This window comes from Mizuhopecten yessoensis, unplaced genomic scaffold (genome assembly GCF_002113885.1).
Source record: "Mizuhopecten yessoensis strain PY_sf001 unplaced genomic scaffold, ASM211388v2 scaffold10821, whole genome shotgun sequence".
NCBI classification, from domain to species: domain Eukaryota; kingdom Metazoa; phylum Mollusca; class Bivalvia; order Pectinida; family Pectinidae; genus Mizuhopecten; species Mizuhopecten yessoensis.
In genome coordinates this window covers 232435-304523 of record NW_018408738.1, presented here as the reverse complement: position 1 = coordinate 304523, position 72089 = coordinate 232435, and the positions used below count along the sequence as shown (strand labels likewise).

Here is a 72089-nt window from a genome sequence, read left to right as displayed (position 1 = left end):
GTAATTAAAAATGAACTGGGATATTGGAAGACTATCCAAATTGATATGTACAATGTATACATTTTAGCTGATGACATGAATTTAGCCAGTTGCGAATCGTAGAGCACCATTTGACAAACTGCTGTGTGTCAGGTGTTGTTGACAACACTGCGATGTACTATATAACAGTTTAGCGTAACTTGTGTGAGAATCAATTTTCACAGTACTTACTGTACTTTTATTGACTCGACCTTGACATTTAGAAATATTTAGATGTTATTTCATCTCTTTATGTGTCGCGTCCTATTAGCGAGTGTGGTGTGAACTGTAACTCTGTAGTACCCAGTAACTTGTAGATTTGTGTTAAAACTGAATAATAAGAAATAATATAAATCAATTAGCCATTCTGGAATGTGTAATATAAGATATAACGTGAAACGTAATGCTGGTAGTCGGGAGCAAATTGAATTCAAACCAATGTCTAGTTTTACAAATTGCACACCTTTAATGAGTCTATTGTGTATGGAGACTCCGCTAATTGAATGTGTTTTGAATTTAAGATTGGAGGAAGCGTCGTGTGGACAGGAGACTTGGATGGCTGGAGACGATGACTAAGAAAAGCATGGTGGAGATCAGGAAGTTTGAAGTCCGCGGGATTAAATGTCCTCATGTGAGGTAAGTTACTTTGAACAGAGCGGACATTGATTGGCGTTTTACCACACAAATAGATAGCAGTAACAGGCAGAATACGGCCTTTGTCAGTACTAGGTAACGGGAGTCTGTTACACCTTTGTCCTGCGCGACATGGCCGACACATATCATCTCCTTTTGATAATGCTCAATAAATAATTGCCATACAAAAGAACGCCTGAAAAAATAAACATGCATAAACCAGTGAACACATTTGAACTTAACAGGACAGGTGTGTAGTTCTGGTGAATACCACCTGTTAGTTCTGTTGTGATTTCCATTTAATTAATTATATGTATGCAATTTTTAATTTTCTAATCTTTAAAAGTGTAATAGTTTCTTGGTGAAATTTCTGTTTTTTATTGCTGTGTTCACCAAATGTGAACATTATCTTGTGAAGTTTGAATGTTGCTGGTTTATTCATCAAGAATGAAAAAGAAATTCAAAAGGGAAAAGTAAATAATTAACTGAGTGAGTTGAAAATTATTACTGAATAGTTAATAAGATAGGATCTTTATCAATTCCTAGCATCAAGCAGATTTATTGATGAACAATTAGTATGGTGTACAGAAACGAACAGCTTAAAAGATTCCTGTACTCTGCTTATAAAACAGAATGTTAGCCTATAACTAGAGAATTTATTGATTTAACAAGGTCTTAACAGCCCATCAAAGTCAATCAGCACAGTTTAGATAATACATGGCCACACAGTTGTCCAAACCACAAATCAGCACAATTTATATCATATAGGGCCACACAGGTTTTGACAACTGAAAGTTGAAGTTTAAAACAACTATCAGAGGGAAGTTTATAAAGCAACGTCTGCCAATCCTGTAAATCTCATACAGGACCACGTTAGAGAGTGGACACAGAAGTTTACATATTGCCATGGCAAAGGTTGTAGTAGATTAAAGGTTAGTAAGTGAAATATTACCTTATAAGGTTAAATCACATGTACTAGCCTCGTCTGTCAATACAACTATAATGCGTATTGACAGACGAGGCTAGTACCTGTGGTTAAATGGGTACATCAGATCAAGTTTGGTTTCATTGTCCTCTAAGCAGCGACACAGAAGGACATCTGTGATACTGGTTGGCAGTCCCTTAGTACTAGTCACCTCTCATAATCTCAAAGTGGGATATTACATCAGGTCTGTAAATTATGGAACAGGAAAGAGAGTAGTGTGCTTCCACCAGGGATCAAACCCACAATCCCAGGCTTCTTAATCGGATGTTCTACCACTAAGCTTAGGGAAATTCCTGCTAGCGTGAAGCTAGAAGGCAACCGCAATCCTATGAACAATTAAAATCTGCCACGCTACTCCACCCATTTTAAATGTGACTTCACCCTTCAATACCACAACCCAGGTTCCATCTCCCTGTCACCACAAGTAGAGCAACAGACACCATTTGTATCAGGAAAGAGAATAGTACATAATGCTTTCACCGAGGATCAAATCCATGATCCAAGACTTCCTATATGCGGCCAATCTACCACTGAGCTTAAGGAAACTTCCCTTTAGGGTGAAGCTAGAAGGCGACCTTAGTCCTATGTATAACTAAAAACTGCCACACTTACAATTCGGTGGATGTATGTGCTTGTATCGTTGTGTGTTTCTGTATCCACTATTAGCTCACCGGGTCCAAAGGACCAAGGTGAGCTAATATGCCATACCCCGGCGTCCGGCCATCAACAATTTCTTTAAACGACTTCTCCTTCTTAACCACTGATTGGAATTTGACTTAATTTGACTGGAAGCATCCCTAGGGGATGGGGATTCAAAATTGTACAAATGGTGGGGCTGACCCCCAAGGGGGCTGAGGGGTGGGGCCAAAAAGGGTTATTTGGCTATATTGGTTTGAGCGACTTCTTCTCTGGAACTAAGAGATGGATATTAACCATATTTAGCTGGAAGCATCCCTAGGTGGTGTAGATTCAAAATTGTACAAATGGTGGGGCTGACCCCCCAGGGGGCTGAGGGCGGGGGCAATTTGGCTATATTGCCATAAATGACTTCTTCTGTAGAACTATGCCATGGATATCAATCATATTTGGTCAGAAGGATTCATGGGAGTCAGGGATTAAAAATTGTACAAGTGGTTGGGCTGACCCCACGGGCTAAGGGGTGGGGCCAAAAAAAGTTTATTATTTGGAAATGGTTGAGATCCCCACCATATAACCATATATACAATTGCTGAGTACAAACAGAAGAGTGCACATTTGCTTCCAGGATGGCCCTAGGGTCTGGCCCCATCCTTGGAGACATAGTCCCTTGGCCATAACTTTAAAACGGTTGAGATCCCCACCCCAAAACTATAAATACAATTGTTGGGCATAAAGAGACGAATGCAGTCATGATATTAGAATTGACCCAAGGGTCTGCCCCACCCTTGCAGACTTAACAAACTATATATTTAAATGCTGGGCAAAAAGAGTCAAATGCAGTCATATGATATTATAATTGATCCTGGGGTCTGGCCACAACCGTAGGGACCTAGTTTCTGAGCCACAGCTTGGAAACAGTTTAGATCCCCACCCCATAACCATACATAAAATTGCTAATACAGCATCTAATACAGATATGCTACAAGGATTGGCCTTGGGGTCTGGCATATTCCCTTGGATCTCATTTGGAGAATATTTTGCCATGATTTCTTAGATATCCAGGTGAGCTATACAGGCCCTATGGGCCTCTTGTAATATCTTTCTTATGGACAGTTTCTGTTATATATACAGTCTACATATGATATCATCAAGTGAAAATTGGCTTTATGTTTGTTGGTTTATAAAAGGAACCTTGATGAACCATTTAGAATACTGACATTTTTTGAACCTGTTGTGTTGATCGATGGGCTTGATTTCAAAACCTGTGGTTGCTAATGTCACCTTAGGTTGAACCTACAGGATTATAAAAATGGAATGATATTGTCTATCTTGTTTTAGTCATGGTATAAATATAAAAATTAAACCTGGTCATATGGCAGCTGTCTCCACACATTTATGTATAGATAAGGGGGCATCAATTCATAGCTTTTTTGTTGATGTTCATAACCATTTTTAGATCTTGGTATAAATAAAACTTCAATTAAAATCATAGTATCAAAACAAATGAATGCATAATATTATAGATTGATATTGATGTAAAATTCTACGAAAAAGTGGCTTTGTCAGTTTTTGTTTTAAGCACATGAAATGATTTTTAAAAAGGTCAAATACTAATTTCTCAGCAATTGTACAAATACACAAATTTCTAAAAAAGTCCAAGAAGATATACAATTTATCTTTAGTAAATCATTGTTACACTGTAATCTGGATTTCCATGACTGTATCCAGAGATCGACTTGGTGTTCTGTCTGTCGCCTCGTCCTGCTGAGCAGGGACAGATGTCAGTTGTACACACTCCAGGAACTGTATGTTTTGTATACCCCAGCAGTCAATATCGGGTCAATATTTGATGACAGACAGTTCTCAGTGGTCAGTCATAAAATCAATGGTTAATTTCTGTATCTGTTGTAATTTCCTCACCAGGTGATACAGGAACCAACTTATCATATGGTATTAAAGTATCGGCCAATCAGGGGGCAGCAAGAATCAGCTTTAATTAGTGACAGATATGTGCACAAACAGTTGGTTTTTCTCCTGCAACCTATCAATATATCCTAGCTCAATATGTGTACTCCATCCTTTTAAATTTGCATCACAAAAGTTCCCTTAATGTTCTACAATAAAAGCTTTGTGGATAAGGATAAGGATGTTTCCAATTAATCCAACCAAAAATGACTTTTTAAATCCTGTTTCTTAAAAAAAATCAAAATATAAATGAAATTGATCTGTTATAACAACAAAAGTGACATTCAGAGAGGACGTATTACTATATGGACTGGAATTTCTTAAACTATTATTGAGACAAAGTGTGTTCCATTTGTCATACATGATATAGACATTGAAATATATTTATAAAGTTGTTAATTGATTTTTCAGTGTTTTGAAATATCAAAGTTCAACTGTAAACATCTGTATTTATTAAATTAAGTTTATAATATCAGAGTATCATTGTAAATTCCTGTGTTTATCAAATTAATTTTGTGACATCACAGTTCAAATGTCATTTTAAATTAAAATTTGTAGCACCTGAGTGCAACTGTGCCTCTGTGTAATGTTGTATAAAGTGCTCCTTCCCCCTAAAAGTTTGTCAGAGGACATGTTTTAATTCTGTTTATTTTAACAAAAGTGCATTAAATGTGTAGTTAAGACAGGCAGATTGATGTAGCTGTTGTCTACTGTTGATATGGGTGATAGATCAGAGTTGAGGTTGACACGGGACTACAAATGATAAAACGTATGTAACTGACATGTGTAGATACAACGCTGAATATTAACTCGGATGATGGAACTGGATGTCCACAAAATTTAACAACTCGTTTAATGACAGTCAACCAAGAAAATATGTAAAATCAACTAATTTTACTGTTCTTGTCAACCGTCATACTGTATATTAAAATAGGTTTTGTGAAAATACAATTTTGAAATGAGATTGCCCAAAAAGTAATTTCGAAAAAAGGACCTTTTTTCCTTTACAAGTTTCAATTATAGAATATTTTTTGTACTAGTACACATATAAATTTTTCCATAAATGATTTACAGAAATATGTACAAAAAATAAAAAAATAAAAAAAAATAAAAAATTGTTCAACAGTTTCAAATGTAGAGTTCTGTGGAGATAATGTGACTTCCTTTATGGCTGATCTGAATAATATCATAACAGTAGGTGTTAGCCATTGTTGGTATTATTTCTGTAATATATCCTACCATCAGTATCTATAACCGTCCATGGGTAATTCTGTATTAATGATCAATGTCTTAAACATCCATTGATATCATTTCTGTACTATATCCTACCATCACTATCTATAACCGTCCATGGGTAATTCTGTATTAATGATCAATGTCTAAAACATCCATTGATATCATTTCTGTACTATATCCTACCATCACTATCTATAACCATCCATTGGTAATTCTGTATTAATGATCAGTGTCTAAAACATCCATTGCCAGCAGCTTGTTAGCTCACAAATTTATTTAAAACTTCTGTCCTGCACCATCTGTGGTTGTGAAAGGTCAAGGTGACACGAGCTCATCCTGTTTGTACTAGCTTTATATCTAGTATTTATCATAAGAAGATGAACAACAGGTATTTTTCCAGATAAACATAAAACAACTTTATAAATTAATTCACTAGTGATAGCAACATGTGTTGGTAATGTCAAATATGATTATTGTTGTGGGGATGGAGCACAATTGCTATGTTTTAAAAATGTAAATTAGATCCAGTGGCACTAGTTTGTTGAACTGCTACCATAAATCCAGCAATTAGCATGATATCGAAGAATTAAAAATTGACTTGACGTAAACATCAGATATTTTGAACTTTATTGATAATCATGAATGTCTTCTATGTTGGAATTAACAGTGGAAAAGATATAAGTCTAAACATGTTTATGTTAAAAGTACATTATACACAAGACCAGTGTAATTATGGTAAAATTTGATCATAAACATTTAGCCTTTGGCATGAAATAACTTAATATTTCATTTACATCCTATTCAGACCAGCCATTTTTCATGCTTCAGTTATTTTTAATGTGTCAATCAATTTTTAAGATTTCAAATTATTTTTAAGATTTTTTAATAGCATTTACTATTTTGTTATATGCTGGAATTCTTAACATTGAGACATGACTCAATATATACTGCTGGTGTTTTTTTTATACTGTTATGGATGATAAAATTAATGGTTTTGACTTCATTCTTGCAAGGAATATATGATGAAAATGCTGCTTTAACAATTGTATCCAAAACTTATGCTCAACAATTGCATATTAGTATGCCAGACAATTCTTTCAGGATAAGGATGCTGAACACTTTGGTTATAATTAATTAAATAAAAAGTAAGTTTAGTATTGAGCAGTTAAACAGCAATAATTCACTTATGTCATTATAAGATGTACAATGTACATTTCTATTGCCTTTTCTTATGACTTTGAATCTATTTTTTCTGTCAATGGATCAATGATCAGAAGGCATGGTTGTCTAGTGGTAGGACGCTGGGCTCGTGACTGAAGGGTTGCGGGTTCGAGTCACGTCACAGCACTTTGTTGTATCTTTGAACAAGATACTTTACTCCGCTTGTTCCAGTCTACTCAACTGTAAATGAGTGCGTGGTTGGGTAGTGCTAGAACTGTTGAATGCTAGCTGTGAGTGCTGAAATGGCAGCACCGGCTGTATGCTCTTCAGGGCTGGTTGCAAAGGCCTTATAACCACGGATAATAATTTGTGAACCGCTTTGAGCCGTATTTGTAATTATTTAAGTTCATGATTACAACAGATTATCTGTGTATCCTTTGGTAAAATATTCTACTGGAAAACATATGAAAGATACTTTGAGTTAATTGATATCACACTGAATTTGAGTAAAGTGATTTCATCATTAAGCTGAACCCAGCTGGTGACCGATAAAGACCAAGGTGGTCCAGGGAGATTCTGTATACGTCCAGAATTTATTCCTCTCAAGTACCAGGTCTTTGCAGATTTGTAAAATGCTTGTAATGTGATTCGTACTTGTAAAACAACATGATAAATATCATATGACAAATTATAAATTGATTGCATTTGCATCTTATTTCTTCTATATTCTGGAGAAAAATAGAAGGTTTTAAACTTGATTCTGGTTTCCAAGGATCAAGTTACCTTAATGATGGTCGGCCCTGCTGGGGTTTGACATATAGCATGAGATTGTATACTTAACTTGAATGGATCTGATGGCAGAATCCATTTGATATTAATGTCCTAATTTGAAATTCAACAATCACTGTGACCAGCTGTGTAACTCTGACAATACGGTCTGCTTCCTCAGGGGTTATGTTTCATCCATTATGTCTTAGAAACCATTTTATCCAGACAGTTAGCAGCTTAAGGATAAATCAAATATCAACAAATTTCCCTGAAATATTTTTATACTGTATGTGTATGGAAAATCAATTTGGAAGCCTTAGAAAGTAGAACGTTTTTCTAATATCAGCAAGTAGGTACTCTGGATATCTACATGTCTAGAATTTAATTGTAGTTATTATTAAATATAGGTTTACCTGAAGCTGAGCATGCTTAAGAGGAGTTAGATCTCTAGAATAAAAACTGTCAATATGACATCATAATAAGGGGAGTTTAATGAGGTAGCAAAGTTTCATGGTGTGTAAATCAGGTGCATTAATTAAATGGTCGTGTTTGACCAGGTACAACAGGAGCCGTACAGGTAGACACAGGTAACCTAATGCACACACATACATCACTCTGATGTGCAGCACTGTTATTTACTCGCAAAACACAATTTTAATACAAAAATTATAAAAAGAAACAAATTAAGGTCAGATTTCAGTTAGTTTGGCTGTGGTGTCATGTTTCACTTTCTTGTTCATGGTGTTGACATTTTTACCTGAAAGGTTTTTATGTAGAGTTTAAACAAAAATGGGTGATACCAGCGGTAATTCTAGTATTATGTTATTTGTTTGAACAGGCATACTTGCAACCATTTTGAAAATTTTGCAACCGCTCAAAACTGAAAAATGAGGTACGTATGTGATTGCATGTGAATGTTAGTGAAGTCATAACACTTAACAGTGACATCGTTTGAGAAATTCTTGTGGATGAAATCATTACAGCATAGAATATTGGAACAATTTAACCAATTCACTGATAGAAAATTATAAAATAAGGGGTCCAAAACTTGAAATATTTCCTCCTCAATTGGAAGAGTTTGCAAGTATGATTTCTGGTGGTATTTTAACCTTTGAATATTTCAATTTAAACCAAGCACATCTGTTAGGAGTTTATTCTCAATGTGAAATACAGTTTCTTTAAAAAAGGAAACCAATAACAGGAACTTGATATAATGTAACACAAATAGAGACCCTGTGTCACAGAATCTGATTTACTTGACTATTAACTGCATGTTTGTTAACTTGTTAAAATATCGGCCACTGTAACTGTACATGTTTGTTTACTTGTTAAAATATCAGCTTCTGTAACTGTACATGTTTGGTAATTGCTATATGACTGTAAGACTGACAAGCATGTAATATACATGTCTGTTAAAGACAAGATTCTGAACATCATTTGACATGCCTGGAGGAAGTGCGCGTGTGGTGACCTGTATAAACAGTGGAGGCAGCACCTTGTTTGCTGGTCACATCTCACTTGTTATGTACAAAAGTTCACAAGTAATCTCAATGCAGCTTCTTTATGTGGGAAAGACACAGAATACAAAATTCTAAAAGGGGAGATAACTATAAATATTACATGAAAAAAACTGACTCATCTGTGTTTCACTCATCAATATGTATAAAGCTTGACTGCCCATCGGCAGATAAATGCTGTAAGTGTTCATTTGTAAGGGGAGGTAATGATGTTTTTTTTATTTATAAGAAATTATTTTTTTGCGTTCATTTGTTACTTGCTTTATCATCAAGACCATCAAAAACGAAGGTTTTAGAGGAATTAGATTTTAAGGAACCTGATTGGTTGACAATAAAATATTAAACAGTTGATTTGTACAGTTAGAACCGTCGACAATATATCAGCTACACATTTTGATGGACACTTTCAGATCAACATAATGTACACTAGTGCAATTTTCTAATCAGCAGAGTGCTCATAAATATCTATAAGGCTTACGAACATTTAGTGCAATAAAACATATCAATATTCTATTGTGGTATGACACATATGAAAAATTAGTTAGACTTTTAGAGTCTGCTGGAATTCATTACAGATCCATTGTATCTGTTGTCTGGTACTCTGTAATAAAATTGATTTAATGTTTTCCAGACAATAAATTTTCCATCTTCATCCTCAGAAATTTATGAAAAAAGTAGAATATTTAGCTTTGATATATACATCTTCCATTATGTCTTTTGCCCATTTGTTTTAATGTTTGTTTGACGAATCATTTCTGATGAAGAAGAGTGTTATCATTTATTTCATCAAATGCCAAGTTGGAAATTCAAATATATTTTTTTATTCTGAAAAAAGTCATTCCAAATCCTGTCAAACCCTCTGGAAATTTGTTGTGGTAAAGGAATGATTTGGGTTTTTGACATAGAAAATGGCAGTAGTCAATCACTTTTAATTTGGGTACTTAAAATAGCATACAAAATGGCCACCATCAGTCAATTGCACATGGAGGGGCTCAGACTATTCTGAGTTGCCGACCTGTGAGTGTTCTAGTTTGCTTTACTTTGATGGAAAAGAAATTGTTTCATGGTTTTGAATATAAAGATTAAGGAGTACGATATGATACAAGTTGAAGCTCTGTCTTGGCTATGAGCTCTAATTGGGGAAAATTTGTTTTGTGTTAAAAAAAGTCGTTCAGATTTAGCTGAACTTGATCATGAGATAAAATGTAAATTGTCCCTTATGGCCACTGTCATCTTGAAATCCTCTCAAGAATAATCTTTGTTCTTTTGTTTTAAAAGCGTTACTTTTGTGTAATAATACCGACTCATTTTACCGCTGTAACCCATTCACCTCTAAAGTCACATATGAACCTTACCAAATCAAAGACTGGGCAAGTCCAGTTTAAATATGTAGGGGTAAATGAGTTAAGAAAGTGACCACAGAAACAAAATTAAGAAAAAAGAAGACTTCATACAGAAACTAATTCTATAGCTAAATGTATGTCAGCTTACTGCTGATGTCCCTGAAAAATCGGGGGAAGATCATCCTAGGCCTGCTGTACCCAACTGCATGCTATTGTAAACAATTTATGTAAAATATGGGGTTTCCTTCCTTGCCTTCTGCTAAGAGGACATTAGAGAACCCAAAGTTAACCTGCTGCCTCATTACGATACTTGGTATCTATATCTTTTCATTCCACCTAGTCTATCTTTTTGTCGGTGTCTCCCTCATTCAACTTTAAGCATCCATTGACCCAGTATACATGTTTTACATGTGAGTAGATAAGATACATGGTGCAATATGCCATGAGCAATATGAAGACATATATCTATAATAAGTATAACAAAGCTGTACACCTGCCATCAAAGGTTACTCATTGCAACCCCTCCCTGTAGTATATTGTTATAGCTCTAAATCATATTTACACCTGTACACCCTTACACACCTGGTGGCATACCTGTAATGCATCACTTAGTCGTTTAAGGCAGTAATGCAGGTTTGAAAACTGTGTTGAACTGTGACCTACAGTACCTACAGTAACGTGTACCTGTGTACACTGTCCTCTAGTACTGTACAACATGAAATTGTCACCAAGTGCTAACTTTTACAATCGCAGTTTAACAGTAAAACCAAAAACAATATTCAGACTGAATAATTATTTATATTGCAGCAGTGTGGCTTACGACAAAAAGTCATGAAATAGTTTGAAAATTTGAATATCCTTTCAAGAAAGATGACCACCTGTCTCCTGACAATTTTAAAGGGAGACCACTGTTCTATAATGACATATTTATTATAGATTGGTGGTCTCCCTTTAAATTTATTGACAGATTTGCTGTCTATAACAACACCCTAAAGAAGACCGCTTTTCCATGACATCTTTGAAGGTAGATCAGTAACCTGTCTATAACAACACCTTAATATACCTGTCCATAATGACGTCTTTGTAATTTAGAGACCACATGTCTATGAAGTAACACTGGTATTGACCACTTGTCTATAATGACACCTCAATAGACAGACCACTATATAATGACACCTTCTAAGAAGACCACTTTCCATTAAGACATCTGACTAGGAGGACTACCTGTCTATAAAAAAAAACTGTTTAATGAGACCACTTGTCTACAACAACGTCTCGAATGTTTCAGAAATTAGCAACAAGGATACAGAGGTTTTCAATTTAGCTGGAGTTTTTAATGAAATATTGATTCGTTAAAGACATTACATACATTTAAATTTCCTGTTAATCTACTGTTGTTTTTTGTCATCTTTTAGTATGTTTTACCTACTCTACCTGATCTTATGTAATTTTCATGTAGCACTCTGCGTACAAAGGTCCTAGCAGTGAGGCAGACTTATACATTCAGGCTGTAAATGACTAGGTTTTCTGTCAGTGCCCAAGCAGTGTATGTACATGGTTAACCTAATTGAATCAAGCATGCATACTGGTATCATTTCATGTCATCAATATATTTTTCTTATAAATCAAATGGCACTGGGCAACATGTCCAGCCTGTTCAAGTCCTGTTCAAATCTACAAAGGTGATCTTCAAAAATCTCATCTAGTGTTTGGGATTCATGAAGGCTTTAAACCTCAGCGACATCATATAAACAAAATTACAAGCTTTGAAATGTTTATGCATGTTTTAAAAAGATGAATAGTTTTTAAAACTCTCCTGACTAGTTTCCTGAGTGGTGTCCAGTATCCCAGCTTTATATGGCCGTTAAGCAGGTGATGTATTTTAAGTCCTCATCTGTATACAACATGTCATGATTGATGTTTGAAGGCGTGTAGAGAAGGGATCAATGGGTTGTGTATTGATGTCAGCCTCCTATACCTGGTGCTATAATCTGTGACTGCTGTAGATTAACACACCTAATTTGTCCTGCAGCAGAGATCTATACCAGTAACAGCTGAGGGCATGTGGTGCAGATCAATATAGCACGTCTTTAGGTCTGGACCAGCGTTCATAAAACCATTCTAACGTTCAAACTCAAATCTTAGCTAGTTCAAGGGAGAAAATTCTTTATAAAACATCATTCATTTTTCTCAGTACTTAAAGCAGAAACTTTTAGCTGTCATTATCCCCAGGTTTGCTTTGTTTTCTTTTTGATTTCATTACAAAATCTCTGTGATTTACAATTAAGAAAGATGGTTTGAGTTTTACCACATGAAAGTTTTCAAGAATAAATGGTCAGGCTACATTATACGCGAACACTTCAAGTCTTCCTAAATCTGTGTTTGAGCTTAAGTTTCTACTGTGGTATTATGTGAAGTATACAATCACGTACATTAATAAAGCTCAAAACCTAGCTCGAGGCTCACTCACTAAGCTCCGACTCTACAGTGTCAACCTAACGATGTGTTGTACTGTAAAGACTACTGGACCTTGTTTCATTGTGGCCTTGAACTTAACTTCTGACTCCATAAGTATATGCTTTCCAAACACTTGCCATTCTGCATATAGGCATCCATTTATAGGTTCTAGGTATCATATAATGACATCTAATTGTTAAAATTATTGATTTTATTTTCAAAATGTACCATGTTTTCAACTTAACTTTATTTGCAACAGAATGCCAACTCCATATATACATTTCCTATAATGAAGACTGAAGGCTTTTAATCTTCAAATTAAAAACAAAAACCAGTTTTAAAATATTTCAAGCTTAATTTAAAAAAATTGCTTTCATAACTAACTAAAATTAAAACTGATTTAGAGGTATATCATCTTGATTCTATATGATTTGCAAACTAACTTCATCTCAAAATTGTTATGGAAATAGCTTTTAAAACTAAAAGTTAGTATTTTACTGTTTGTAACTGGTGGGCTTCGCAAATCTTCAAATTAAAAGCAAAAACCAGTTTTAAAACATTTCAAGCTTAATTTTTAAAAATTGCTTTCATAACTAACTAAAATTAAAACTGATTTAGAGGTATATCATCTTGATTCTATATGATTTGCAAACTAACTTCATCTCAAAATTGTTATGGAAACAGCTTTTAAAACTAAAAGTTAGTTCTTACTTTTTGTATATATATAAATATGTATCAATCTTTCAATAAAAAAAAGCTTGTTCATCCCCATAGGCACTACATCTTAACTCCTAGTGACACAAAGTCTGTTGTCAGATAAACACAGGTTTGTTTCTCCAAGTCATATATTTTGAATTAAATTGAAACATCCTGTATCAAATTGTTGATTTAAATCTGTACTGGGGGGTGCTAGAGACACTTTGATATAAACTTTTACATTGATCAGTACCGTCCCCATCTTCAATGTTAGTGCCATCCTCATAAAATATCTATAAAATACCCAACCCGCAAGTCAATCACAAACATCTCAAGAATTTAGTAACAGAAGGTGACAGAACGGTCAATGTTGATAGTTCTAATTGATCCAGATTAATTGGGTTGAATGTCGAATGATGATTTTAATACATGTGATGAATTAACATCTCCTTAATCCATGTGAAATGATCCACAAACTCAATTTATATGAAAATAATCAATTACATTTAACTTTGTTAAGTAGAATCTATTTCCAGGCGTCAAGAAAAAAGTAAAGCCATTTATTATAATCTTGGCGGTAAGTTAATGTGTTTGAAGTAGTGCAATATCACGCTTTTTATCCAGTTTAAATTGACAGTAAGTGTGAGTCACAGATGTATAAAATAGAAAAGCTATCATTTTGATGTGTATATACAGTAAACCCTGGCCGTCTATTAAACAGATAACCTTGTCATAAGTCAGGTATTGGGGAAATTATCAGATAGATCTGATCAGAACTGTCGGGGTTTCCATTAAACTACCTCTCCTTGTGTCATTACTGTAGCGGGAAAATTGTCATTATTGTACAGTTAACCGAAAAGTCAAAATATCGGTAATCTGACCCCGTCATGTACATATATATACCCATTAGGGTTCGGTCCTATGTAGGGAGGTTTGATCAACCCTGGGATGTGATATGATATATGGCCATGTATTTGTGATTGTACCATGTAAGGATCAGTACCATACACACACATGTTTTGGACCCGCTGTGATAGTATGGTCTGGACACTAATAGTTAATAGGTCTGTCTGGAAATATCATACCTGTCCAGGTAGGCCACAGTATCCTACTGAGATAGGCCTGAAACTGAAGCACATTCTTGATGGATATCGCATGGCCTTGAAACATCCAGATTTCAATTTCTTTTTACATCAATAGTCTTTTTTTCCGTAATTGTCAATTTTCAGTTGGAAGCTTGGACAGAATAATATATGGTTCCAGAAAGCCATATAAGGACTTCAAAGAATGAGGTTTTCAAACAGCAGTGATTTCAGTGAACTGATCCTATGTTGCTGTGGTGTTTTAATGTCTCCCACGACACCTTCCCTAAACAAAGTGATGGGAAAATCTAGCCGTCTCTGAACTAGTTATAGGATACAGAACCTCTGTTCTGTCTTTGTGTTATATATCATTAGGCCTCTGCTGGTTTCTCGTGAAATTTAGGTTTAATAAAAAAAAAATGAGGCTGATCATGAGGAATTCAGCATCAAAACGGAGTAGTGATAAGAATGTGACTCGTAACAAGAAAGATAATCATGCCCAACCAAACAGCCTGTAAAAATAAAACCTAAGTTAACCATTCTTAGAGGTTACAAGGGGCGTTAACATACACTTTAACTGATACTTTAATTCTGATTGAAAACATATATCAAACATTTATCTCTACAGTACACTCCCGTGTATAAAATCATTTCTCTGTGCCAATTACCTGTCTATAAAGCTTATGTCTCTATGGTAAATACTTGTCAATAAAGGTTCCCTCTGCACAGCAAATATTGTATAATTAGGTTACCTATCATTAGAAAATACCTGTTTATAAAGGTCACCTCTATTGAAAAAACTTGTTTATAAAGATCATATCTTTATAACAAATACCTGTTTATAAAGGTCACCTGTATACAACAATACCTGGCTAAAAAGGTCATTACTTTATTGTAGGGGCCGTGGTGGCCAAGTGGTTAAGGTGTTTGACATTCTGCTACCACTAAGCCTCATCCACTGGTTGCGTAGGTTTGAGACCTACATGAGGCAGTCGCCAGGAACTGGCCGTAGGTCAGTGGGGGTTTTCTCTGGGAACTCTGACTTTCCCCCCACCACCAAAACCTGGCACATCCTTAAATGACCATAGTTGTTAATAGGACGAAAAACACAAACAAACCAAACCAAACCAACATCTTTATTGTAAATAATGTACCTGTTTATAAAAACACTAACCTTCCACTGAAATTTGATTGTTCAATATGATACCTTTTTATAAAGGCCATGCTTACGACATTTATCTATATTATAATGTTAATCTCTGTTCAGCAACTACCTGTTAATAAAGTCTCTTCAACATGTAGTAAACATTCTAGATTTTATACTAAAAATGTACTGAACCCCCTATAGATAATAATGATAATAAAGATTTGAGGTTCTTATATAAATACTGCTTTATCACAACCTAGTTGGTAGGTCGTCTCAAAGCGGTTCACAAATTATTATCCATGGTTATAGGGCCTTTGAAACCAGCCAATATCTTTCTCAACTCCCTGGGGAGCATTTAACAATTCTAGCACTGCTCAACCACATACTCATTTACAGCTGAGTAGACTGGAGCAAGCGGAGTAAAGTATCTTGCTCAAAGATACAATACAGTGACATGCCGTGACTCCAACCAGGAACCCTTTGGTCACGTGCCCGGTGTTCTACCACTAGACTATACCGTGTCTCCTAGATAGCACTATAAAGACGGTTATACAGACCTTATAAATGACTTGTACCTTATTTTCAATGAATCATTAATTTCGTATGATTATAATCATTCCTGATTATGTCATACTGATACCCATTATACAATATATTAACATTGTGAAATAAAAATCAGAGGTCTTTGTATATAGATATGGAGACAATACTATCCACCTACAGGTATATCAGCAGATGCTATAAGCAGGCAAGCTAAACATAAAATTCTTATAAAAAATATTTCGTGAATACAAAACTTATAACCCGATAATGTAAAAAAACCTGTAAACACGCATTCAGGAAATGTATAAGTCACCGTTGTAGGCCATATTATGGTATACCAAGGATATTATTACACAAAATACAATAGACATATCAGTGTTCTTATCAATAAAGACGGCACAAAAATGGGAAATAAAAACCTAGATGTGTTATAATTCAACCTTTTTGTCTACATGATATGTTTTATCATATAAAACTATTTATAAAATACATTATGTGGGTGCCCAGATGGTAGGTTATACCCTGGGTATTTGGGAAGATGATACCCCCTGACTCATAGAGTATCCTTTTACACAATTAAATGGGGTCATAATTACATTGTAAAGGGTTGAAATTAGAGACAATTATGACAGGTTCCCCCTGGGTTGGAGACATATCTCTACTGCAGACACTGTAGGTGCTGACCCGTCTAATGGGCGCCTTTCATACTTAACATCCGTAATTTTGACCACAAAAGCCACTATTCACCTTTTTCAGTTTGCCTCGTGATTAGATTGTTTTCCAAAGTAGATATACAAGATTTCGGCACAGGTGGTTTAAACTTGTACAGATTTACTGTAGATATTGTAGGGCTACAGACACAGGGTAAACCTGCTATAAACATTGGCATTGAGAAAAACAACGTTTATTTCGTGTTGATGGACTAAAAAGAAACTGTTTCGTTTATTTGGATTTACGACTTTTTCTCATGAAGACAATTGACAGGTAAATGATTTATTTCTCAAGTTAGTATTTAAAAAATTAATGACATCTGAAGAACGATGTCTTTGTTTTGTTAAAGCCACAAAACTGATTGTTGTATACATACCTGTGGAGAGTAGCAGACTTGACACTGGAGTCAATGGAGGCCATATTGGTTGTCGGTAATTTGTGGTGAAATTTGCATTTTCTTTTAGTTAGTGTTGTGATGGAGTGGAAATAAATTCAGAAATAATCGTTATATGTACATGTATTATAGTGGAAAATATATAGGAGGGGATAAAATGCTGGAGAAAAAATAATCAACGAAGACTATTTAAGTCTTAGTTATTTTTCTGACTTATTTTTTTAATCCCAAGGTGTATGTTCTAGCACAATATACAAGCATATGTTGATTATATCTATTCTACCACATGAAAATAAGATCTAATGCCCAATCTTGTCCTTTTAAGTGACTTTAAAGCAACGTCATGACCTAGATAATGAATTAAGGCTGTCCTTATGCTTACTACATACGCAAACGTTGATGCCTCATTTTCATTTCACTTAAAGCCATAATCACAGCTGATGTCATAGTTTCTGGCCAGAACAGATACATTGCTTACTGGACAAAGAAAATATGCGCATGTCAAGTAACTTTCTGAAATGTGCAAAACAGGAGAGGTTTTTTGGAAGAGTTATGCATGTGCATGGTTTATTGTCCAATTATGAATGGTTATTAACCAATCAAAGGTGTCATGACATTACCAGTGTGGTAGAATGTCCTTTATTCCATTGTCCATTCCCTCATAAGACATCATGCACAACACTTTGACCTCAATTTATCAAGTCTGCTGTTATTGACAAGGAAAACAATAAACCAAGCTTATTATAATGGTCTAACTACATTTCCACTATAGGTATTCACTAGTTGAACTTCTGTACAAAATTTACCAGATATTCTATAATTGTGGAAAATTTTTGTTGTTATTTTCCATAAATAATGTCAATGTAAATGTAATTCTGCTAAATCTATTTGAAAGAGAAGTATTTTCCACAGAAACCAATTACACAAAAATTAAAACCTTAAAGTATAGATGTTTCAAATCCTACTATTTATTTGGTGTAATGTTTAAGGAGGACATCCAATCGTTAATGTCGGTATTTTATTCACCGTCGTTGCCCTCTATCTGCTGTCCGCTGTCCGCTGTGGGAGCCATAGTAGAGTTTGAGGCAAGAGTTACCCGACTTTAGTGCAACAGGAAGCTGCTTTATCTGGATGATTCAGGCGCAACCCGATACACGGTCTTCTGTTTTATTTGTTTTCATGTGTGTGATTAGTTCCTATCAGAAGAAAATATGAAGCTTTATGGCGAATTTTGTGTGGGTATGACATCCATTATGTACAAACATCTGACCGACCATGATGGGGTGAAAATGTGATGGTCTGACATTCATTGGCGAAGTCGATGGAACAATGACTGTAGCTTGAAGGATTTGCTCTCCTAGACTGACATTAACTTAAAAATGAGGTTCTTTAAAGATATTAAAAATGTACACCTTAATTTGACTGGTTCAAATTCTTTTAAAATTTGCATAATTTGTGGAAAAATCTCACAAAATAGCATTAAGAGGAATATACAGATATTGTTATATTGACGTTGGTGTTGGTATAATGAATAGTTAAGTTATACGGCACATTTGAAGCTACTTGATTCCTATAAAATGAGTTGAAATAAAATTTCGAGGTTTTCTGAATTTATTTCTCGTAAATCTTGAATAACCGATCGCAGTAATAGCCCCGGAAAATTAAGTACATTGTATTCACAACTATAATGAGCCCACCTGGCCTTTATTTTAAAGGGTTTTTTTGGTATAATTTAGAGGGTATTTACAAGGAGGTTACATTGATTTGAGAGATTACATGTACTTAGTGTTAAACAGCTGAATTCCTTGACTTTCTACGATGAGGACTTCTAGGATTTTCAATACAGAAAACACAGTAGTATATATAGTTGACAGTTCATGATACAAAACATTTTTTCATGTATTATCGTTATTTGATGTCTTTCATGCCCTAATTAACATACATATAACATGTTTTGACAATTGCGAAACAAAAGACTATTGGGGAAAACAGGTGTTTTATCAACTTAGATACATGTACTGAAAAAAGTGGAAGGAAATTGGTTGATTAACATGAAAAATCAATTAAATTGGAAATAACATTTGTGTCAAAATATCTTACCTTGTATAAGTAAGGAGTTGAAGTAAACTGTATCTTACTTATATCATAAGAACAATGTTAACTTAGTGAATCCCTATATATTAGTGAAATATCTTTTGGTTTAGTAAAAACCCATTTAACCAAGTAAAAGCCCTTTTACTAAAGTAGCATCCTATTTTTAATAAGAAAACAATTGATTTGGTGTGGGGGGAAAAAATCCATTAAATTAGCTGTAACCCATTGCATTCAGTTTGAATTTTAAGTTATATTAACCAAGCAATCCTTTTTACGTAGTATCTAATAATCTATTTACTTAAATAAAACCCTGTGTACTTAAAGCTCACTTGATGTTGCAAAACAATCGAGGATAGTTTGATAATTTATAATGAGAACCCAGTTATGATATTATTTTCTCTGGCAGATAGTATATCATAATAAGCGGGTTCCACTGTTGTAAAATTCCATCTTATTTAATATGAACCCAATTTATTGAAAGAAAAAATAATAAAAAAATAAGTATAACTGCATTTAAAGAGATGTGAAATGTATTCATGTGAACTTATATAACTGTATTGTAACTTGCAGTGGCCGTGTGATTTCGGTGACAAAACCTTGTACAGACATATCCAATTTTCATCACAAACCCATTCAATATACCGGTCATGTTCATGTGTTATTTACGAAATTTTGTTTCTGTTGAATTATATTTTCCTCAAAAACACAAAATATTTTCTGATCTGTTATGTATGAAAGGTAAAAAAAATATTAAGCCCTATACCACCCTCATCTTGCTGGATGTTGGTGGCTGGAAGCTTCTAAAAGCATGAATATTCATTGTCCTTTGAACTAATTAAAGTATCCATTTTTCCTTTGATATAATTCTAGTATTCATTGTCCTCTGATCTGATTCTAGTGATTATTGTCCTCTGATCTAATTCTAGTATTCATTGTCCTCTGATCTAATTCAAGAATTCATTGTCCTCTGATCTAATTCTAGTATTCATTGTCCTCTGATCTAATTCAAGTATTCATTGTCCTCTGATCTAATTCTAGTGATCATTGTCCTCTGATCTAATTCTAGTATTCATTGTCCTCTGATCTAATTCAAGTATTCATTGTCCTCTGATCTAATTCAAGTATTCATTGTCCTCTGATCTAATTCTTGTGATCATTGTCCTCTGATCTAATTCAAGTATTCATTGTCCTCTGATCTAATTCTAGTATTCATTGTCCTTTGGTCTAATTCAAGTATTCATTGTTCTCTGATCTAATTCTAGTGATCATTGTCCTTTGGTCTAATTCAAGTATTCATTGTCCTCTGATTTAATTGAAGTATTCATTGTCCTCTGATCTTATTCAAGTATTCATTGTCCTTTGGTCTAATTCAAGTATTCATTGTCCTCTGATCTAATTCTAGTATTCATTGTCCTCTGAACTAATTAAAGTATCCATTTTTCCTTTGATATAATTATAGTCTTCATTGTCCTTTGAACTAATTAAAGTATCCATTTTTCCTTTGGTCTAATTCAAGTATTCATTGTCCTCTGATCTAATTCAAGTATTCATTGTCTTCTGATCTAATTCAAGTATTCATTGTCCTCTGATCTAATTCAAGTATTCATTGTCCTCTGATCTAATTCAAGTATTCATTGTCCTCTGATCTAATTCTAGTGATCATTGTCCTCTGATCTAATTCAAGTATTCATTGTCCTCTGATCTAATTCTAGTATTCATTGTCCTCTGATCTAATTCAAGTATTCATTGTCCTCTGATCTAATTCAAGTATTCATTGTCCTCTGATCTAATTCAAGTATTCATTGTCCTCTGATCTAATTCAAGTATTCATTGTCCTCTGATCTAATTCAAGTATTCATTGTCCTCTGATCTAATTCAAGTATTCATTGTCCTCTGATCTAATTCAAGTATTCATTGTCCTCTGATCTAATTCAAGTATTCATTGTCCTCTGATCTAATTCAAGTATTCATTGTCCTCTGATCTAATTCAAGTATTCATTGTCCTCTGATCTAATTCAAGTATTCATTGTCCTCTGATCTAATTCAAGTATTCATTGTCCTCTGATCTAATTCAAGTATTCATTGTCCTCTGATCTAATTCAAGTATTCATTGTCCTCTGAACTAATTAAAGTATCCATTTTTCCTTTGATATAATTATAGTATTCATTGTCCTCTGATCTAATTCAAGTATTCATTGTCCTTTGGTCTAATTCAAGTATTCATTGTCCTCTGATCTAATTCAAGTATTCATTGTCTTCTGATCTAATTCAAGTATTCATTGTCCTCTGATATAATTCAAATATGCATTGTCCTCTGATCTAATTCAAGTATTCATTGTCCTCTGATCTTATTCAAGTATTCATTGTCCTTTGATCTAATTCAACTATTCATTGTCCTCTGATCTTCTTCAAGTATTCATTGTCCTCTGATCTAATTCAAGTATTCATTGTCCTCTGATCTTATTCAAGTATTCATTGTCCTCTGAGCTAATTCAAGTATTCATTGTCCTCTGATCTTATTCAAGTATTCATTGTCCTCTGATCTAATTCAATTATTCATTGTCCTCTGATTTTATTGAAGTATTCATTGTCCTCTGATCTATTACTAGTATTCAATTTCCTTTGTTCAAATTGCAGTATTCATTGTCTTCTTCTAGCATGTACTATCATCTGATCAAAGTGTTATATTTATTTCTATCAGATCAAATTTTAGTATTCATCTATAGGTCAATCAATTTAGTGCATACAGGACAATTTTAAAATCAATTAATGGCTACATGTTTTGCCTTCTCTTGAAATATTTGTAGAGATATTGCCATGAAGACATTCCTTCCAAAATGTTGTTTTAATTATTTATTCAGAGATTTAATCTGAAATCTCCAGAAGCCTTGAATGTCTCCTGTGTATAACATTTTTAACACACCATATAGATAAAAAAATGTAGGTACTTGTGTATAAACATGTACTATTTGGAGAAACATTTCTGTCAGAACTAATATGAAGAGAAACAAACAATGCATGGAGATGTAACTGATTCCCTCAAATAGACATCGCCTTTTATCAACCTTTTATCTTTGGATGATATCATTTTTCTGTTTTTCGGCTCCAGGAGTTTGTGCTGTTTTGTTCTACAAACCTCAGGCTTAGTTCCCAGCGTGTTCAGTTGCAGGCATTATGCTCACAACAACGCCATTTCTATTGAATATCTAAACATTGGTAACATTTTGTACTGTCCGCTATTGTTGTCTTAATCATTTTGTTTTCTAACGTTACCGAGGTCGGCCCAGAACAGTTTCGTGGCAGATCATCATTTTTGTGTTAGAGTAAACAACACTTCGTGTCATCCTCGTGAAGCCAACATCCCGTGAACATTGGGTTGACCTATCTGCTATTCTCTGACCTCATAAAAACCAGCTCAGAAATTCTGGTTAGAACTTTTGCATGACCTGTGGAATTAATATTGAGTTGAGTAGTGTAGAGTTTGGTAATATAAGGATTTTTATGTGGAGGATTTCTTCCGTGACACTGATTTCCGACAATTGCCTCAACCGGACGATTTAAACTGAAGGACCTGTATTCCAGGCCTCGATTAATTGGTACGATGTTGATTTTTTATATCGAGGCAAATTTCCGTTACTGGTTTGGTTTATTCATGCTTTGTAGCTCAAAGAGAAAAGGAGCCATGACTTTTATTGGAGTAAAAGAATGAAGAATGTCAAAATTTAATCCGCCAGTTTTTGACAATAGCTGGTTGTACTTGCCCTTGTCCCTACCCCAGGTGCTGGGCTATTACCCTGGCCACTGAGTGTTTACTTGAAGTCCTTGGGGACATTACGATAGAGGAGTTTGGAGGGTGTAATTCGGCCACAACTGTCTATGAGACTTTTTCAAGTGGAAACTTCTTCTGATAGTACAATTCTCGGTGGCAGACATCTTTTGTGGTCCTTACTACAGCCTCGCACCTTTAAAACGCCACAATATATGTTTGTTGATTTTAGAGCTGAGACGTTTGGAATCTGTTTACTTAGTCATTTTCTGTCTTGTAAAATCATTCAAAACCTATTTAAATGTTGTTTCATTTGAAAAAGTTAATGTCAATTTGATGGAATGAAATAAAGATTTGTTAGAAAGACATCTGTCTGGGGTGTCGTTAGGAGACATCTATGTGTACGAGATGTTTAAGGTCACAATACAGTCGAAGTCAGATTGATATTTTTTGCTGATTTAATGGGTGTACATATCGGTGATTGATAATATACAAACACATTAAGGACATGCTCAGCGGTTCTGTCAATACAAGTATCGGACACACTTAAATGGATTTGTTTTGAAAGTATTCAAAAGATAGTGTAAATTTGCCACAATAGATAAGTCAGGGATGGTGTGTGCTATAGTAAGCATCAGTAAAACGCTCGTAGAACGAAGTGGAATACAGAAATGTGTCCTACACCAGGAGGTGGAAAAACTTAATTTCCTGAAAATAAATTTGTCATTTAAGAGATCTAGGACCTCCTCGGGGATTGTAAAACTTGAAACTAATCAATCTTTTGATTTCTTTCAAAGATAGCTGTTTATTGGGGAAATTATTAGAAATGTATTAATCAGGTGGAGAATTTTCAAATTAAACAAAATATATTATAACATTGGCGTGTTTTACTGCCTCATTTTCAAAGAAACATTTTATAGAAGATCCTAATGGAACACGATTATTGAAATCAGATGTTAAGTGGCCTTGAACTGGAGAAAATCATGATTTTATGTTTTATATTACTGGAAAGTATTGGTTTATAATCGAAACATTCTGATTGGTAGAGGATTAAAATCATTTCTGAAAGTTTGATATTTATAAGGTATTTTCGGTGCATGGGTTAGAATGTGAAAGGGTATATATTTTTCCGTTCTCTGTAAAATTTTGAATTGAAATTAAATTGTGCATGCTCTGATGTGTTGAAGGGTAGATTTATATCTTTGACAAGATCTCAGACTTTGGCTTTGTCCCGATTATCTTGACGAGTAAAGCAGACTGTTCATTGTCTGAGCCCATCATCGTGCTGCACCTGTTGTTGACTGTGCTCGGCTCGATAATCTCGCTACAGATCTGCATTGTGGAGGGACCAATTAGGATAGTGAACTAATTCATCCCTGCATCTTATATGTCCTGCTTGATCAGAGACATAAAATTGTCATACAGCACCAACCCCTCACACCATTGTTGTGACCCCCACCCTATCTCGGAGCTGATCTCCGGTGATTTTATGTGTGGGGAGTGTGACTCGCAGTATGGGGTATGTACCCTGATTGTGAAGACCTGTATCATAGCAGACAGCAGGTCAACGTTTCACACCAAGTGTGAAATTGTCAGCATGAACTCTATGAGAGTATAACTTAAGCAAGTTAAACTGTCTCATCATCAGTAGGAAATCTGTAACAGACCTGTCATCTTTTACGCCAGAACTTCCGAGTCACGTGAAGATATTGTTTGGAGTCCCACAGGATACCATAGTGGTCAGAACTCTATTGACCAGTCCTGATGGGATACCTACAATAATTACCCCCAGAGATTTAATCCCATAATTTACACTGAGAGTCATTGTCATAATTGTCATATCTGCCAGTGATTACGGGATCCCTCAGAAACACCCAACCTTGGGACTTCGATTTGGTAGAAGTGATCGTACCAGATAGTCAATCGGCCATTCTGATTGGTGGAAAGGTCAAGCATTAGGGTGAGATTGAAGCAATCATCATGTCAACGGTCAATTATCAGGTCCTACCAATACTGACCAAGGTCATTATGTAGCGTTTGTCAATACTGATTTAGGGGTGGCATGTAGGATATAGACCTATTTTCATAAAGTCAGTGATAACCTACTCTGTTCAAGGTGCTCTGATGGCTTTTTTATATCAATTAGGTTTATTTTTTCTTTATTAGACCAAATGATGACTTACAGCGTTAACGCAGAAAACAATTCAGACTGATACAATTATGCTATGCTTGAGAATTAAACAAGAAAGAAAGATTGTACTTCAGAATAAAACCAAAGGCAAGGAAAGACATTTGAAATTCTCAACTTAACAGTCTCTTAATAAAATTTACTTTCATAGTTTCCTCAATGTTAAATTTCAGCAGTTTGCTTTAGAAGGACACTAAAGTCTTGTCAAATATTAATGTTATTTTCAATTATTTCTTTTTAATATTTTGAGACATTTTCTGAATTTTTGTCCTTAAGTGAAATCATATCAAAATTTTAAAGAGAGAAAAACCCACAAAAATAAAAATAAAAAAAGGAATTGGTTGTGAATTCTTGTGATCCCTTTTTACAATGATGAATTGACATAATAATGTACTGAGATGGTACAAAATGACAGCATCATTAGTGTAACTGATTACTGTATAAAAACAATGGATCACGACTGCTAAAATAATACGCCTTTATTTCGTATTCATACAAACAATAATTATAAAGTTTGTTATTAAAAAAGACTAATCATGTGTATTTATGTTGAATCTGAATGAGTAAAAGAATGATAATACAATTACTACATGTATGTTTTACAAACAGTGACGATGTACAATATGTAACCAGCATTAGGTCAATTCATTATGTGTGTATATATAGTGTACGAAACATCAATCAAAAGTTGACAGAAGTTCTCATTCACTATTTGATTGACTACTAAAAACTACCTAAAGAATCTTGTTCCACTGTTATCTGTACAACATCTTTAAAAATGTGAATTGCGATATTTCTTTAAACAGATCCTTATGTAATGGCACTATTCAGCTGACTAGTGGCAGAAATCCCTGAAGACACATTTGAACTTCAAAGGTTGGAATAGTTCATTATGAAGTTTCAGGGGAGAATGAGTTAAAGACAAAGAACAGAGGAACAAGAACTGATCCTTGTGGAACACTAGTCATTAGTTGGATGTTTAAAATCCCTTGTTTTATAGTTACTGCTGTGTCTGGTATCCTCAATTTAGGTTTTGTATACTGTTATAATGGGATCAACATAAAAACAATAGAGTACTGAATAAAACTAAGTCACATTCTTAAAGGGGAAACCATACAGGGCTCTAATGAACATATCAAAAACAGAGACCTTCATAGCACACAAGGAAATAGAATATTTCCCTCTGAGATCATGATGTCAACTGCAACACCTGTCCATAGTCTTCAGAAATCAGCTCACAATTCTTAAAAATCTTGTTTCAGAAATATGTTTCACAGAAATTGTGATATTGAAGCAAGATCTTGAATATATGACAGTTCAATTTTTTAGGATTGGGTGAAGGTACATTAATGTTTGTTGTAAAATTTCAATTGAAATTAAAGTCAGTCTAGATTTGTGTTCTTAATAAGTAATCATAGAAATTAGGTTATAGCGAAAATACTTCTTATTGGACATAATTTTATTCTTAACATAATACAAACAAGGGAAATAACTCTTCTTCATTTTCTCTCTGGAGATCAAATATGACCTAACTACTTCAGATTGATGATTGTCAGTATTCATTACGTACAGAATTGTGTTGATATGGTATATTGATATCAACAGGTAATTTTTTACTTATTGTTGCATTTAATTCAAAAGATAATTTGTGTTATATTTTGGAAAATGTCCTGGGAAATTGTGTGAGGATATTAGATATGCATTAATTGAAACATTTTGACTTAAATACTGTAATAGAATATTCCTGTTAGCTGCATATGTTTTTTTGACAAAAAGGAAATGCTATTAATGTTAATGATCTCAATAAATTCACAAACCCTTCCTGATAGGTCAGTGATCTTGTATATTTTTGTTTAGTATTTATTTATTTCAAAAGTGAAGATTCTACTACTTAAGAAAATAATATTTTCAAGAAAAACAAAGAGTTGATTCTATGATATCTGAGTCATAAGTGTACTACCAACCGGTGTGTCTGTTGGAAAAATAACACCATATCAGGAGAAATTAAAATTGATTCATAGGGAAGTATTCAAATAGAAATAAAAGTAAATAATTTCCTTATGAATCAATCACTATATCCTGATTGGTTTGATTAGCTAACCACCTCTTTCCCTTGTAACTTCAGGAGTTATTTTATTAACAAAACAAACCCTGATTTGATTTAAAACATTTGATAAATATATGTAATGAGATATGGGTTTTAGCAGCAGTTGACTGGGTTCCCTCTGATACAAGAACACTTCCTGTAGGTAGCTGTGCAAAGTTACTCTTCTATGGAACTTTCCTAACAAACACAATAGCTTTTCACTGAAGGAAATGTTATTTCAAACCCAAGAGTTTCTTTTTCACATCCAACATTACACAAGGTAATCAAATATTCCCATGTACCTGGGAACCACACAGATCTGCTAAGGTATAGGCAGGCTTAATGTGAACCTTTATCATTTATATGTCAACAGGAAAAAATACTTAATCACGTTTGGGACATTGTTATCTCAATAACACAAGCTCTAACACACAATCAACTGACAAATTAGAATCTAATATGTTAGGTAATATATTGAGGCCACTGGTGGTCAATCCTGAACGGTTTTGGTCAATAATTAATGTTCATACTCCAGTGTACCTGGCTTTCCTAAAGAAACCTGATCCTATATTTTACAACCTTCTGACATCTTAATTATCAAATATGTCATTTCAGTCATAGATAGGAAGATTTGCTGGCTCTTACTAACGATTCTAACCTCCATTTTCCTTATATGGTTAATGAACCTAGACGCCAGGTAAAAATTTACGAGGTAAATCTATGGAGGTCAACAATACTATGAAAAGTTGTGCTGTAGAGGTGTAAGGTTTTGAAAGGATTTCTTTGTCTTAGGAACAAAAGCCTGTGTGATCTATAAAAAGCAATTGATAACATATTGATAAAGTGGTTTGTTTTCCCAGTATAATGCCACACAGATCGTCACGGAGATAAATTGAGGGCTTAACAATACATTTTATCACATAAGCAATATCAGACCGTTTCCTGTACCGGTTCAATGAAATGGATAGCTGTTATGTATTAGATACACAGCACCCTGCACTGGCTAGCTTTTCTCACATCAGGAACATTGTAAATAGCACTGAAGCAGTTGACATTCTAATGAAGGAAAATCAATGGAAAACAGTTGTTGGAAAAACTGTAGTATTATTTAACTGTGCAGTGTTTGCATGATCATTAATGCAATGGCAATTACAATCAGGAAATTCTAGCTGAATCATTTGACAATTCCAGACAGGTATTTCCAACTGAGACTGTTAAACAGACTTTTTTTGTGAGAAAATTGTTTTGTATGGTTCCTACTCAGTAATAACTGCTATAAACTAGCTCATAATTACTGGTAATTCAAATACATGCATATCGTACAGCCCTTAAAAAGTAGGAAAATGTTTGCTATATAGCCCATAGTCTTGTTTCTAATGCCAATGAAATAACGGACTCGATAAATTTGCCATGGGTTAATAAAAATGTGGCAGTTGATTGTTGAGGAGATCTGTGAGATTGAGTACGGGGTCTGATTTGTATTGGTATCCAGTTACCTGTCAGTATTTAGATAATTAGAAAGTCCAAGTTTAGGTCAACTTAAAGTAGCAGTTGGAGCTGATAGATCCATCTCAGAATGAAGGAAACATATGAGCTTTGATCTAGGATTCAACTCAAAACCAAAGAGGCTTGCATGATCATCCTCATTTTAAGCTAAGATCCACCTCAAGAGTAAATTTAAAAGAACTCTGAAATCTGAAAAGGGAGAATTTTTTAGCTTAAATCTACATCAGAATAAAAGAAAATTAACCTAATGTCCACCTCAGAATAAATTAGATTTAACCTCATGATTAAAGAACTTAAAGCTAATAATTAGTTACACTTTCAGAAACAAAGACGTTTAAGCTTAGATCCACACCAACAGTAAAGAAGTATCGGATCCATTTTGCTGTTTGGTGTTGATGAGTGAACTTTCTGGGCTTTTTTTACCTAAAATTCTTGTGAACCTGTTAACACTATATACATATCTGCATGTATCTTGATTACTTAACCAACTTTCACCTGCAACTAGAAATGTTCAAACAGAATAATCTCTGTCAAGATATCGTCCTGATAACCTGACTTTTCCCAACATTTAATCTGGCTTAAAAAATATTGGGAATGGGACCATATGGTAGGACTGGGCTACTTAAGTCAGATCAATAGATTACTAATTTGTTTGTAGTAGATTATTCAATATACAGGGCAAAGATCATCGTGATATCTTGTTGATATTATCAGGTAGACGTTTTAGTTCTGTAAGGAAGGTTAACGACTTTAAAGACTGCAGGTAGTTAGCCGTATTCCAGGTGTTTGACCGTGTGCATGCATGTAGGTATATTCTGTGTATTGTTTAAGGTCTTTCTGACCTCATGTTCTATATTGACAGGCTACTGTGTTTTGCAATAGGACAATATTAATTGTTTGCTACGCCAATATAAAATATAATTTCCTACAAGGAATCCAGAAATTTTTGGCAATTTTAAATACTTTTTGTGTTTCCAACAATGGGTTTGTTTTCCTTTTTTGAAAGTTTTTTTTTTCTTTTTTTTTCTGATTTCTACAAATCCTTACCAAGTACTGAAAAAAATTGTCAAGTGTTTTAAAGAAATCACTGACTGTATTACACAATACTTAAATAATAACAAATGTAATTACTTATTGACATAAAAGGGCTGTTGAGTAGTTTGTGTCAATGAAGTTGATAATGAAGGCTAAAATATCTGTGAATTTGTTTTAATATAAAAACTAATTGTAACTAAAATTTACTATATCTATTATTGTCATGTTCCTATCTTAGTTCCATTTCTAATGTGAGCAGTACAGAATTGTTACGCTCATATCGGGGAACTGATCTTGCTACCAATTGATAAAATTGTATCAGGTTTGCTTTACTTAATGGATGTTGCAATGCTGAATGATATTTGACTGATGTATATCCTTCAACGACTCAGTTCTTGTCCATAAAAGGTTAACTAGAGACGTTTTGTCCATATTTGGGTATGATATGCCCTACAATGGATTATATCTATATCAGTCATGCTCGTAGGGCTGCTTTACCTATTGTGTTTTCACTCTTATCTATCCCGCTGCACTGTGATTTTGTAGGATCAGTGGTAACCTCCCCTTAATATCGTCCTGGAGATAACTGTAGCACAGTGGGGCCAGGACACGTTCGTTGACCAGGTTCATGTAGCACAGTCAGTTAAAGAGACAGTATAACAATCTGAATCCCGGTCCAGCCCTGCTGGATTTATACACTGGGAACGCTGTTGGCTGATTATGTTTTGTTTAAGACATCTTTATTATCTTTAATTAAAGTCCAGCAAGGTAACAGATCATTTTCTTTTCAGAAATAATTCATCAAAGTTACAGTCATTCCTGAAAAAAAATTCTTAATGCATAGTTACAGTTTATGGCCGTGGTATGGCCCATAATGGGGATATTTAAGTGACTTGGTTAAAATGAAATAGTCTTGTCCAGATATCAGGTTAAGCATAATGTTCTGTCCATATTTGAATAACTATAAGTGCTGCAAGGATTATATTGTGTTAATGATTCGACAGCTAGGGTTCTGTTATGATCTACTGATGTATGATGTGGATGCAGAATTTGACTTAAACAGTACACTTTACATTCTTTATACATAACTTCACACAATGAAAGAGTTAACCTGTTTATTACTTGAGTTAAGACAGATATGAATGTGCAAGCAAAGAACAAGTACTAAAACCTACTGTAAACATTTGGCGTATCAGGGGCTACTCACTCTATAACCTACTAATAGTAACAAATTATTCTCAAAATATTTTAACGAAAGCTAGACTCTNCTGGCTACAGATAAAGTGAAGTAATACTCTATTTAAGAGATTGGGGGTAAAATTCCCCAAGAATTTAAAGCCAAAATGGAACGATTATGTTAGTGCGACATAAGAGTGAGAGCCCCCAATCGTAAAGTATTGCCACATTATGACCTGACATCTTATCATGACTTGACTACTGAGTGGAAATTTTGATGACAGCATTGAGTTTGATGAGTCTGACATACTTTGTAGGAGTGGTACATATAGAATGTATGGGCGGATTGGTCGAGTGGTTAACACTCCAGCCTTCCATGCATGCGGCCGGGGTTCGTTCCCTGAAGTCTTCATATGCATGGATAATCAGAGAAAGTGTTTTTCTCCTGCCCATACAACTCCAACAACCAAGGTGGAGTATAAATTGGTCTGGGGTGGATGTTGCGGTATCTGTGAGGTGGCCCTTTATATGATGCTGTTGGAAGCACGGTCCCACTACAAACAGAACACATTACATCTCCAGCACACACACAGGCATACAAATAGGGAGATATTAGCCAGGTGGCATAGGACTAGTAGTTAGCACCTGATAAGGCAGCTCCTGCGAATTCCTCAAAATTGTATTGATTAATGTATATGCTAATTGTATTAATTGTATATCTATGTACTGTAAAGCGCTTTAGAGTGGCTTATATGTTGGCTAGATAGGGCACTTTATCAAATGCAGTATATTATTATTATTAAAACTTATGAAAATTCAAACGGCCATCTTGAAAATTTGTTTTGAAAAATGTTCTATAGGTATATAGACTCCATCAGTCGAGACTGACCATCATGCACTACCAAACTGTGATGTACTTAGGGTAAAATCTAGCGGTCAATAGAGATGGACTGACCATCAGTACCAAAACAGCTTAATTGATTTCCAGGTGTTTCACACAAGGTGTCAACTGACATGTCCAGTTATGGCCTATACCGGATGATTATTTATAATTATTACATTAGAATGTCCTCTGTTGTACATTGGTTTGTATGTGGCACCCCCAGGTAAGCACAGGTAGCCCCAGGTAGTTACAGGTAGGCCTGACAATGGCTGTACTAGTATATTCCTGGGTGTTTGTCGCACAAGACCCTGACAGCCTTATATAGCTAGTGATGGATGACACTCTGGGTTATGTCCCCTGGGGACAACTGTGAAAGTGCTGGTAATGGAGATGTATAGACATGAAAGACAATTGGCCAGCGACATGTCAGCATGGTCCGAGGAGCTGGTCTTTCCTTTCATTCTAGTACATGTAGACAGTAGCCTGCCCTAAGTCACGGTGTGAAAGTGTCACTCCTCCATGTATACGGCATGTGCAGGGGATTAACTGGGATTAACTGGGATTAAAGGAGACAATGTAGGTCACTGCTACATGAGTTTTAACATTTAGGAACTTGATTACAGTATCAGCTTTTTTACATGTTTTATATGAATAGCAAAATAGGTTAAAACATAAAAAAAATATCTTTCAAGTTTCAAATTACGTTCAGGAATTTAATGATAATAATTGTCCGAAAGTTATTCGTAGATGATGAAGGCTTTGTATCATTTACATACACATTGATACCATGAAAGATATATTTATTAGACAGCTCTATATAAAAGTAGGTGTGCAACAAGCTTGAATAATATTATAACAATTTTTGGAATACATAAAATTAGATAAAAAAAAAAAAAAGTGTCTTTAAAATAAAATGGTTGGTCAATCCTTCACCCTTAAAGCTCAGCTGTGTTGTGAATCACTGTCCATGTTAATTGTACCACTTCATATCATTCAAGTGCTATCAAGATGTAAATAAAACAATTTCCAGACATACAGGTTATTTTTACTAAATGCTCATATACAATATACAGTTTTTGTTAAGAAATTAATTTAGTTTTTTTTTTGCGCAAGATCTACATCCGGTGTGGTTACATATAGTGGGCTGCAGTGTTATTGTCATCAGGATGTTATATGATAGATGTGATTGTACTACGCACCTCTCTGATTCACCTGTAAACTCCTAATTAATAACGACCCCAATATTTGAGGTTTTGTTTTGATGTGTCAAACATACACATCTTCATATCCCCCAACGTCATGAGCAGGAAACCAACTATTAATAAACAGTTGGTGATGTCGTCAATTCACCTGCGGGATTGGCAACCATACCTCCATGTACACAACTCGTACTATATACAGTGAAGTGATCAATTCTCAGCACGCTGTTAGTATACCAATATATCCTCTCAAATTGTTTGAACAATATTTACAGAATCTCAATGCTTCTTATATTTCTAGGTGATCGGGGGNGCAGTCATGGTTGATTAAACACCAGGCCATCTCAGTGTTGGTATGAGAGAGAGAGTCCCACATGGTGGAAAGCCTACTGACACAGGAAGGTGTGTGGAGTGGCAATCACGCTTTATTTTCTGTTCTTACCTTTAAAACGAATGACAAGCATTTTTACCTGGCTTGATTGGAATTTATTAATGACAGGCTTGTGTGTGTGTTATTGGGTGTGTTATGCTACAGGTGATGAAACAATTCTGTTAACGTCTGACAGGTAAGTAGTACATCTATCTAGTTTACTCTCGTCAAACTTACTAAATTGTAGCTTTAATTTACAGACAAGTGGATATCAGGTATCTTGTCAGGAGCTGTTTATTATCTTATCTAGTATATAATGACAGTTCAGTTGCAACCGTTTATAACCAGAAAATGGCATGTTGATCATTTTAGCTACTACCTATACAAAGATGGTTTCATTCCTTTTATGTTATTGTATGGTATTTGGTATAAATGGTAGTGAAAGATTATAAATAAAAGACAGTGGAAGTTACCTTAAGGAAAAAATTATACTTCTCTAGATAATGCAAAGAATAACTTCCTTTAGATATTATATAGATAGTGGGAGATATTAAAAATATATGACAGTGGAAAAGATTTTTTTCAGATAGTCTTATAGCATATTGCTTGGCTCAATACAAATTCATAGCAAAATTATTACCATTTTAGGAAGTAAATTTATAAATTTCATCAAATTTGTTCAAACTGGCAAAATTATAACCATAAATTAAATTATGATGCTTAAAAGCAGTAAATTTACCGGGAGACTGATTTATTTTTCTTTACTTATAGATTTATTTCAAGAACAAAATTCATAAAAGTTTTCAAAAACCCTCTTGGCTAAATCTATAGTAGTAGGTGACTATACTGTGAACTGTGGTTAGTCCTCACACCTATAATCTCGTTTATCTGTCGCCATAACTCTACTGAGGTAAAAAAAAAAACATAAACGCAAGGTGATAGGTTGAGTTTGAAGATCAAGTTTTGTAATCGTAAGTCATGATTCAGAAATATTTACTCTGTGGTATATATTAATCAAACACGTTGTAGCGTAAGCTTTCTCCCTGCCCAATACTCGTGCACCATTAGAGCTGAGCTATGTGTAAAGTTGTAGGAGTCAGGGTAAGGGTTAAAGGTATAAATGTATTAAAATGTCTAGGAGTAAAAATTAACTACCTCCTAATGGAGGTTTATATCTGGGGAACACTTCCTAATTGGCCGATAGATGTACAGCAAACAAACATTAAAAAATGACAAACACGACACAGAGTAAAGTACAGTTACTGTTAGGGACTTTTAAGATTCAAAATATGCAGATAACATTTCTTTTTAAAATAATTGTAATTATTTGTACAATTAATACCATGATTATACTAGGAAGTATATAGTGTAGAGGTATATTTTTGAAAAATTGTCAAGAAATGTTCATGTATGAAAAACCACAATAATTGAACAGATATCTGATTTACCTCAATGCTATGTAAAATTATGATGAATCCTTTCTGGTTTGATGGTTACATTTCTTTGTAGGTATTCCTATGTTTGAATATAATTATTGTGATTACCATAATCAACAGGCACACAGAAGCCCCATTGTTCTAAAGTCGTTAATTAGAATCTGTTTACTTCTCTGAGTCATCAAACCCCGTTAATGTCAGATCAAAATAAGAAAAAGTAAAACATATATTAACAATTATGATCTTATTTTCTACCAAATTGACATGTCTTCAAAGATTTATTTTTACTGGCCATATTTTTATTGAAATATGTGTAATTAATATGTAAAGATCCCCAAGGCCACGTCTAAATTGGCCATTTGATTGACAAGTGCATTTCTTAGATTGTCGTAGAGAGATTGTTGTACCTTTATGCTGTAGTCTAGGGCCATGGTGACGTTTCTCCTTTGTAAGTCTGTAAACATGCTAAAAAACAGGTAGAGGGCCAATACATCAGGAGTTGACTGACAGCTGTATTGTTGACGAGGGACAGTTGGAATGAGGCATGGTCAGTAAGCATTGCCGTCACAGACTTAGACCTGTGTAGCCCCTTGTTTCTACAGCCATTAACTGGCCGATATTGGGAGATTTTATGTGCCTGGTCACAGTTGGCACTGGTCAGTCGTTGGGAGAGATGTTTTATAGTGGTGTGCTGACTGGTGAAGTTTTTATAGTGACAGAGATAGGGGGTGTCAGAGAACCTCTTGTTAACAACAACTCCCAGATCACACAAACTTGTTCACCTCAATGTTTTTCTTTGGCTTCGTTACGATTTGTCTGACGTAGGTGTTATGATATAAAGGTGCATTTTACACACCTGTGTACGGAGAAGTTCCACCTGTGGACTCGTTCCTAGACGTACCTACAATGGCCTTCTGTACCAATGTACCGAGTGACCACCTCTGATTACCGCGGTAATTGAAGTAGATGTTATAACTGTTCTGATGGATATTTAATTCTTATTTGAAAAACCCAAGTAATCATGCAATAAATCTCCTCAAGCAAATAATAAATGCACCAAATGCTTTTATGTTTTACTTAAATTGAAAGTATCATATTTTATTTTATATATCAAATTCGCAAGTGTCACTATACCCAATACTTACATGTACCTCCACCTTATAGACCATAGCAGAGAAATCCCTACTTACAGAAATTAGTCAATTAGCAGATGTCAGGTAAACGTTATTAAATCTTTTATTAACAATAGGAATTACCTGAAAGAATTAAGTTAGAAGGAACTGTAAAGTCATTGTAAGGTCTTCTACCTAAAGAGTTGAATTTCTCTCACAGTATTTATAATTTTAATAAGTTGTTACTGTTGAGTAAGATATTGTAGGGAGATGATAAAACTAAAATCATCTGAAATAATAAGTCAAATATGAATCTATCTCATAGATAGAACTTAAATTTCCATTACCTTAGTATGTTATCTGTCGTATACTTGGAAATTAATATTTTCCAATAAAATTTTATATTATCTAAAAAATATATGTCAATAAAGTTGAGTATGTTATTAATATGCAAGTCTTAAATACAATTAGATACCTGTAGGTAACTGTAAAATTATATAACTTATGGTTTGGGGTGATTTTTTTAACAGTTAAAGTTTAACCCCGGGCTTATCAAAGGACCATCTTGATTGACCACATGTTTGGTAAGCTGGTGTCAGGACTGCATGGACACCCCAGGAATTCTCTCACTCAGAAGTGACACAATATTGTTCTATTGTGTGAAGATTCTTTAGTGACAATTATCAGAAATACAATCAAAAAATAAACAACAGCTCCTTTTCCTGTTGTGTACCTAGAGGAGCATTGTTGACTCTGGCCCCTTATAGGGACATTCTGCCTTCAGTCAGAAAGGCAGGAGAACATGGCAGCCTGGGGTGTTCCTTTATTTACCTAAAATGGACTACCAAACTGTATGAAGATCATGACATAGGCATGTTTTTGAATGTGTCAATTACAGTTTGTTTCACCCCATGTTGAAGCATTCTTGCATCCTAATTGTATTGACACAGGTAAATACCTGCTTTGTTATAGCTGACCAGGGTAAAGGGGGCCAAAATGGAAAATACACAAGCTTGTCATTGACACTGACTAGCTCCACTCACTTACAACCCTGACTTCAATTATCCACTGGACACAAGTGGTCAGTTCTGGCTATCCTAAATAGACTGAACTGACCAGCAATTTTAGATCGGTTGATGATAAGAAGCCAGGATATATATTTACTATTAGTTAGAACTTCGGACCGTAGTGGTCAGCTTTGATCGTGGTCGGAGATAAACGTGTGGGTACTAAGCGGCTATTGTTGTGTCCATTATAGTGTTAATTATGGCGTAGAAGTCAGTACGGGCTCTGTTTATCAGTATACCACCTAACACTGTCACCCAAGTGAGGAAACTCGAGACGCTTGACCAGAGCCTGATTGGTACAGGTCAGTCAGAGTGATGGATGTGATATCATTTTGGAGATTAAATTTATCAGTTTGGACCAAACCCCGTATTTGGTTATATCAGTGTTTATGTGACCGATGTACAAAGGAAAGCAAAAATAATTGAAACTTGACTTTGATGAACTTTCTTGATAAAAAGTACAGAATCATTTGGGCAGAATTTGACGTCAAAGTGGGAAGATTACAATATGGGTACCGTTTATTTACGACTACGAATTGATAGCGTAGGGATGAGGAATGATCCTACTCAGTGGACGTGTAACAAAGCAGACAAACAACAGTAGAGGTTTACGACTAATAAAGGGGGACAATTAGCCATTATATTAAAATTTATCGACATATATCATGAAAGATGATCCGAAAATTATTTTAATTTTGAAAAGCAAGAAAAAATGAAAAGATCACACTAGAGATCACACTAGCTAGTGCCATTTTGTTTACCTACTTTTTTTTTAGCCACCCCAAGACCTGTGGAAGGTGTTATGTTTCCTATGATGTTCCAGTGTCTTAAATCATACAAATATGTTTAGTGTCACATGTTTAAGGAAATTTTGACAAATAATTGTATTACAGTGTGTCAAACAGCTGTTTAAAGGCCTTATTTTGAAAACACAAATCATTTTGCACTCGTTGATATATTGCGATCTGTAGATACATATTTAACATCCAATATATGACACTTCATTGAGAATGAATTTAGTCCCTGGCATTGTAGCCCTACGACAATACCTCAATAAGTTAGACTTGACCTCTGTATAATTCATTGGTTCCTAAACTTGATTAAAAAAAACGTCTCTTTCATCTATTGTGTTGGACAATATTTCACCGGGTAAAATGTAAAATAATTCCTCCCATCGCAAGATTACATTTATGGACATCAAATACTGATTTCTCCCCTGTGAGGGTGGACCTTATTGTGTGACGTTCTGACCACCATGACTTCTGTTAATGTGAAACATATTGAAATTTAATCATTACCGCTGAGGTTTCTGTTGATGTCCGTCGCGTTAAACACTTAATAATTACCAGAGGCTAGAGGTATTTGATAGCTTTTAATGAGACATTTATAATATACGGCTCGACTAGCATGACCATTTACTTCAGTTGAAAAGACTCAGAAAAGATACAAACATTTTGACACACCTTCAGATCCTCATAAAGATCCGACATATTCAGCTTTTTGAAATTCTTGAGTAAATCTCTCTGAAATGATATGACATTATACTTAGTTCAGTCCTCAGATCTCCCTAATAAATATCAGAACCCTAAATCCATTTGGAATCCTCGTCAAGTTTTACAATTCAACTGATTTATTTCTCACAGTCATTCTCATGTTGTTTTTTGTAAATTGAAATCCAGTACGACCGATTGTCGAGGTATTCACCTGTCTCATTGTCCAATACCGCTATTTTCTGGCCAGATCCTATTTCTTTTAGATCAGGGACTTTAAAAGTACATAAAAGTATACATCACAAGGTTATATGATAAAAACTATAACGCATGGACTACAACCTGTTAGAGGACCTTGCACCAGATGGCGCTGTATACCTTATCATAAAAAATAAAATCAAAACATGGGACAGGATTGAATTAAAGTCCTGTACATTATCTCCTAAAAATTTTACGTCAACAAATCATGATGATTCAGGGATAATGTCAGTATTTCAATTATTCGAAACATTTTATTTGATGATTTTTTCTAATTTTCAATTACATTTAAACTCATAAAAATTCCTATTGGTAACTTACAATAAGAACAAGCTGTTCCTGATCGTCTGTAGTGTTGATCTGATTATGTCTGAATCTACGCTAGAGTTTACATAAGAATAAGGACTTAGAGATTTACAGGTGTTCATCTCTACCGTACACCATTTACAAAGTCGTCGAACATGTGTTGGGGTGTCTTAAACCTGTATAAACCGTGTTCAAATCGTAAATCAGAATATGAACTGATTGAAATATGCTTGACATCCGATCGGACACAAAACATTGTGGTAAATAGTGTAACTGTTCAAAACTCTAGACCAGAAAAACGATTGGCTTGTTTAGTGTGTTACTCGACACAGGTAGGGCTTGGCGATTGTCAAAGTCCATTGTCTGAACCCATAAATTATAGCCCACAGTCGACACCTCCAGTTACCCCGGGTATCAAGCTGGGCAGCTGAATATTGCCAAATTAAAATGTCGGCACTGTGAAACAGTAATTATGGTCGTGCTTTTAAAATCTTTCTTCCAAATTTGAAGGGAGTTGATTGCCGGGGTGTATTAGGTTGTGGAATCTCTATGGTAGAATTGGGGGAGGAGTATGTAATTGTTGTTTCTACTGTTGAACCAGGTATTTTCCATACCTGAGCATCTTGTTCCAAACTGAACATATTTGTCAGTATTATCCAGCGTTCAGTTCACGTTGACATTTACATTTTTCATTTACATTTTTTTTTCTTGGTCAGTTTTTGTAACATTGTTGCTATTTCTTGATATGTCATACTTGTAATAGACTTAACTATATGTCACCTTTATGAAAGAATGAGTCACACTAGTGAAAAAGACTATGATGTGCGCTGCCTGCAATACACATTACAATACTTCTGATGAAGATTGGCAAAATTTAATTGACCTATGACTCAATAAAAAAAATATGCTTGCCTTCCTTTGAAACTGTTGTATGCAACAAACTAATGGGAAAAGAGCTAAAAGAATGTCCAAAAATTAAGCAATACAAAGTACAACGTACTTTTAAAGTAGGCAAATGTCTCAAAATTTTATTGCGAATTTCTTTTGTTTAAGTACATTATCCATTAACTCCAAATGAAATCAATTTATATATTTATATTGCAGATGTCATAAATGAGGTCCATCAACAAATTTGTCAAGGGGAGATAACCTCAAGTCGGAAAGCTGATGTTTATAAAGTGGTATGTATCATATATAAAACTATATTTAAACACACATTAGATTTCATAGTAACCTCAATAAATTTGTACTTGTAACAATGCAGAGTGGATGCATATCTAGATACAGACTAGATACTGACTATCTCATGGTAAATTATAACAAATGGAGTTTTCTACAGAAATGATAAATGTTGGTAAAACATCAGGTGTTCCTGCCATGGACTTATTTATAGCTCAAGTAAAACTACCTGACAGATAACCTGAAAGGAATTTATTTCTTTATTCTTATTTTCAACATTATATTTTTCATGATTTTTTCTTTCAACAAAAAAACTCAATCACATAAATTTAGTTGGTCATTATAATTAGGAATGATTTATACGGAGGGCTACCACAGGCGTAGAATCCAGGCGGTAATACTCGCTACAATAAGTCATGTTGACAATGAAGCTATTACAGTCCTGTTGCCTTGGTGATGGGATATGCAATTTTGTACTACCTGGTGTTGGTGACAAGGGGAGATAATTAGGTGCTGACACCGAGGACAAATTATCACAAGTTTATGACCATACCTATGTGAGATATTCTTTGTGTAGGATAGAGCCTACTGTGCTTTAGAAAAGCAACAATCTGGAGGAGGGCTGGCATTTCCTGGATTTATAATAAAAAATATAAAAAGTAAAGACAGGTGACAAATATCAAGCCTGCCTGAATGGTATTGCTCTTGACCTCAGTGAAAATAAAAACATTACAATCACATTTTATCAAACAGACCATGGTCAAAGCTTCTCTGATATTTTTTGTGATGTAGTCAGTGATAAAATATTTCAGGATTGCTTATGTGTGAATTTAAATTCAAAATATTAAGTTTCGCTGAGTTTCACGATGAATGCAATCATGCAATTCATGAAACCCTATCACATAGTAGTACTATGACCTCCACTATGTTAAGTCATGTGACCTCCACCACTTTGTTACGTGACCTTTAGCGGTAATGACCTTTTCTATATTACATTATGACATCTGTCGGTGATGATATGGGAAGTTTTCAGTATGAGGAGGTATTTAAGTACTTGGCTGCCATTAAGATGATGTCTGTTAAGTTATAACCGTTAAACTTTTATTGAGATGAAGACAGCTGAGAGTCAATCATGAATACCTAGGTCGACCATCCTATCATATTGGCTACTTAACTTGTAGTAAATGCTCATAATAATTGGTGACCCAGATCTCTGTCTTAATTTTTATTGACCATTTTACTTCATCATCGTATAATTGATTTCATTAGAATAAAATCTCCTTCAAATGATCATGAAATAAACATATAACTAAATGAGATGGAAATATTTCTACAAACTTTTTTATGGTCAATCTTTTTAGATTTCTCCTGTCAGTGATAATGCATTCATCTTGGAAATTTGATGGGAAATTATATCCCAACCTTATGATTCCCAACGCAATATATCCAGGGGAGAAAAATATGTTTTTGTAGAGAATTTAACCAAGCTAAGCATTTATCAGTTCTTGGTCCCTTACTTAAATGAAATCATGCAATTTGTTAGTGATAATTTGTAGGTTAGGTAGTGAGGACTATCGGACTGTGTATGCATAGTATTATTTAAAGTCTTTAACTTATTAGTGTGGTGTTTTCCAACAACTGATTTGTTTCTGCACGAATGACACATCAGTAATAAATGCTGTAATTTAGAATTAAAATTGAGATTTGTCACGAGCTGTGGTTTAATGATGATATGTAGGGGCTTCAGTCCCTGTCGTGTGTTTTGTGGTAAGATGGCGTTGTGTCCCCAAGTAGTTAATTACTCTGTGTTAAGTTAGGTCTGCTAGGTCCTAACAAAAACTGCAGTAGGTAGAATGGCGACCATCTTGTCACACGACGTCAATCTTATCTGATCTGGTCGTATAATCACTGACAATTTTTGTCATAATCTTTAATGATGAATTATTTTTTCACTTTCATTGTCCCCTCGCTCAGGCAAAACCTACATAAACTAAAGATAAACAGGAATGACAGGAACATAATGTCAGAACGGCTCAAGTTCCTCGTTCATTTCATCTCGATGAAAACATTGAGTCTTGTCAGTGTTTATCTCGGCTCCATCTTGATATCTATTGACAGGGAAATTGGTCTGCAATTGTACGGGTAACCAACAATTGAAAAAAGTGGGACCCCACAATAGATCGCACGCTATTGTTGTACATAGTAGGTGATCTGGGGATTCATGTCCAACACAAATCAGATTTTATCAAAGGCCCTTTTATGAAAATTAATATCCAAATACGTTAGTTTTGATAAAAGACAATTTATTAGTCTTGTAAATCATTGAACACCGTTGTCTGTTTACACATTTCCCCGTACAGGCGGGGCCGAAAATCTACAATCCTGTGATGATCTGTACCAGGGTGCGAGACATCTTGTGTTGGAACCAGAATCACCGAAATCAGAATTAATTAAAAACAGCCACAATCTTTCCTATACATAATTCAGATTTAAGGAAAGGAAAAACTCAAAATTTATGTCACCATAAATTTAATCGTGACATTCGTTGATTTGGAGATTTTAAATAGTGTTAATAAATGTTAAACAAGGTACATGGTACGGCAGTATTATATTTCATGATAAAGTGACAGTGGAAATTTTATCCAAATAAATGACATTGTCAAGGCTGTAGGTGAAGTACATTCACACAGAGATATGATTGTTTAAAAACAAGGATAAAAAAAGGGATAGGAGTCTATTGTTAATCAAGCCCATCAAAATTTATTTTTGCTAAAATTATTTCCGAGGCAATGCTTAAATTCTGTTGTGTACAATTCAGAAAAGAAAATTGCAAAAAAAAAATCATTTAAAGAATTGTGAAAATTCTTTTGGGTGCATTCTATTTTTGAGAAAAATACATTCAAAAACCACATATGACTTTGTAGGGGGAAAACAAGTACTCTTCTACACTTGAGCAGGAGTTTCTCACCTTTATGTTGAGTGTTTCAACCTTATTGATTTCAGGATCGTTTCGAAGATTCAAGATATAATAGATGCGTTCTTGACTTGAGGCCACTCCTAGCTGAAGTTGATATAATAATGAATTTATTATCAAATATACCTTTCAAGACTTGCACTACCGAGTCAATACGGGTCATTCATGTCCTGCTCTCTGATTGGCTTGTTTACACTTTCTAAACAAACACTTCTCTCCGTCACCACAGGTATCTTACGTGACGCTCAACATATGACAGAATGCTCGCATTGTCAAATCATTGTATCCTTTATAATTTTGAGAACTTACATTGTCAATTTTTCCTTTTGAAATATTTCTTTCGCTAGGCAAGATAGAAAGTCTTAAGAAAATGTTCAAACATTGCTGGGGCTTTCTGTTTGATAGATTTTGGTATTTAATTATAGGGGATGTCAGCAAAGTCATCTATATATTTATAGGCGTTCTTAAGGAGTCGTAAGGGTCAGGGAAATCAATGTCCATGGGGTATTTACATTATTCAAGAACCTCAAGATATCCAGGGAAGTTAAAGAGAGACACTTTCAAGTTTCAGATTTAACAGAACTCGTATTTATCTTCGGCGTTCAAGGTGTGAAAGAAAAACAGTTTGACTTTAACAATTAACAGGAACATTTGAAATTTAAGGTGAAAAGGTACAATTTTGGTCTTTCAATTTTAGACTGGTTAAGATCCCCTTGTATGACTTTAGAGCAGGTACAAATTGTAGTATAATAGTTTCTTAATATCATATACATAATTTTTGTTTGAAATATAAAATAAAGCTGTTACTTTTCAATCTTACAACTAGTTGAGATAGATGATCTTCACTAATGTGACATGAAGACCTGTTTTATAGTAAGTACATTATTGATTATGCTAACAGCTTTAATGGTAGGATTTCTGTTTTTTATTTTCTAAAATGATTTCATATGTTTAAAAAAATATTTATAAATGTAAAAATTAATACTTCAAGGACCATGCTGCATTCTTTGTATTTTGAACACGGTCACCACTCATAAGAAAATAATTGTGTGTTTCAGGGTCCTAGGGCTTCCAGTTCTAAATCATGTGCACCACTTAAATAAACAAGAAATATCATTAACAAAACATTTGTTAAAATGCTTTCTAATGGCCCTATAAAACATACATGTGATATACACTGTTTCATTTTAATCAATTTTTGCTTGTCATAAAAATTTCAGAGTTCGTTCCCTTTCCTACTTTTTATGTGAATTTTATCCATTAGTTAATTTGAATTTTTAAATAGACTGTCAGTAGAAGAACAGAAAGGCCTATATGGGAAATCAATGTGCACTGTGTGTTTAATCTTGATGAGATACAATGAAATAAAGAGGTTCTGTAGCAGCTCCAACATAATCGGGGACAGATACTGTTTGTGGTGTATTGATTGGCAAAACACATTTTATCTTTCAAAATAGAAAATGGCTGATAATTATAATATCAAGTGGGGTGTATACAGTTAGATTTCTATGAATGACATGTTGTTCTACCCTCCAAAACAAACGTCTCTAACCTCGGCCAGCTTCACGGTGTTTGTGCAGAGGTGTTTCCTATAGTTTTAAACCCTTGAACATCTGCCCGTCTATTTGACAAGTAGAAAGTTGTCAAAACCTAATATCTAAATTTGTTGTTGATATGAAAAGATAAAGCTATGGTGTTTCATGGTAAATACTGCATTTGTCAGCAATTGATGCCAGTCTTGGACATCGGCCAGAGGGAAAACTCAACAGTTCTTGCGATCAAGGATATTGTGCTATGGAAAATTATGTTGATAATTGCTTTCTTGTCTAGACATGCTAAGACACAGGGATGAAAGCCAGCTAAGAAAAAAGATCACTTGTTCCAGCCTTTGACATCAGTGTAATGTACAATAATAATCCAGTGACTATAACAATCAAGGAAGCAGATTTGTGTCTCCGTGAGGTTTAATTTATATCCAACATGTCCTACTTGATTTATGCATAAACAATATTATGATGATTAATAAATTAGTTTTAATATTATACAAGCTTGTTTTTGTCTAGATCATTGTTAATGGTGATTTAATTGAGGTGTAGAATTAAGTTGACTTTTGGTGGTGTGTCAGTACAAAACTGTTGAAATTTGTATATACCGCCACACATAAAAAAAATTAAAAAAAATACAGCACACTTATACCAACTTATCAGATGTAGTATAACCCTTTTAAGTTTGATAGTCTGTCAACTACCTTTGGAAATGCAGGTGCTTTTAAACACACTTTGATAATCCATTGTGATAAAGTTTGAACGGAGTATCAGTCGGATCTCCAAAGTTATCTCCCTTACCCATTTACCATTTCAACAGTTTGTAAAGTTGTGTGGTAAGTTTTGATAACTAGAAGGTAAATTGTGCCCTAACTCCCCCCACGGTTGATACCTGACTGAATCACAACTTGTACAAAATCTAATTGATGTCCTTGTTGATGGTTTTTCTTCCTTTTTCCATTTGTATGACCCATCAGTAGCAACTGCTTGGTAAACTGATAAGGTTCGGGTAGCCAGGATGTTTGGTCATTGTCCGAGGGTTATCAGTATTGACCGTTCAACCTAATCCATTACATGGCGGTAACTAGCTTTAATCTACTCCATTGTGTAGGTGTGATATGGAAAACTTTGATAAACTTCTGTGGTAGTTTTACACTATGGCGCTATAAGATAGTATATCCTTGGTTCCTTCACTACCAGGTACATTGGAGTTGTAACGTACAGCTCTGTCACAATGTGTGTATCTCACACCCCAGGTACTGGTTAAATTAGCTACTTCTAAAACATGGCATGTTCTATGGACTACTGACATTATACGGATAACAAAAACGTGTTGAAATCTGGAATATTTGGAATACCCAGTCAGACTGTTCCGGTAAGTTGAAAATAAACCCAAGAATTTCACATTATGATTCAACAAAAAAATCCCCCAGTATTTCATATTTATGATCCCACAAAAAATAAGTTGGTAGCAGTGTTCCTTTGTTGTTAATGGGTACTGTGGTATAAACTGTTTTATATCCCTAGATTTTCACAGTTTACCAAAATTGAATACTGAGCCAGACATTTGTTATGTAATTTGACTGTAGAATATGCATAGGGAATTTGTCACTTTGGTGATGCTTTCCTAACCAGTTGATAAGTCTACTGGTCTAACACCACATTTAAACCCACTCAATCTCTCACAATGTGGTCAAATCTGTACAAGGTGACCGATTCTCTACTCAGTCTGTTTGTATTGCCCATTGTCGAGTCTGGTGTCGGCCAATTTGTACACAGCATCGGTAAAATCTACAAAATAAAATCAAACTTGTGTTAAACTGATCATGAAATAGTTATGACCACCAATAAACCTACAAATAGATTTTACAGGTAAGACAGTGACAATAAACTAGGTTTATCATCTAGTGCTTTAATCTGGCCATGTGTGGCTGGTCTGCCATTTAATGGCCTCAACTAGCCTATCACTACTGTGAAAAACCCCTGTAAAGAATTTAATTCGCTTTTATGTAATTCCTGCTATTTTGTAACGCTGTCTTAAAGAGCACCTAAAGATCAAAGGAAAGCAATGTATTGAAATAGTAATCACTTCCATTGGTCAAGATGCCCAGTCTTATTCACTGATGGTAATGGTCAAGCTCATGGTCAGTTATTCTGGCCAATGAAGGCCATTGTCATAAAAACAGGATAAAAGTACCCAGGATTTGTTCTTGCTTTGTCGGCTATAAAAAGCTATAACCCTACATTAGCTTTGAGAGATTATGACACCAAAAGCGAGCCTCTCTTTCACCATCCCCTCTAATTACCACGCATCAACGCACATCCAAAGGTACGACTTCATTCAGGCCAATCATAAAAACCGTCGGTCAAGACGTGTGATTATACATCGTTTGACTGATCCATTCTTAATCTAGCGGCAGCATCAATTCCTTAAACAGACTTTCTGCTATAAAAATTGTTTGAAAGATTTCCGATCATAGCATTATAGGGCATAAAATTTGACATTTCAACCATGTGGGGTGGAAGATCGAAAATGTTTCTTTGCTAGCCAACCACAAGGTCCAGCCCTAAGGGAAAGCAGGGTTTTTTTCAATTGACCCAGACCTAATCACTGGATTAAGCCATAAATCTGTAACTTGTTAAAAGACCTGGCCCTTACACATGGTGCAGACTAGCGTTACAGGGGTGAAGTCTGAAATCTGGTACCTGTGTAACAAAACCTTATACTGATACCTGTAATTAACACTGACCGGTCCTGATGAGCCATTGTGACCAATGTGTGTCCAGTCTTGTTTAGTTCCTGTCTCCACCACTGGTCATTGATCAGCTAATAATTATACTGTCTGGGATTAACATGTCTGGGAGATGGTCAGTTTTTTTAAAAACCTCTAGTGGACCAAGTTAACTTTGGAGCCGTATTAAGGATTATATCAGTGAGGTTTGCAGTAGGAAATGTAAACTGGACTTTCTACCGAATTGACAAGTAGTCAAGTTTGGTTTTGGAATATATATTCAATGACCCATCAAGTTGACATTTAGTCGAAGGTTCCACGTATTAAGGATTGATTGGGTAAGTGGCTAATAACATCAAAATTGATGTACGAACCCAGTATCATTTTGAAGACGGCAATTCCAGTACAATATAATTAGTACTTCCTGTTTCTGATCTAATTGTTACAAACACTAATTGTTGCAGTATTAGTGATTAATGTGTAATCTGCGTTAATCCTAAAAGTTGATGATAATTACCCAGGAAGAATAGTAGTTCATGAGTTCCTTTTTTTCCTAAAATGCTACCCAATTAACCTGTCTTACACTAATGAAAAACATTGGATGATTTTGAAACAATTAAATATGTTAATGAATTATTCACACTTTGGATGATGCTCTATGTTTTTATGTAAAAAAGGTGTGTAATAGGAATTCGTGCCCCATGAGATTTGTCCTGGCAGACGTTAGAACTACCGTCATGGAGATTTTACATCGGACTTTGGTACCAGCACTTGTTATCTGACAATGTCTGGAGGCAAATTCCATTTTCCTCAGAAGTTGTCTGTTCAGAATATTAATCCCTGATCACAGAGCGGTTCATCGATCAGCCTGATTATCCTAGCTCTAGCCGAGAAACTAAACTCTTCTGGTCAGAGGTTATCAAGTGGTGTTAATAGGACAGAAATCTATGTAATACCATGTGCTTTGAAGGATTAGGTCTGTGTTTTCCCCTGCCAGTTGATCGCGATCTGATCCCCGACTAGTCAGACTTACACTCATCTTCTTGTTGTATATGACAGGATAAGTCTTAAAGATCATATCGCAATCTTTGAAGTTGAACGTTCAAAAAATATGCTTCGTAACCTATTCAGAAACGTCCAAGTAGGATTGTCAACTCTCCCGACTGGTTGTTTAAGTTCGGCAGGAAATCATATTTATTTACGTCACTTTCTGTTACTTAAGTCATGAACTTGTCAGAAAAATTAATGGTCACAATTATGCAATATTAACTGCTGGGATATTGATTTTGTTTGACTGTGGGAAAGGGAAACTTAAGTTAAATAAGTTACACATGTATATATATACACTGTTAACTGTACAACCTTATAACATTATTACATTTTACCAGTTTTCTTTAATGATTGAAAACCAAATTATATGTCCTGTCAAATCCTTTTAGTTTAAAACATGTTTAGGTGTGAACAACAAAACTTAACCAAATAATTATTAGACCTGCAGTACATAGAAAAGTACCAAGCAATAGGTCCACAGTTCATAAAAATTAGGTCTGCAGTAAATAAAAAAAAGACCACAGTAAATGAAAAATAGGTCCTAGTGAAAGGAAAAATAAGTAACAAGTAAAAGGTTTGTAACAAAAGGCTTCAAAGATCAAGTAAATTGAACAGGATGAAATGTGTTAAATATTTACGGGACCTCCTAATTCTATACGGACACTATAAGCAATAGACTACCTTGTGGCTAACAATTAACCCAGTCCAGTACACATATAAATACCCTGTCTGTATTAACCCAGTCCAGTACACATATAAATACCCTGTCTGTATGAGAAAGTGTACGATGAAACTATGAAGCTACGTAATACGGTGTAATACGGTGTAATACGAGAGGACATTAATACACAAAACGTTGTGTTAAGAGTTTTACGATGGATTTTACTATATCGTTTGGCGGCAATTAATACAGTAAAATTTTATAATGTATTCAACAGGGTAGTGACAGTAACTCATATTTCTGATGACTATTTGTCATGGTATGTATGTAACATACTTATTTTTCATAAACACATCGTTGATCTAATTTTCATATCATAATCGGTTCCTTACGAGTAATTTATATGTTAAATTATAGTCAGGAAGATAAATTGTGAACCTAATGAGGCATGCTGCTTGATTTTTTTCTATGTCACACATACTTTACTGCATCAGCGGATAGTTTGAGGCGACAAGTTTTTACCTAGGTGTCGCCACTATTGTTGATTTTGACCCAACACCTTGGTGGCCAATGTCAATATGATGGATTGAAAAAATTGTTTTTAGATTCTATATGAAAAATTACATACTGATATAAGTATGGTATGGGTTTATTATAAATATGATAGCTGGTACACAATGACATGCCACCACCAGTGGAAACATGTTAAAATTGTTACAGATATATTGGTATTCAATCTTTTAATTATTATTAAACATTTATCAGATATAAGTTTGTGGTAAATTAATATTGAAGACAAGGTGCTTGAAAAATTGATAGTATGATAAAATTTGTAACAAAAAAATATATTATGATGAAGTTGATGGTATTATAACCAGGTATTTGTACAAAAGTACAATAATTACTAGTATATTAATTTTCAATGGTAAAGAGATGAAAATCTTGTATTATGTTTAGTACATTAAATTATGTATAGTACATTTAATTATGTTTATTTAGTTTATAAATAATAAATTACTTAGAAATTCCAATAGTAACTTTGGAAAGTTAGTATTCAAAGTAGGGATTAAAAAATGTCACTGCTTTGATTATTATTATTAATTCAAAATAAGAAAAGCATGTCTGTTTAATTAAAGGGACTTCAGATAAACACTTTCATTATCAAGTCTAGATTATTAAACAAAACACAGCATCAAAAATTGTTTTCTTTATAAGTACCAATGCAGTACCTACTGAGTTGAGGACTAATTGAATTTTAATTAATTATGTTGTTTAAGTAAGGGACAGCTACTCCTAAGTAAGGCAGTGGTCCAAGCTCTGGGCCACAGACTGTCTCCAGGCTAGGTAGGGTGTCAGGTGAAGGGGCCAGAAACAGCACCTTACCTGTCAGATGGATCTACTCCTTATCACCCAAGCTTTGTCATAAAAGTGTCAACAACCACTAGCTCTACTCTTTAAATAGGTAACATATCAGACTGACCAGGTACCACTGCATTGTCTTCTCATCTATTCTTTGATCTTACTGCAGTTTTGTTTGTGGAAAAAAAAATTAACTTGAATTCACACATACTTGAAAACATCTGCCTTTCCAATTTGATAGGTAAGTCGGTAAAAAGTCTTTTATCTCATTACAAGTTTCAAGTGAAACTTAACATATTTGATTGTTAAATGTTTAAATACTAATTGCTATATTTAAGCTTAGGACATATCTCTGATGATAATAAGTAACTGGACTGCTGTAAAAACCTATTTGTTCTCCCCCTAAATTATTTATCTCACATGCACCTATCTAAAGGTTGTATATTACAGCTTTTGTAGTAGACACAATTGAAGATTGATCTGTCACTAGATTTTACTGTAAAGTTAAACCACATACCTGCACACTTCACCTGAAGTCTTTAACCTTTATTTTGTTTACTTAATCATCTAAATAATTTTGTCAATAGGCTTAAGTGATTATCTGAAAGAAAACATCTTGTTCACACTTAGATGGGTATATTCTGATCTTTTGAAGTAGTTGGAAGCCAGTCATTGTGCCCAGGTATGGTGTTTCTATAGAATATACCTGTCTCCCAGTTACCTGGCTAACACAGGTGTGAGGTTTGGGCACCTCACTGTCTCTTATCAGGTACTTTAGTTAATAAGTGTAATACCCACAGTACACTGGGTTACATAAGACAAGATAACGACAGACCATCCATAACCGTGTGTTAAATAGGGTATAACTACAGGTGTGCTAGCCACACTTACCACCTCGTTGGCATCACTAACCTGAACACAGGTACTCATTGGGCTGCTGAGACTGAGTGACAGACAGGAGGTACTATTATCACTTGTGTAACAGTTATAGGATTTATCTGCAGTAGCTTCTATTAAGGATTTATTTGGTAAGATTTTTATTGTATTTTTGACCGATTTCTTTTTCATTGTTTTCCTATGACTTTACAGATATTTTTCTCAATCTTTTTGATCATGGGAAGCTCAGGTGTAAAGTCTTTTCTTTCATCCTGATCCAAAATGACAATTCTTAATAATAAAGAATCAAAATGTTAACTTCAAGATCAAAATTAAAGAAATAACATGTTATGACATTTAATGATCATACTCAATGCTGGAAGAGATAACAAGATTTAAAGATCCATTGACATTTTAATGCTGCAATTAAAATTGACTTTTTCTTACAATTTTTTTTTAATCTGCCATTTTGTAAGCACCTGTCAAAAATCCATACAAAGTTTTTTTTCATCTTCAGTATCCTATGACACGGTAAAGATGTGATGCTATCACTTAGTCCCATGCCTGTCATTGTTATCGGTATAAATTGGTGACAGAAAACTACATAGGACTACAAAACTAAAGCATCATCATTTCTCACCTGGCTTGTTTTTACCTGCCTCTCCTAGCAACATGACATTGAACCAATCACATGTGAGGTCTAACTAGTATTGTGTCACATCAGAACTGCATCCTCTCAAGCATACATAATTATCAGTGTCACAATCACACAGACAGCATGTATTTTTAAAGTGCAACTGTGCTCTGTGAATCTCGGTTCAAAATGGAGTCAGTCCACCTGTAGCATTTGATTGATACTCAGCTGATGGGAAATGTAGAAAAGCTTACAGGATATCCAAAGTGAGTCTGAGGTTTTTGATATGTAAAAATTGCTTCCTGTATTTGCAAATCTTCTTGGTATGCAGGTTAATGTAATCTGTGTTTTTGTTGTGCAAATATTTTATGGATGCTGAGAATTATACGATTTCCTACATTTCTAAGTTGATAGAAATTGATTTATGTGGACGCAGCTCTAAATGTGCCGTAGGTGACAGGTATAACGCTATACTACAGGTGTGTCAGAGTCTCAAACTTGTACGTAAGTTATTGATATTGTGTTTCGTGCAGCCCCTGTAAATTGATTTGGTCTCTGAATCTACATGTGTTAACTTTTTATCCATGTAATTGATACATAAGTTTTTGTTAAATAGAATACATTCAGCTTAATACTGGAAGACTCAATTCATTAAAAGTTTTTAGAACACCTGTTGATGGCCAAAAACAAATATGCTTTCTTCAAAATACCATAAGAAAATATTTTCAATGTTTTATTCGGCATTAAATGTAAAAGTAATGTATTTACACAGAACAGGTGTTGTCCTGTATTACATAGGTATCAGGTACATAGACTTGTTTTTTCACTGACTCAAGTAATATATATATATGTATTACTTTAATGTCTGGTTTTAAATTGGTTTATGGTATAAGAATATTGTTAACAATGTAATTTAATTATTTTTTCAAATCGTTTAAGTTACACATCGTCATGATGACAGAATTGAAATTTACGAAATATATCTTTGTGAATTATTTTCATTTTGATAGAATTTGAACACATTTATGTAACAATAGATAAAAATTACAGCTGGCGAACAAAGATTTTCAGAAATAAAATTAATTTAAATAAAAAAAATGAAAAATTATCAGAAGTGTCCCATAGCTAGATAGGTAGTAAAGATTTTGGATCAAAGAAAGCAGACAGTTTGGGTGCGTGTAATTCCAACTTGGTGTTTGATATTCATGGATAGATTTTTGTTATAATTAAATGGATTAAATAAATTATCCTAATATAAATAATAGTTTTTAGATACCGTACATCACCTACCAAGCTTTTATCCGAAATTGATATTAAGAAGGGGTATTAAGATGGTATCGCAGAACCGTGTATATTTAAAGCCATAGCCAGAGCAGTAGATCAGCAGATCTCTTCATTTATTTCACTTAAATAGGTTCGTTTTTTATTAAAACAAATTCATTATAAATTGAATTGATTGTAAGGAAAGGTGATTAAGTTTCAGTACACCTTTTATCAGGTATGACAGGTGTATCATACCTACAGGAAGAAAATTGATTTTATGATACTGGTACGGAATAATTATATCCATTATTCTATATCATAAATTGTAGATTGAAAAAAAGAGGTTTATTGAAACTGTCTAGTCAAGACAAATTTAAGATTGGTAAAAGCTTTCAATTAATTCAATATCAATTTTCTGTCAATGAAGAAATCGCCTCAGTCATGCTTGTCAGCTAAATAGTGACTTTATATGTTTCGAAATCATATCATTGATCAGAAATCTGAATTAAAATATTATTTATATAATATACACATGTATATATAAATGTATTTGGATTATATAGTAAAATTAATGTATTTACTGCTGAACAAGTTTTACTATGAACTTAAAAATAATAACATGTACTGCTGATTTCAATTTAGTTCATTCTAAAAAAAATCTAAATCTTCAGTTTTATATTTAGTGTCTGAAGTTAAAATATTAACATATACCCCTGCTTATTTTCTATTTAGTTTACACTGTAAAATTAATTCATTCACCTGAAATTATATGTATACTGCTGATTTTATACTAAACTTCCATTGTAAAATATTTACTTGTGTGTATGTTTATAGATACACTGTAAAAGCCTGCTTTAAAATAATGTATAAACTTTAGGTTTTATATTTACCCTACACTGTGAAAATATTTACAATATAAAAAAAACATATTTTTCCTGTAATGTACATCTTTGACATAACACTCAAATTACTAGACAATTAGTATATACCTAGGCACAGGTATGACACATTTATTGGTAAATGCACTGATTGACAGGTACAGTATTTACCTGTCCGATTGTAATTACCTACTCTACCTGAAAGTTTTATAGTAGATAACCTGACAAATGCCACACAACAACCCGACTTCTACACTGATGTCACACCGATAATAAATATCAGATTCATATCTGAAAGTTTTACTGTGGAACATAAAAAATACATACCTGTGCATATATTCGTTTATTATACTCAAGAAAAAATATGATTTACCTGAAAGTTTTATGGTTGTCTATCCCCTGTTGACATGATAATACAAGTCATAATAGACTGTAAAATTGTCTATTGGTCCAAAATATCTCTTTATTCCTTACGCTTAATTGCTAAAAGAGAGAATAATCTAATTGTTTTAGATTATATTTACTATAAACTCACACAATTTATCAGCAGTACAGTGAGAACTCTTTTAAGATGTTATTTTAATGAAATCATAATATTATCTTTACTAATTTTGGAAACCAAAAATTTGCGATAATTCTACGAAAATCAATATTCTTATAAATTTTTAATATGATTAATAAAACGGTACCATAAAAATGGATGAACAGACCACTTACTCTTCCAAAAAGCTTGGTGAATCAATAACAGACGCATTAAACGGTGTCCTGGAGGACAACCGAGCTATTTAAAAATGGTCTATTTTTGAAAAAGAAAATACAACTTCATTTGCATAAGACATCATTTATCAATTAGAGTTGATTAGCTGATACCCAAGAGACCCAGTTGATATGTTGTATTTTGAAATATTCATGCGTGGCAAAGATCAAAAGTAGCCGAAGAATTAGGGAAGCACTCATAAAATAAACGAAGCGTTTTACTGGTGACTTTCCCGGCCATATTTATTTTTGTCTTGTTGCCTGGGTTATGCAGCCACAGCTGTCGAGCTGACATATCTTCACATAGAGACACAAACAAAATCAATCTTTGTTTTCAACAAAAGGTCTTAGTTTTAAAAATTCTTGAAAGATTAATAGTTGTGAACTCAAGTGTGAAAAACAATTGCAATCTTTCAAATAAAGCAAAACATTAAGACATTAAAATCAAAAGATTTAAATTTTACCAAAAAATAAAAAATATAAATTTTGAGAATGTTTTTCTGTTTGTAGTAGTTATATTAAATCACCTTTCATGCAGTGATAAACACATCAACAACGTTTTACATGACAGCTGATATTTTCATGTTTATCTGATACCAACTAAACATTTCTATAACAATATGAACAGAATAAGAAAGATGTTTTGATCCTTTACCAAAGTCTCATTGTATTAAACTGAACCAAACAGGTTACACCATTCATTAAATACCTTTCTATTATATATATGGGGGCCTGCTGTGGTCTGGATTTTACAGATCATGATATAAAATGTCCTGGTAGGATAGGACAACATGGCATATTTGTTGTGTATGTTGGGAGTTGATATACCAAGCTCATTCACAAGTATACAATGCCATTAGGCTAACATTGCGGGGAATCAAAAGACAGATTTACCCTACCTGGTATAATATAACCAGGTTTTATCATACATTGTCACAAAATGATTGAAGGGGCTGGGCCTCGCTCCTAGTTTGATACAAAAATGCCGGAGATATCATGAGCATTGAGGCGTTCCACATTGTTACTATAGGGCAGATTAGTTCGATCGTTTTACCTGGGAACGATCTTAACTACGGAAATTGATGGAAAGTGCATCACACATCACAAAGAATGGTGGAATTGTGCTGAAGTTTAAGGATGGAAAACTTACAGAACTTTAATTATGTTACAATTCCTACGTGAATAACTGAGTTTGTCGGTGGATTACAGACAAATGATGGAGTATTTATTTCCAGGTGTGTGCTAATCCATGGAATTTTAATTAATGTTTTAATTATTTTCTTCCTCATGTACCTGACAGCCTCAATACTTCTATGGACAGTGCATGGTGTTTAAATTCCTTCATTTTGTCTGGAATCTAATTTTTCTGTAACATGGATGGAATTATGAAAATATGGCCTTCACCAAATTGGCTTTCCGACTCAATTACCTGCAGAATATCTGCTGTATTACTACAAAGTAACATTGTCACAACAGTTTGAAATATCAAATTGCCATCAGCACATTCTTTGATTTGAAATGTGTTCAAAAGTCTGCCATCCTGCAAACTGGTGTTTTAGGAGGATATTTACAACAGTTGTAGATTCAGTAAACATTTTTACGATATCTCTGTAGGGGTTTGTCACACCTACAGGCCAGGTGAGAGAGACTTTTTCCCTCACCAATAGTAAGAGCCGAGTGTTTCACAGGTAGCGACACATTAATTGAGAGATGTCATACCTGAGGACAGGTATAAAGTCAGCAAATGTCAACCAAGTTTGCTGCGGACCTGTTAATTATCCCGGAGAGACGGAACCTAACATTTCTTATTTAATATCTACAAATGTACGCTGCTGATAGAAACAACACAAGTATGGTTGCCATCTGGTCTTTGTCTCCGAATAGAGCCACAAAAATATCTTAATTATATATATTGTCTTTGGAACCTAGACCATGTATAATTCATACAGGAAAAAAAGATAAGGACAAGTGTCTCGGAGCACGGTGGTTAATATTTTAAGTGATTTGTGAGGAATGACATCTTGTGACACGTTTGGCGAGGGTATATAATGTTTGTAAGAGGATATTTGACTAGAGATTTACTGGAGTGTGTTGGCTATGTCAATACCAAGGGGTAAACCCATGTAATACAGTGTCAAGCATTCACGGAGAACAACACATCTCATTTCACTGTGTCAATTCCTCAATAATGTTGTAACAGATATACTGTTCCAGCTCCATTGTACTGGCCCCGGGTCTTGGGAGGTACTTTAACATTTTGGATTACACCTCCTCATGTAGGTAAACACACTAGTCTCCAGTGTTTTTGTGAGGGCTTTAAGCAACTTGTTACATTTTACGCTATGGCTTGGTAAAAACTACACGTCTATTATTTTGTGAAAAGGAGCTGTACGTTTGTTTGCACACTAAGGACACTTGGGCTGTGATTGAACTTAGAGAAGCTTATTATTTGAAAACAAATTTAAATTATCCTTAGCTGGGAATGGTCTGGTGGTTCACTCTGAGTATATTTCGGTAAGACTCTGGACTGGCGATAGACACGCTGTGTCTGTGTAACATTGTTTTGGGTTGAAACTGGTAATTAACTCTTTAATGTTTTATTTAGTGTAAAATATTTTGCAATTTCATTTTGAAAATTAAACAATTTCCATTTAAAGTATTAATCCAGACATTTATTTCTTTAACAGATTACCTGCGTTGAAGGAAAAGAAAGAGGATTATGTTGGAAGAGTAGCCAGGAAAAGAGTTTCGCAAATCAACTCCCATCATGTGTGTTTTTCTCCCCTTGCTGGTGTTGGCGCTGACTTTGGTATCTCAATGTCAAGCTGAAATCCGTTTTACAATTTTTGAAGAGCTACCGATCGGTCATGAGGTAGGAAACATTGCTCTAGCAGGAAAATTCAATGAAAACCGGACAACAGAGGAACTCAATGCTTTGGAGTTTTCCTTTTTGGAGACTACTCAGAATACAAAATATTTCGAACTTAACATACGGACTGGGATTTTGACTGTAAAAAAACGGATTGATCGTGATGCCATCTGTTCTGTAGAATGTAATCTCGACTTTGAAGTGGTTATTCGGTCGAGTATGTCACAGGATATCTTCTTTCCCTCAGTGACTGTGGTTGTAGAAGATACCAATGACAATATTCCAGTGTTTCAGCACACGAGCTGGAAGTTGGAGATTCCTGAAAATGCAGCTCCAAACTCGGCGTACAACATCATACCAGCTACAGATAATGACACAAGTCTCCAATTCTCTATCCAAAACTACTCCTTGTCTCCGGCCACTACATTGTTCACCTTGAACGTGACGAAAAAATTAGATGGAAAATTTCTCGTTCAGTTAGTGGTGAAACACCCACTGGATCGTGAACTTCAGTCTTTTTACCAGATGTATGTCACAGCGGAGGACGGAGGGCCAACCCCCAACAGTGGCAAAATGCTGGTGAACATTTCTGTAACGGACCTGAATGATAATCCTCCGATATTTACCAAGTCTGTGTATAATGTCACCGTGAAGGAGGATACACTACCAAATACATCAATCCTACAGGTCAAGGCCACAGACAAGGATGCCGGAGAGAACGGACGGGTAACGTACAGGATAGTTCCAACAACAGACACAATTATTCAGGACCTTTTTCATATTGATGCCTCCACTGGAGATCTGCACATTCTGACCCAGCTCACGTACAAACCCGGCGAAAGTTACACCATGATCACCGAGGCGACCGATCACGGTGACACCAAGAAAGTGACACAGGCTAGAGTGAATGTTTATGTGGAGGATTCTGGGAACAATCCACCCACAGTCCGAATCAACATCCTGTCCGGGTCCGGTAATGTTGTGTCAATACAAGAATCGGCTAATGTGGGTGCTTTTGTGGCTCATGTCAGTGTAGAAGACTCTGATCAGGGAGAAAATGGACGTGTGGATTGTGTTGTCTCTAGTGCATTCTTTAGAGCAGAAAATATACCTCCGGGAAAAGGATTTAAAATCTTACTCAACCATGAGCTTGACAGGGAGAATGAGGTGAATCACAGTGTGATAGTGACATGCCACGACTTTGGTTCTCCCGTGATGAACGTTTCGGCTAACTTTACCGTATCGGTCACCGACGACAACGACAACGATCCCATCTTCCTCAAAAACCCATACACAGCAAGGATTTTGGAAAATAACCAGATTGGTGACAAGATCGTCCAGGTATCGGCACGCGACATTGACGAAGGTGTTAATTCCCAGGTCCACTACTACCTACACAGTGACGCTGGATCTAACTTTGCAATCCAGTCAGAATCTGGTGTAATCACAGCTACAAACTCTTTTAATCGTGAACAGAATGCTGATTTCAAATTCAAGGTTTTGGCTGTCGACCGAGGTGATCCACCTCGAACAGGCACAGCCTCTGTGTATGTCGTTGTTGAGGATGAAAACGACAATAAACCTGTGTTTAACCAAACAATTTTCGCATTTGATATCTTGGAAAACAAAGTTGCAGATTCGTTTGTGGGACAGGTTGGGGCAATTGACCCGGACAAGGGAGATAACTCGAGGATAACCTACTATATCTCCCCACAAGATGAACTGTTGGTGCCTTTTATTGTTTTTCCAAATGGAGATATAAGGACGAGCCAGCAGCTTGACCGGGAGTCGCAGAGTCAGTATAACTTTGTAGTGTATGCCACTGATCACGGAGACCGCCCTCTAAACAGCTCCGCCTATGTTACTGTGTATGTGATGGACACCAATGACAACGATCCTATCATAATATATCCCAACAAAACCAATCACACGATTTGGTCCAAGTCTGGGACCTCTCTTCCTCTGACGACAATTCAGGCCTATGACATTGACGAGGGCTCAAACAAACAACTAACGTACTACATCCACGAGGGAAATGACGACGACATGTTCCTGTTACACCCAGAATCTGGGGAACTGTTCCTGAACAGTAACTACCCCATTGGTAAAGACAAGTCTGTGAACCTGGTGATATGTGTGAAGGACGGTGGTCTCCCTGTTAGAGCTAAATGTGCCCAACTTACGGCAGTGATTACCGTCAACAATGCCACAAACACCGGTGCTCAGCGGGAGTCGACCAGTTACATAACCATATCTATTGTTGTTGTCATAGTGACCGTCCTTGTGTCTGCTGCTATTATTTTGACAATTTTCTTTTTGCGAAAAATCGATAAAAATCGTCAAAAGCAGAAATATGGAGCTAATGGACCCCTTGGTGTTCCTATGCCAAATAGTTACTCATCGTCTCCAGCGTCATCACAGCAAGATGTCAACTCAGATGCTGAATTCATGGAAAGAAAGAAGAAAGAAGTGACATTTTCTCCAAGTACAAGCTTCGATAACATGAACAATAAAGGGATGGATATGACCTATCAAATCACCACGGATACCAAGCCGGTAAGTACATGTACATGCCTACCCCAGTTATTTACCTGTATTGGTAAGAAATGGCTTACTGGTATTTTTCTAATAGGTACAAGACAGCTAGGGGAATTTGTCAACTTCTTCAGTAGTTTGGAAAACATTGTTAGTCTTTAAAACAAAGCAAAAAATAAATGAGATAAACCAGTTTTAACTAGGTGGGTAAAGGTTTGGATGAGACTCAAAAAGGCCAGTTAACACAATTAGAGGCCAATTGTATTCTAAACCATGTAGTTACATAGTAGGTCATATTGACCCTTCATTGTCATAATTAGTGCTGGATAAGGCAAGATTGTTATATTTAGGTTTATAAAATAATAATTTCCGGTATTAACTATGTGACTATGTTAGATATGTACAGTTGTAGATATCGGTAATTACCGGTATGTAAAATTGTTCCTTAGTTATATCTAACGGAGGTTTGTGTTCAGTGTTTCCCCACTAACTGTGGAGAGTATATACCTTAAAGTAGGAATGATGGAGTGGTATACTGTCCTTACTGGTAGACATGGTCGCCCCCTGTCAGGGGATAAAACCTGGCCTGACATCATCCTGACCTCTGGACAACGCTGATGGATGGAGGTGACACCCCCTCGACAATTACATAGGGATGACTGATGTATAAAACAATGTTAGGGACTCTCGGGGAAAACAACACCAGAACCTGTTACCAGATGTCTTACATAGAGGCAAAACTGTTTAATGCTACATAGCTATTTAATTTGGGGTTTTCTTTGTCTTTTCACAAAATGCTTAAAACAAATAGAATATTTTTCCAAACAAAATACCTGTTAAACAAACTATATATGCCGTTTGATATAAGAATTTGGATAGCATCTTCATTGCTCATAGATCTAAAAGATTTTTTTTTAAGTAAAGAAAAGTTGTTGCTATGATAAAAAAATAGTACATGTCTGCGTAGGTCTGTGGTGTTGCAGGTTTGAACGTGATAGGTTAAGACTTTATTTAATAAATTTAAAATCAACTCCACCTCCATGCCCATAAGATACTTATATTTGTTTTGGCCACATTTTAATTATTGATACTTAGTTTTGTTATATTCGATTTCATTCTTAAGTTAAAGGAAGGATTAAAGAGATAAATTCACAAACATATACTAAACCAAGAACAAATTGGCGATAATATACCCCGTTATAATCACACCATCTCCAAAAGAAAGCTGTCTCAAGCTGCCTAGAGGGCGAAATATGTTTAATTTCTCCAGATTTAGGCGGGACATCTTTTCGTTGATAAAGAGATTTATTTCTCCGCAGGATAGAAAAGGATATATCTGTAATCCTTAGGTTAAGCAGTTAACTCTGTGTTTTCATTGGCTGGTTTGAAGCGGTCAGTTTGTCATGGTCAGTTTGAATTTCGTTCTAATATTTAGAACTGTCGGGACCCAGTTGTACTGTAGCGTACCTACATCATGTACGCGTCCAGTTTATGTTTGCCTGCCGTCACAGGTATATCAGAGAGAAAAATCACTACTTTAAAAAGAACAAATAGTTTACCACGATTCACAAAAAAAAATTAATCAAAATTTAGAGAAATAAAAATAAAAAATATTTGAACTTAATGGGACATCTCAATATTTATCTGTGTAAACTCTAACCTGGTTTTGATATGGTACCTAAAAAGACATGTAGATCTAATCCTGGTGTACGACAAATCAAAAACCGATACGGGTAATATTATATGTTTTTTATTGATACACATGGAAAAATATAGCGAGTGGCGTAATGTAAAGGTACCTGTATATTAGATCTGTAGTAATATCTAGCTTTGTCCGTTATCACACCGACTGTATATGTAAACTACATCAAGGTATAATACCACTTTTACACATGGTAACATGACTGGGGTCACAGAAATTACATTTATGACTAGGTATAAAGTATACAACAAAGTTTATGTTTTCCTTTGGTTTTCATTTTCTATACTGTCCAGCTGTTGTACATTTTAACATTGTATACATTTGATTTGGCTTGAAATTATCCCCACTTTATAGTATATATCAGGAGTGGGCCATGCTTTTATCTCGGCCTTTCATTACACATACTGGCCGCCCCTTTAATTTAAATGTACTCGGAGAGTAGGACCATTCAGAGTGAATGAAGTACCCTACCACCAATCCGCCAGGTAAATACAAACAAATCAGGGGAGATAATGTATTAGTGTGAAATGTTTTCATTTGAGCTGGGAGGCCGAATCACCATGTGGCCAATAAGCTGGACATTATTGACTAATTGGAGGCCAATATTTTGCCAATATCCCTAAGCCTGTTGCTTGTTTTTCTGTCTATTTTTCCAAGATCTTATCTCGCCCAGTACTCAGATATATATGTTATGTACATTTTTAACTAGAATATTAAGTAAACACCTGTGATCTGGTTAAAATCATTTTGGTTATGATTATTTTGGGAAAACATTTTTCATTTTATTGTATTTTTTTTTTTAATTACCTGGTAATAGTAAAAGAAATATTTAATCTGAATAAAAGGCTTTTAAGGTTTTAACCTGCCACTAGTTAATGGGATAGCGTTACATTTTCACATCATGTTCCATGGATACATGGCATGAACACATGCGATACAAACATTATGTCAATGTACATGTCATTTCAAAGTGTTTTAATTCAAGTTTTATGTGAAAAAATTGTCAATAAATTGTAATTCAAACCCATTATTACCCCAAATAGTATTTGAATGAAAACAAGCACACCTTTTTTTTTATGAATGGTGGGTAAATTACCCGGTTGATTTCATGCTTTTTACGAGGGGAAACGGCACTTGACAGAATCTGTTACAGAAGAACTTGTCACATGTATCCTAAACCACAGTATCAAATATATAGAGTAATTCAGCGTGATTAATTTGATTTTCATTTGAATAATATCATTACTACATTGTATCAGAACTAGAACAAAACTAACTGGTCAATATCTTTTTAACAAAGTGAAATATTTTACAATTCAATATTAAAAGCAGACTTCTTACTATAGTTCTGTTCGTACAGAATGGTTGGTCAGTACATACCATAAATATATTTTATATACTCTGTATAATAGTTGTAATGTACAAGCTGCTTTGAAGGGTCATCTGTATCTATGGTGACATTGTGTCTAGGGGTCATCTAAAAATAGCCACAGGGTCAACCTCACTTGAATGCTTTAAGCTAAACACAAAAGTATTTTGGTTATTAAAAATTGCTAAAACTAGCTTTTGATTATAAGATTTAAAGTAGTTGATACAAAAATAAAAATTCTTTCTAATAATTTAATGTTTTTCACATGTCTTAAAAAAGTCTTTCTTGTCAAAATATTTTCTGCATTTATATTTTTACATGGCAGCATTACACTGAAATGTAACGATAGTGTCGACAGGTCTCAACATAATCGTAAACATTAACTTAATACATTTGGGTAAATGAATATTCATGTAGGCTTGCTTAGTATAATCCATCATAACAACAATCCATAATTCATTCTGGGAAAGGAATCCGCCTCTAAACAAATGTTGATATTTGATGAATTCGAAATATTGAACAACCAATGAGAACCCTTTTCTTCTTCCTGCAGGGAATGTACCTCTACGACTCCGTGCCAGCCCCCGAAACCAGCCGCAAAAATACCCAACAAACAGCACAACTTAACGCCCTACATCTCCAACAGTTATTGTTCAAAACTCACCAACAGGAACAAGCTGAGGTAATACAACCAATCCCAGTGAAAGGTGTCAGCCATTCTAGATACTGGGAGAGTCTGTGGTTCTCATGTCAATATACGTATGTTGTATGTTAAGGTCTATTGGAATAGAGGTTATTCAGTGATCATGATGGTCATTGCTTTAATGGTAGGATTGTAGAGCAAAGCAAGATCTGCAAACAAGGATTTTTTTAGAAACAAGTGCATCAAATATGTGACACTTTCTCAGCAATAATGTGTCAGGTTAATTCACTTTAGATCAAATGCTGATATCACAAGCTTAGAAATTCTAATTTGCGCTCCTGCTATCGATTTCATTGTCTACTTTCAAATAAAAATAAGTTGTCATAGTGATGTCATTAGCAGAACTACAAATGATATCTATGGGGTGTAACGAATAACGAGTCGGTTGCTCCTTCAAACTTCACACATCATGTAACATGCGACTGAATTATTCACGGTGAACATGTCGCTGGGCTCGACAGAACACTGTCGCATCTGATCCTGGTCGGGACAGAATCAATATTCTCTAATTGGCTGTTGTTATGTCACATGGGACGTCCCAGGCTTCTGTACAAGGTCTTTGAAGATCTGTCACAGATAACACGTTGATTAAGGCCCTGTTTAGATTGAAAATCTTACACAAGCTTTAGCGAAAAAATCTGAAATATTCATGCTTCAAGTGAAATGAATTCCTGAAAATGACCTCTCATCTTATTTGCTTATTTCTGCATTAGTCATTATCTTATTAGTCATTTTGTGTATTTACTAAATCAGAACTTAATTGTTTTCCATATAATGATTTATATTTCCTTTTTTTGTAGTCAAGTGCTCCACCTAGAGTTGCGCACCCTAGTGACAGCAACAGTGATACATCAGGGGAGACAATCCCTAGCGACAGTGGGAGGGGAGGAAGTGAGGATGAAGTCCCCAATAGTCATCACACTGGAGGTAAGACATTGATCTCTTCTCATTTCCAGTGGACATTATGTATATACTATATTTATATTAAAACAATTGTGAAACTAATTTTATCACCTAATGTTTATCGCTATTGTTGGCCAAGATGGAACCCACAACGTGTTTTATATTATATATGGTAAATGGTAAAATGTGATCCGCTTTTTCATTCAACAAAGTCTACTCTTTATATATTACGTCACTTCAAAGTTGTATTTTCCCTTTGTCATTATCCATGTTGTCATCAGCTTCCTCAGATCCTTTGGGTGACTATGTTACAAGAAACATCACCTGACATTCTTTAAAAATTCATTACTTATTTGATTTTATTTCTGGTTTCAGATGACTCCAGATCCTTTGATTGTGGATCTTACAATTCTCATACTGGAAGTTTCCGCCCTGCTCCGAACATTCCACTTCGTAAACAGAAGCTCCCTCCTCAAGTACAAGCAAAGATTTCAAATAACAGGCTGTACCCAAAGTCTAGTACTCCCACACAAATGTTTACTGGACCAAATCGGCCCTATTCTACGAGTACAGAGCACTTGAACGAGAAAAAACTTTTGTCTGATTCAAATTCAGTGCAGAGGGGACAGAAAAATGGACCTTATGTGCGATCAGCACCGAGTCATTCTAGTTTTACCTCACCTCATACCCAGTCCTACCTGGACAGCAAAGCGAAATCCTCAAACTTTAATACATGGAATTACTTACAGCCAAATCATTCTGTGAATTACTCAAACATTTCAAAAGACAGAGACTACTTTAATCTCCGCACGGATAGTATCAGTACTTTTCGGTCGCGGGACGACGATGATGATGCAGCAACAACCACATCAGGAAGCTATACAATTAATCCAGAGGAGCTGGAGGATGATTTGTATCGAACACATCAAGATATGGTTGTGTAGTGACACAACGATCATGATCTTCATGTGATTCGTGGCCATATGTTATTGTTACAATTTTTGTTACTTTTCGTCATTTCATGTGTTATAATCAAAAGTTTCACTGCATGCAGCATGTTATATGTACAGTACTCTATGACTTGTAAGAATAATTAATCCACTGTGATAGAACTAATGATATAGAAACAGAAAACACTACCGGGTATCTGATTTTATGATGATGACAATGTTGTAACGGTTCACTAACTTTTACTGATAACTTTTTAGAATCAATCAATGGTAACTTTTAACAGATAGTCAGGAACCTTTACGCATGTATCATGTTGATATTAAAATAGAGATGTATACTCATCATGACTGGTAGGGAACCAATCCCAAGTGGGTAGCAGTGTGTCCCACTGACAGAGGACAGTTTAATCAACACGCTGATAAAGGTCTTTCAGGTTAGACAATTATTTATTTATGATAACATTTACTGCAACAGGGAAAACATCAAACATATAGGTTTGATGTGATGTGAAATGTACATCTTAATTGGTTACGGACGTGTTAATTGTTTGGTGACATCAGGAACGGAATGTCATGATGACTTTTTAGGGCAGACTAGTCCATTACTAGACATGTTCAAATTAATAAAGAATATATTATTCATTTAATATTGCCCATTTTTGTAACGTTACACAGATAATTTATCAATTATTAAATGGTAAATCTTAATTTAGATTTCCAATGACAAGATTTGAATAGACCTTACCTCAGTGCTTGTGACATAACTGGTCTGGTGTCTCTTTTCAAAAATGTTTGTCACAGGCTACTGAAATAAAAACCACCCAATTGATATTGTACCCAGCAGGGCCTTCAGACACTGACTTTTAACCTGAACAGTATTGCTGACGATTACATCAATAAATGCAGCTCTCTATACCCCAGAGCAGCACAGACATCAATGAAACAGTGTGTAGTAACAGATTTTGGGTTACTTTGTGCTAAAAAGAACACATACAGAAAAGGTTAATGTGCTGATGTTTGTTTCTTTTTATTTATATCAGTTTTTTCAAGGACTTTATTTACTTGTACGAGAGTTCTATATAATAACATGACCTGCAAAACTGTGTTATGGTTCAATTTTTACTATCAAAGTATGTGTGCTATCTAAAAACTAGGACATGCATCTATTTTCCAATGTAAAACACTCCAAAGACTCTGATTTACTAGAGATGATATTGGGGAAGAAGGGAGATGTCTCCGAGACAGGTCACTGGTACAATATGTTACTGTAAGGCTGTATAAAACTAGTAGAAGTGAGACGTTGTGTATTGAATGATTGACAGACATGTATATTTATATACTGTACATTATTGTTTACCAAAGACACAAATTTTGTTGATGGAGTCCTCATTTTACCCTGATACATTGAGAAGTACTGTGTGAGGGGTTATACGGACCATAGGGGGAGACATGTGTTGGTAATGTCCTACTATATATAGGGTGCTAAAATAAATAGTTCTATTTTCTTAACAAAAATATATGGACATTATATTGCTATTTGCCTTCTGTAAACCATTTCATCCCTAGGTAACTTGGGTAGACTCTACCATACATTCATCTTGATGAGTCCATTATGATCTACAGGGGTGAAAGGGTTAATGTAAAATGAAATCAAAATATGTTTCTATTTTATTTTTTAATAAAAAGATTGTTGCACTAAGGTTCACTCGATTGAATCCATGAATTTGTTAAAATCTTCGAAGAAAGTAGTGCCTGTTAATAAAATTTCACAAAGATGATTAAATCTTAGAAATGGTTGTAATTACAGATATTGAGTTGTAAACCCTTGGCATGTTCTGCTTAACAGTGGTGGTGTAAGCCTCTATATAATACTGCAATATGTTGTGATACTACCATGTTGCCTTGTTGTTTTGTCAATTCATGACATTAATATGCATGTTGTTGTTTGTTGTTAAAATTGTGTATTATGATTAATTGTTGAGCAGCTAAATTAAAACAATTTAATGAATATATCATCTTTTGTTATTTTTGAATTTGGGATGTAAACAATATACTTGTATAGGTTCTTTGTTGTCATTTTGGTTCTATTTTTGGCTAAATTACAGGAGTGTAATGATTTTAGAATACCATTCTTTAAGAATCATCAAAATGGTGAATGAAAAAATATCAGCCATCTTTTTCAGAAAAAAGTAATGCCGTCTAATTAAGATGATAAGAAGGAACACATTGAAGTAATTGTTCAAGGATATAATTTGAAAGAAAATAGAAAAAATACACACAAGGGCAAACATTAAACTGGAAATCAGCATGAAAAGACAGGAACCAGTCAGAGGCACCAAACACATGGAGTGACAGGAACCCAAACAGCCATCTCCTAAATCGTTTCCTACCCAACAAGTGGCACCAATCCTGACGTTTTTTGTAAGAGGCTAGGAAGTATGTCAGCCACAATATCTAAGATTCCTTACATCATATTGTAAGATTTCAATGTAGTTAATTTGGTAATAACGACTAAAGTACCATTTTGTTAATGTAGAATGAAGACTTTTATGTAGATAACCTTGGATACGTGATTTCTATGTCTAGGTAACATCTGGCTCTGTCTGGAAAAGTGATTTAACTGATACTGAAGCTAGACTAGTATGTTGCTACAGAGGAAACGTTCAGTCTTAAAAATGGCAATTTTAGATTTTTTAGTTTGATTTAAACTCGTTGAATTATAACATACAACGGATACATGGTTACATTGCACAGATGTACAGGATATGCGATCATTTCCTAAGTGGCTGATTTATTTCCACGATTTTGGCGTTAAATTTAACACGACAGAGGATGTTTTTAATCAAGTACCATTTGAACACTAGAGAAACCGCAAGTTCAACATGGTGGTAATGAAGGAATACTGTACGGATTTGTTGAGGTTAATTGAACAATACTGGCATGGATTCTGGACAAATATGCTCCGGTTCTAAAAATGAAGTCATCAATATTAATCATGCAGGAAGGAATCGGTGAACTGTAGAATATCCATTTATACCAACTAGACACTTTTTAGGGGGGGAGGGGGGGGGGGTATAAAAACTCTAACCTTATCATCAATCCCTCTGAAGTTGTATCTGCCTATGGAAAATAATGTTGTATAACTTTAATGAAAGACTGCTATTTGAAAACAAATGTTGACACCAAGTCCGGGTACATTTTACATACCGTATGTAGAGAAAGTTTCAATATATGTTGAAGATCAATACAATAGAAAGAGTTCTGCTTAAGGTGTCAAATTGTAATCATATAAAATATAAATCACACACACCATCAACAACCATGGATATCAAACAAATGTCGTAAATTTTTAATCTACTCGTTTAATGCAATCATTTTCTTATAAGTTTGCCTAAATTTGTGTGCAGAGGGTTAGACACAAGTTATGTCAACTTATCAACGCATTCTCCTCGGATACAAATACTTTTAATTACACGTATACATCGCATGTTAATAACAAACGGCAAGTATGAAAAGTTGCTGGCATTAGTGAAATTGACACCTGATTGAAGGATATGGCTGCTATGCTGATGTATAGAACGCATCATAATGTATAGAGCATATACTCGGTGTTATCTTGTAATACATCAGTGTTTATCATTGATGAGTGGAAACAAAACAGAAACCACTAGAAATTGATCGAAGTGAATCGTATAAATGAAAAATAAATGTAAATGAGGACAGGGCATGGATATGTTTCAAATTACTTTGACAACATGTAAATTATGTAACGGAAAAGATAACATTGTTATTCAGCAAAAACAATAAAATAAACTAATGGAAACTTCCGATCGATATATAGAGACATAAACAGTTGTTAAGGAAGAATAAGCGTGTCCCTCTGTATGGATTATACCCCAGGCTCGATTGATATATAGAGACATAAACAGTTGTTAAGGAAGAATAAGCGTGTCCCTCTGTATGGATTATACCCCAGGCTCGATTGATATATAGAGACATAAACAGTTGTTAAGGAAGAATAAGCGTGTCCCTCTGTATGGATTATACCCCAGGCTCGATTGATATATAGAGACATAAACAGTTGTTAAGGAAGAATAAGCGTGTCCCTCTGTATGGATTATACCCCAGGCTCGATTGATATATAGAGACATAAACAGTTGTTAAGGAAGAATAAGCGTGTCCCTCTGTATGGATTATACCCCAGGCTCGATTGATATATAGAGACATAAACAGTTGTTAAGGAAGAATAAGCGTGTCCCTCTGTATGGATTATACCCCAGGCTCGATTGATATATAGAGACATAAACAGTTGTTAAGGAAGAATAAGCGTGTCCCTCTGTATGGATTATACCCCAGGCTCGATTGATATATAGAGACATAAACAGTTGTTAAGGAAGAATAAGCGTGTCCCTCTGTATGGATTATACCCCAGGCTCGATTGATATATAGAGACATAAACAGTTGTTAAGGAAGAATAAGCGTGTCCCTCTGTATGGATTATACCCCAGGCTCGATTGATATATAGAGACATAAACAGTTGTTAAGGAAGAATAAGCGTGTCCCTCTGTATGGATTATACCCCAGGCTCGATTGATATATAGAGACATAAACAGTTGTTAAGGAAGAATAAGCGTGTCCCTCTGTATGGATTATACCCCAGGCTCGATTGATATATAGAGACATAAACAGTTGTTAAGGAAGAATAAGCGTGTCCCTCTGTATGGATTATACCCCAGGCTCGATTGATATATAGAGACATAAACAGTTGTTAAGGAAGAATAAGCGTGTCCCTCTGTATGGATTATACCCCAGGCTCGATTGATATATAGAGACATAAACAGTTGTTAAGGAAGAATAAGCGTGTCCCTCTGTATGGATTATACCCCAGGCTCGATTGATATATAGAGACATAAACAGTTGTTAAGGAAGAATAAGCGTGTCCCTCTGTATGGATTATACCCCAGGCTCGATTGATATATAGAGACATAAACAGTTGTTAAGGAAGAATAAGCGTGTCCCTCTGTATGGATTATACCCCAGGCTCGATTGATATATAGAGACATAAACAGTTGTTAAGGAAGAATAAGCGTGTCCCTCTGTATGGATTATACCCCAGGCTCGATTGATATATAGAGACATAAACAGTTGTTAAGGAAGAATAAGCGTGTCCCTCTGTATGGATTATACCCCAGGCTCGATTGATATATAGAGACATAAACAGTTAAGGAAGAATAAGCGTGTCCCTCTGTATGGATTATACCCCAGGCTCGATTGATAACAAACCCACTCTAGTTTTTGTTGTGTTTGACGTTACATCGTTTATAGTTTAGACTTTGTGACGGGATTTGAACAAAGTTGGGGTTCAAAAAAGTAAAATTTTATATAGATACTGCAATTTTAGCAGTTATAGAAGTTTATCAGAATTTTGAAAACACCTGTTTGGAAGTTGTTTTTAGCTATGACGGTTTTGATAATTGGTACTGATAAGTTCTTCATATGTATACAAACCGTTATTTCTACAAACCACCTGGGGTTGACCTCAGCTTAGTTTGAGCTAAAGTTTTTTTTGTGAGTTGTGCTTTAAATGTCCACTTTTCAGTTATAAACACGCCAGAAACTTGATAAAATTTAGATCCGGGGAAGTATGCACCATTGCAACACTGAATCTGAAGATTTCATTACTTAAAAACTATAATGTGTGTGGATTGTCCTAGTTGTAATTTATGTAAAGCTTATAGTTGTGTGGATTGTCCTAGCCATAATTTATTTTAAGATTATATTTGTGTGAATTGTCTTAGCCGTAATTTATGTAAAGTTTATAGGCGTGTGGATTATCCTAACCGTAATTTATGTGCAGCTAATAGATGTGTGGATTATGTTTGCCG

The 72089-nt window shown here is 34.8% G+C and overlaps 1 protein-coding gene across 6 annotated transcripts; it reads left to right on the top strand.

The window, feature by feature from the left end:
• The first annotated feature begins 16970 nt into the window (after window positions 1-16970).
• LOC110462664 (protocadherin gamma-B5-like) lies at window positions 16971-68214 on the top strand. 6 transcript variants are annotated; one of them, XM_021516740.1, is made up of 6 exons: window positions 16971-17174; window positions 40372-40448; window positions 57861-60598; window positions 64202-64330; window positions 65152-65278; window positions 65630-68214. In XM_021516740.1, the coding sequence occupies exons 3-6, from the start codon at window positions 57941-57943 to the stop codon at window positions 66196-66198; spliced, it is 3483 nt and encodes a 1160-aa protein (XP_021372415.1). In that variant the 5' UTR covers window positions 16971-17174; window positions 40372-40448; window positions 57861-57940; the 3' UTR covers window positions 66199-68214. The 6 variants fall into 6 exon arrangements, with proteins under 6 accessions (XP_021372415.1, XP_021372413.1, XP_021372414.1 ...); XM_021516738.1 differs by lacking the exon at window positions 16971-17174 and adding an exon at window positions 33553-33794; XM_021516739.1 differs by lacking the exon at window positions 16971-17174 and adding an exon at window positions 33567-33630.
• The last annotated feature ends 3875 nt before the right edge of the window (window positions 68215-72089 follow it).

What these genes read in the sequence shown, in the direction of transcription:
- LOC110462664 (XM_021516740.1), top strand. Translation starts at nt 57,941, where the DNA reads ATGTGTGTTTTTCTCCCCTTGCTGGTGTTGGCGCTGACTTTGGTATCT. An exon ending in ACCAACAGGAACAAGCTGAG is followed by an intron (nt 64,331 to 65,151) that starts GTAATACAACCA and finishes CTTTTTTTGTAG; the next exon opens with TCAAGTGCTCCACCTAGAGT. An exon ending in CAATAGTCATCACACTGGAG is followed by an intron (nt 65,279 to 65,629) that starts GTAAGACATTGA and finishes TTCTGGTTTCAG; the next exon opens with ATGACTCCAGATCCTTTGAT.